The 72,089-nt window shown below is 38.1% G+C and overlaps 2 protein-coding genes across 3 annotated transcripts; both read right to left on the bottom strand.

The window, feature by feature from the left end:
- Nucleotides 1-12,983: 12,983 nt before the first annotated feature.
- Nucleotides 12,984-34,437, bottom strand: LOC133870485 (uncharacterized). 2 transcript variants are annotated; one of them, XM_062307627.1, is made up of 5 exons: nt 34,076-34,437; nt 33,538-33,654; nt 33,348-33,418; nt 31,388-31,553; nt 13,382-13,522 (listed from the first exon to the last, which is right to left on the bottom strand). In XM_062307627.1, the coding sequence occupies exons 1-4, from the start codon at nt 34,244-34,246 to the stop codon at nt 31,427-31,429; spliced, it is 486 nt and encodes a 161-aa protein (XP_062163611.1). In that variant the 5' UTR covers nt 34,247-34,437; the 3' UTR covers nt 13,382-13,522; nt 31,388-31,426. The 2 variants fall into 2 exon arrangements, with proteins under 2 accessions (XP_062163610.1, XP_062163611.1); XM_062307626.1 differs by lacking the exon at nt 31,388-31,553 and having other exon boundaries at nt 12,984-13,522; nt 34,076-34,423.
- Nucleotides 34,438-37,375: 2,938 nt separating this feature from the next.
- On the bottom strand, nt 37,376-42,816 carry LOC133871531 (probable glycosyltransferase At5g03795). The gene is made up of 5 exons (XM_062308964.1): nt 41,959-42,816; nt 41,696-41,826; nt 40,472-40,820; nt 39,453-40,048; nt 37,376-37,397 (listed from the first exon to the last, which is right to left on the bottom strand). Exons 1-5 carry the CDS (start codon nt 42,814-42,816, stop codon nt 37,376-37,378), a joined length of 1,956 nt encoding a protein of 651 aa, XP_062164948.1.
- Between the last annotated feature and the right edge of the window lie 29,273 nt (nt 42,817-72,089).

Raw genomic sequence — 72,089 nt, 5'->3', positions numbered from 1 at the left:
GATATCCAAAAATCATCTCAAAAATCGAATAGAAGTAAAACAATGAGAAATCAAACCCATAAACTCAAATAGCATAAACAAGCATGAAAACTTAGTTTCTCTTCAATGGTGAGGTTTCATCCTCAACCCTAGATGAAAGTTTAGCTACACATGATAAAAAAAATTAAAACCTAAAACCTTAAATTAAAAGCATAAAAATTAAACACTTACAAGAAGAAAATGCAAGAAAATGGGAACTTGGTGTAATGGTGCGTGAACGGCAGGGCAGGGGCTGCGCCCCACTCCACCCCCCACGTTCTCTTCCTCAGAGAAGAGAGAAATATATACTGCAGGCTTGCCAAAAATTAAAGAGAAAAACAACAAAGAAATGAAATGCAAAATGGCGCCACTACCCTTCACTTTCCGGAATTCTTGCTGAATCTGCAGGTCTTCTTTTTATGCTGCCAGTTGTCTCTTTTCTGCTACCCTTTCACATGAACTCTGCCACGCACAGCTGCTTATGGAAAGAATTGTGGCTCTTTTGTGCATGGATGAAAACGTGTCCTGCTATTACTCTTAAGGAAAGAAATTCTGAATTGATGCTTCACACCTCCAACACTCCATGTCTTCATGCACGGCTACAGCTAGCACAAGCATTTGCCTCCACTACTCATGTGTGTTTTCTTTGGTTGCTTGATTTGGTGCTACTTGTCTTCACCCAATGACTAATCACATGCTGCCCATTATTGAATATCCACGCAAGCTATCAATTGTAAAAGTTGGTCAAACTTCATTTTCCTCCCAAAATGAGATGTCATCATCAGCTTTTGTCATATATATATATATATATATATATATATATATATATATATATATATATATATATATATATATGCATTTTCTCTCTACATTTGAAAGTGAGCCAAACTGAGACGGTTTTTTTCGCTTCTTTGCAATTTTACTTAAAATATCGTTATTTTATCTCAATGTCCTGCAAAACACTAAAACACCAAAACTAACCAAAAGATCAGAAAATAACAACACCAAAAGTCTAACTAGTGTAAATTAAGGGGTTCAAGTATACAATATTTGACACTCATCACTTTGTAAATAACAAAGTTTGCAATGTCATTATCGATGGAGGGAGTTGCACAAACGTAGCCAGCACTTATTTGGTGGAGAAATTGGCCTTAACCACCTTGAAACATCCTCACCCTTACCGGCTTCAGTGGCTTAATGAATGTGGCGAAATCAAAGTGACAAGGCAAGTGTTGGTGGCATTATCCATTGGCAAATATGAGGATGAGGTGCTTTGTGATGTGGTTCCTATGCATGCATGCCATTATTGTTGGGAAGACCATGGCAGTATGATCGGAGGGTTACGCATGATGGATTCACAAATAGGTATTCTTTCACTCTTAAAAGGCAACCTATTACTCTTGTGCCATTAACTCTAAAACAAGTCATGGAGGACCAACTAAAGTTACAAAGATCAAATGAAAAAAAGAAGGAAAAAGAAAGGAAGGCCGAAATTGAAAAAAAAAAAAAAAAAAAAAAAAAAAAAAAAAAAAAAAAGAGGAAAACATTGATCAGAGTGAAAAAGAAAGAGAGAGGATTTCGGCCATAGTGAGAGCAAGAGAGGAAAAATTCAATTACATTGCAAAAAAAAGTGAGATCAAGAGAGCATTATTTTCACACCAGCCCCTTATTGTACTCATGTACAAGGAGGCTCCTTAATGTACTAGTGATTTCGTCGGTGCTTTGCCAAGCGATATTGTTTCTCTTTTGCAGAAGTTTAAAGATGTCTATCCCAAAGAGGTACCTTATGGCTTACCTCCAATCCAATGGATTGAACATCAAATTGATTTCATACCTGGTGCATCAATTCTAAACCGACCTGCTTATAGGAGCAATCCCGAGGAGATCAAGCAACTTCAGAGGCAAGTAGGTGAATTATTGGAGAAGGGGTATGTGCGTGAAAGCATGAGTCCTTGTGCGGTTTCGGTGCTATTAGTTCCTAAGAAGGATGGAACATGGAGGATGTGTGTTGACTGCCGAGCCATCAACAACATAACGGTAAAGTATCGTCATCCCATTCCTAGGTTAGATGATATGTTGGATGAATTGCATGGTTCTTGTGTCTTTACAAAATTGATCTTAAGAGTGGATATCATTAGATTAGGATGAAGGAAGGTGATGAATGGAAAACTGCTTTTAAGACTAAATATGGTTTGTATGAGTGGTTAGTGATGCCTTTCGGTTTAACTAATGCACCGAGCACATTTATACGTTTGATGAACATGTTTTGCGTGCATTTATTAGCAGATTTGTAGTTGTGTATTTTGATGATATCCTAATTTATAGCAAAAACTTGGAAGAACATGTAATGCATTTGAAATTTGTTTTGGAAATTCTAAGGAAAGAAAAGTTATTTGCTAACCTCAAGAAGTGCACCTTTTGCACGGATAAGCTTGTGGTTCTTGGTTTTGTTGTTAGTAAGAGAGGAATTGAGGTGGACGAGGAAAAGGTGAAGGCAATCCAAGAGTGGCCAATGCCTACAACAATCAGCCAAGTGAGGAGTTTCCACGGCTTAGCTAGCTTCTATAGACAGTTTGTGCGTGATTTTAGTAGCTTAGCCGCCCCTCTTACTGAATTCATCAAGAAAAATGTGTCGTTTAAGTGGGGGAAAGAACAAGAAAAGGCATTTAATCTGATCAAAGAAAAGTTAACTAATGCACCTTTGCTTGTTTTACCTAACTTTGCTAAAACTTTTGAAATTGAGTGTGATGCTTCAGGAATAGGTATTGGAGTTGTTTTGATGCAAGAAGGTTGTCCAGTTGCTTATTTCAGTGAATATTTGAGTGGGGCAACCCTAAATTACCCCACTTATGATAAGGAGATGTATGCCTTGGTAAGGGCTTTGGAAAATTGGCAGCACTATCTATGGCCAAAGGAATTTGTGATTCACACAGATCATGAATCTTTGAAGCATTTGAAAGGATAGCAAAGGTTGAACAAACGCCATGCCAAGTGGGTGGAATTCATTGAAACATTTTCTTATGTGATCAGATACAAGCAAGGTAAGGAAAATGTGGTGGCTGATGCATTGTCCCGAAGGTATGCTTTACTTTCCATTTTAGATACAAAATTGCTTGGCTTTGAATATATTAAGGATTTGTATGCACAAGATTCTGATTTTGGTGTTGTGTTCAAAGCATGTGAAAAAGTGGCGTTTGGTAAGTTTTATAGGCATGATGGATTTTTGTTTCAAGAAAATAAACTATGTGTGCCTATGTGTTCTTTGCGTGAATTGCTTGTGAGAGAAGCTCATGGTGGTGGTTTGATGGGTCATTTTGGTGTAGCTAAGACTTTAGGAATTTTGCATGATCATTTTTTTTTGGCCTCATATGAAACATGATGTGGAAAGAATCTGTGAGAAGTGTGTCATGTGTAAACATGCTAAGTCTAAGTTGAAACCCCATGGTTTGTACACCCCTTTGCCAATACCTAGTAAACCTTGGACTGATATTTCTATGGATTTTGTTTTAGGTTTACCTAGGACTAAGAGGGGGAGAGATTCAGTTTTTGTGGTGGTAGATAGATTTTCCAAGATGGCACACTTCATTGCATGTCATAAAACCGATGACGCATCACATATAGCTGATTTGTTCTTCAAAGAAATTGTTAGGTTACATGGCATGCCTAGGACCATTGTTTCTGATAGGGATGCAAAGTTTTTGAGTTACTTTTGGAAGACTTTGTGGGAAAAGTTGGGAACCAAGTTGTTGTTTTCTACTGCTTGTCATCCACAAACGGATGGTCAAACTGAAGTAGTAAATAGAACTTTGTCTTCTTTGTTGCGTGCTACCATTAAAAAGAACTTGAAAACATGGGAAGATTGTTTTGCCACATGTTGAATTTGCTTACAATAGAAGTATACATTCTGCAACTGAGTTTTCACCATTTGAAATTGTTTATGGCTTTAACCCATTGTCACCTTTGGATTTAACTCCTTTACCTTTAAGTGAACGTGTGAACTTAGATGGCAAAAAGAAGGCAGAATTTGTAAAGATGATTCATGAAAAGGTACGGCTGAACATTGAAAGGAGGACTCAACAATATGTCCATCAAGCCAACAAGGGACGCAAGAAGGTAGTATTTGAACCAGGAGATTGGGTTTGGTTGCACTTAAGGAAGGACCGTTTTCCGGAGAAACGGCGTTCAAAACTCCTACCTCAGGGTGACGGACCATTCCAAGTAGTAGAACGCATCAATGATAATGCCTACAAGCTTTACTTACCAAGTGAGTATGGTGTCAGTCCAAGTTTTAATGTTGCTGATTTGTCTCCTTTTGATGTAGGTGATGATTTGAGGACAAATCCGTCTCAAGAGGGGGAGAATGATGCAAACCAAGGAGCTGGACATGCTGATCATACACGTGGGAATGGAGCTAAAGTTGTACAAGACCCTTTGTCACTTCCTAGTGGCCCAATTACAAGACTTAGAGCCAAACGTTTCAAGGAAGCACTAAATGGGCTAATCCAAGAGAATTGGGCTGATTCTAAAAAGACCAAGATGGGCTCAAATAATAATCAAGGCTTAGTCCATGTCATCAAAGCAATTGAAGAGGATAATTAGCATGCGAAAACGTGACCAGCATGGTCTGACCATTAAAGGGTGTGAACTTGTTGAGTTTCAAGAATATTAAATAAGGGAATGAACTTGGTTTTGATTAGTTATGTTAAATACATTAAATTTAGTCATTTAGTTATTTTGGCTGCCTCTAGAAGTCCAAGAGACCTAAAATTGTGGGGACTTGTTTATGTTGATGTTTGTGTTGCTTTTAAAGCTGTAGTTATGAATTTTCCTATTCTTGGACGGTTGTTCCAAGTATATAGATGGGCATTACGAATTTTGTAGGCAGAGATTGTTTTCAGAAAATTATTATTATTGTGAGGTCTTTGTGTTCCTCTTTGTTTTTGAAAGAACTCTTGAACTTATCAAGTTAATCTTGTGGCGTTCAAACAACCAAACTTATCACCTTGATTCTTCAGAGATTCTTAGGTTTCTTGGTGTGGCGTTTCAATCCTTCGTAGTCTTGGTTTCTCATCTAGTTAGGTGACGGGTCAAGGCTCAAACAAATCTTGTCTACACGATCTTGGGGTTTCAAACCATCATTGTTATCGGGTTTCATCACAATTGTTGGTGGAGTTCATATCAGCTAGAGAGCTAGCGGATCTTCAAATCTCCCTAAACACCCTTTCTAAGCACTATGAAATTCTATACTGAATTCTTATAAAATACAAGCCTAGAGCCATCTATTTATAGGCTTACAGAAAACCTAATTCTAATCAAATTCAGACTTTGGCAATTAGCGTCTGAATGGTCACTTAGCTGCGTCCGGAAGGTCTTCTGTGACCGCCTTTCCAGAATAGCACAATTCTTTCCAAAACAGGACCGCGTCCAGACGGCTTGACCAAACGTCCGGACAATCAACGTTGTCACTCCTTTTCGCATCCATAAAGGAGACCCCAAATATTCTGACACACTGGGTAGCCTCCGGACGTGTTGCCACGTCGTCCGGACGTTTGGCAGAACCTTCCCAATTAGTGTCTTCTGAAATCCAAATTCATGTAGAACTCGGAGTAGCTTGACCTAGCGTCCGGACTGTGTAGCTATGTCATCCGAACAGTTGCAACGGCTGAAACTTCTAGACACTAAGGGGCGTCCAAACACCTTCAAAGGCCCATTCGGAAAGGTTGCATAGGAACTGGCTATTCTGACTTGGAAATTGCATGGAATCTTCATGGACATCTTCTAGAAGCTTGTAACCAGAAACATAGCATGAATTAAGACATTGTCCATATTACTCGAAGACTCTGAATTGAACTGATATTCCTGTTAAAAAGCAACCTTTACATAAAGTGTTTTTGTCAATCAGAATGTTGCCAATATAAAATACTACAGTAGTTCCTAATGTTCACAGATCAGGGTAAATCACTCTAAGAATTCTCAAACAGTTTCTCATCTGGAAGGGAATCATGAACTGGAATACTATGAGGAGAATACTTAGAGAGTTTTTCTACTTTGATGACCTCAGTTTGCTCGTCTAACAGCCCTAACTAACAGACTATTCTCATGGCCTCTTGGTAATTCGGGAATAGGAGTTGATGCTGAAGAAGCCTCAATGCTCACTTCGTTGCCTTTTTCCTGATGTAGATCATGTGTGACCTCAATTTGCTCCTCCTTCCCCTCTTCCTCATGATTTTCAACCACTTCTTCACCCCTCAATTTTGTGATAGCTTGCTCATGATAGGAAGAACTCCAATCCTCCACGTAATATCCACTAGGATTAGCCACCAATTGACTTTGATGCTCTTCTTCTCTTTCTCTTTTGATGTGGTTGATGATTTGTTCAACATGAGCTTCCTTCCATCTTAGTGTCTATCTCAGCAAGGAATTGGGTATTTGTCTGATTAGTTTTCTTTATCTCGCTTATAATATTCAACATTTTATCATAAATGTCCAAATCTGACAAGAGAAATGGCTCCTCTTGGTATGGTTGTGGCCAAAAGATGGGAGATGGCTCCTCGTCATGAGCTTCTTTATTGCCTATGGACCGCAGCTGTTTGATTAGTTTCCTCCATTTGGCTAAAAATAGCTGACACAAATTCTTTAAGGTCAAAACTCTCTGGAGGGGGTGGCTCAGCCTAACACTGCTGGTGTGGAACTGATTAAGAGGAGTATGATTGATCATAGAACTGCGAATATGCTTGTTGGAGTCGTTCTTGCAATGTCGGAGCATGATTTTTTGGAGTTGATTTAGCTTGCCACGAGAAATTAGACTATTGGCTCCATGCTAGGTTATAGGAATCAGAGTAAAAGTCATTCCCCAGTCTAGAGAACAGTGTGTTCATATGCTCATAATGATAGTTAGAAAATTGTCTCATTTCAGGACAATCTCTAACATGATGATAAGGATTAAAGCAATGTGAACATGGTCCATAGGGTGTAGGAATATCTCCCCACATGAATAAAATAACAAAAAGAAATTAAAATAACAAAAGGGAAAATCAAAAATAAAAATTAAAAGAAAAGCTTACAACAGGCCTGGAGATGCAACCTTGGAGAATTGGAATTTGGACGAGTGTGCTTGATTGCAAGACCAGACTCAAAATTCTGCAACTAAGAACTCAGAAACAGATAACAATTTTTTTAATTTGTTTTTAGATTAACATAAATAGAAATAACTAAAATAAAAAGGAAAATTTTAAAAGCACAATTTAACACAATCCCTAGCAATGGCGCCAAAAACTTGTTGTGCAAATATCTACCTAAATAAATAGATAAATTTTTTTTATGTTTTACTTGCAAGTACACAAGATTAAAACGATAGTATAGTAGGCAAATACGAGATCATTCCCACAAGAATTGGTAAATTATACTTAAAAAGATTTCCTAAATAATTAAGATGAGTGAAAAGAAATAAAAATATTAATAAGATCTAATAAGAGAAGAGACAAAATATTGAGGAAATATAATAGGAGATAAGATAGGGCTATGATATCCACCGCTAATCATACTCAATTAAGATTCCCAATGCCAATGCTACAATCATAACTTGATACTTAATGTTTACCGGCCACAAGGGGATGGTATCTACTCCTAAAGCCATTGATTTCCCTAAGCCACGAGTTAGGCATGGTATCTACTCTAACTCTTTTCTTCCTTGAAGGATTTAGCATGGTATCTACTAAGTTGTTCTTCAGGAAAACATAAATCTATAGAAATCGGTAAACACACTCAGGCTTGAACATGGTATCTATTCCAGTTGTCTTCATGTTGATTAATCCAAGAACCTATGATGGGGTTCTTTTGTTACTTTATTATGCCCAGGACTCGGTCATCCAAATTGACATAAATAGCAAATTCATACCACATGCATATGATGATCAAGCATAAACATGAGAGGAATTCACGAAAATGGGAAATAATCAAGTTAAGTATCAATAAATGAATTGTAGCAAAGGCGCCAATTGAAAACCTTAACGAGACATAATTAGGGTTTCAATCGAGCCCTAACTAAAGTATTAGTTACAACTAATATAGACTAAAATTATATACATACAGAAAATAAATAAAGGAAGAAAGAAAAACCAAAATCCTTCTTGAAGTAACCTCCAATTATTCCCCAAAGCTTATGTGTCTTCTCTTCAAAGGTTAGAGGCCTATTTATAGGAATTAAAGAAGCTCTAGAAACCCTAGGAATCCTAGAAAATCTTAAATAGGTCTCCTAGTCCAAATAGAATAAGTACAAGTCTTTCCTTTTCTGAAATTTCAATCCAAGTAGGAAAATGATTCCAAATTCGTACAGATTTATGGTCCTTTATTGCGGGGAAATTTTGGCATGGTAAACATCTAAATTAGGAAAAACCTTACCAACACCACCAATATCATCGCAATCCAATACTCGAACAAAAAGTTATTATTAATGAAAAACTGAAATGACTTCTAAAAATAAAGTGTGTGCATAAGTGTCAACAAAAATTAAAGTACAGCGGAAAGTAAATTGACACACAGATTCTTGTTGACGAAGTGGAAACTCAGTTAAGAGAAAAACCACTCCGGGGCAGCCAAACCCAGGAATTCCACTATTCAGAAGACATAGCTAGATACAAGACAGTAACACGCACATGTACCAATGCAGTGGTCGTACCTTGATCTCTGACGTGTAACCCAACACGAATGCTTCCCAACCAGGTTCACCTACTTGAAGGGGTCTTCAATGGAACTCCTTACCTTAGAGCCAACCTCTAAGATAGACTTCGGTTTACAGCACAGCACACTTGTAAAACGGCTTCAGAGGGATTGATAACTTCTCTGAGCTCTAATGGAATTCACATCGAATTCTTGCAGTTCTCAGTGCCCAGGGGCCTCTATTTATAGGCTAGGGGCTCAAATGAGCGTCAGGGAAAATATACCTAGGCACTGTCCGAACGGTGGACATGGGTCGTCCGGACGGACAACTGTGGGAACAGATTTTCCGAAATTTCCTCGGAGAAATCTTTCCTGTTTAAGGACATCGTCCGGACGGGATGGCACATCGTCCGGACGGTCGCACGTCCGCTGCAAGTAATTTCCTTATAAGGGTCTCGAGCGTCCGGACCATGGGGGATGAGCGTCCGGACGGCTATTCTTCAACACGCAATTTCCATATCGGTAATGCGTGTGTCCGGACCATGATAGGCAGTCGTCCGGACGATTGAAGTCGAATCGGCAATTTCCTTCTTTGATGCACGCGCGTCCGGACCACAGCTGTCAGACGTCCGGACGGTCATATTTGAATTGCGATTCTTGCCTTACAGAGACGCGCGTCCAGACGGGATACCACATCGTCCAGACGGTTGATTGATCTTCCCTTTGTTGGAACTTGGAAAGAAATCAGAAACTGATCGAGTACTGGGAGGCATCCGGACATGCTGTTGAACCGTCCGGACGGATGCAAGCTGGCACAGAAACTTCTCGATACAGTATGGGGTCCGGACGGAATGAACACTTCATCCGGACGGATGATGCTGGTCTGTCTAGCGTCCGAACGGATGGAACAGTGGACAGATGGGCGTCCGGACGGGATGGCTCGATCGTCCGGACGGCTGACAGGGAACTTGAATTTCTTCTGACTTGCAGACTCTGAATAGTGGAATCCCTGTTTACAGCATCTTTACACTTAATTGATTTTGTCCAAACACAGAATGAGGCCAAAATACTAACAATTAAAATACAGAGACATGCTCATTCTGGATTCTTTCCAAAAATAACGGATTTTCCGAATTCTCTTTTCTTAAATTCAAAATTGATTTGGAGTTGAATCTTTCCAAAAGTGAGTATGCCGACTTCGTTATAATCTTGGAATTTGATGGATTTTCTTCCAAAACCTGTAAAATACAAGAAAACACAAAAATAATTCAAAACATCAAACTATAACAAAACTAAGAGCTTAACATATGTAAATTAAGGGGCTTGAATGTATAACATTCAACACTTATCACATGGAGAGAATTGGTCGTGTGGTGCAGGGGCACGGGGAGTCTTTTTCTCCCCTTGGTCGTGCACCCTAGGGATCAGGACTTAAAGTGCTAATGCTTCTAAGACTTTAGTCCTAGTTCTACTACAACTCTGTTTATCTCCTAGGCCAATCATGATTGTAAATCTAAGTCTATAAATAGAAGACCATAGTGAAGCATAATTCATCAATTCATTGTATCAATAATTTGTGAGTCCACACTCACGATCTAATCAGTCATCAAAAAGAAGATCTGGAGGTTTAATCAAGAACATCAAGAACGTGTTCCAGATCATTCAACTTGCAAGGAGAATCTCTGCCAAAGTTAAATTGCCCTACATGCTTAGGAGAGGCCGAATTCAATTGTAAGTACCCGGAACTTGTGTATTTGATTTATCTAGCCATGTTTATCTTGAGGCAAACATTTTTCCTAGAATCGGTTTCCATTGTGCTTACTCTGTATATGCATGATCCCCAACACCAACATAGGTTTAGACTAATGTAATGTAAAAGCATCTCGCCTTGACCATGGGCCATCCTCCCTATGGAGGGTGTTTAAATTTTGCTGGTTACAAGAATAGACTTCCTTAAGGGATAGAGGAGATGTGATTAAGATCATGGATGACCACGTTGTTGTGGAGTTGCAGGACAATCACATCGAATGTACATGATGGTATACACTTGACTAATTTAAGATGTTAAATGTTGGGATTTATCAGAATGTCAAGCATGTGCAACAGAATTATCCCAAGGATTAGAACTTTACAAAAAAATATGGAAAGATCATGCATTAAAAATTAAACAAAAAGAAGAGATACTTGCTGATTTTCGACCTCCTAGAGAAATTTTTGGGTGAACTGAATTTCTTCTTTCATGGTATGAATCACGGCTACCTCTTCTATTTATGAGACCTTAGAGTCTTCTCTTCAGTAACTCAAGATGACCACAGTGTGTGGGCTCTCATAAGACAATCATAAATAAATTCCCTTTTATATTGAGAGTGTATACCCTCAATGTTCTAAGTTAGGTTTACTTGGAGAGGCAGGATTTCCAAGAGATGTGAGACAATTGAATCCCACTACTACTCCTATAGTGCATGGCCAAGTGGGTGGAGGCTAGGTATAAACTCCTAAAGTGACACATGGGGCTAAGTATTTAACTGTAATAACCTAGGGAAAGTGCTAGCCACATCTACGCTGTCACTGTAAAATGACTAGTCGATTTGAAGCGCCCTAGCCCCATGCACCCCATTAGGATTGGGCCAAGGATAATACCAAGCCCAATCCTTTACATCTTTACTTGCACTGTATCTCATACCAACCCATACCATTATCTCACAAATTAAACTAAAACGTAACCCAAACAAATAAGAAAAAGCCTGTCACATTAGTCAAATTACATCAGCTTGAAGAGGGACCTAAAGAAAAAATATATATATTTTTAGCTCCAATAGGCCTACAACACTTGTCATCTCATTACTTGTCATAGGCTATTGTTAATTACAACTAGTTCCACTAAATAATTGTAATTGAACTCTAGAGAATATTTTTGATTTAATCAATTACTCCCCTGGTTTGACTCCTCTATGAAATATTTCGTAGTCAAATTAATTTCAATAGACCGTCACTTTAATCCACTACCTTTTATCCTTGAGCGCCCAATGGCGAAAAGGAAATATAGCATTGGAGCCAACTAAGAATGTTTAATCACATGATTATTCTCTAACTCATGAAATATCTTTTTCATCAAGTAATAATTATTTTAGTAATTCAAACTAAAATGCCTTAGCCAAGAACTGAGAATAATCATCCCGTTAAATCTACTCAAGGGGAAATTTCTAATCTCTTTGATCTAGTCAAATGACGTGTATTCCTTCTTGAGGATGGAGTCCCTACAATGTATATATGATCACTCAGCACACCGATAATTTTGACTGTGGAAATGTCTCACTCCTAAATGCATCAAAGTGATCTACATTTGACAATTGAATCCGCAACCCTCCGAGGATTAGAATCAATATCATAAGAATCTTGGAATTTCACATCATTCCTTTTTACAATGTTTGAAAGAATGACAACCTTGTGGTCCTTTTAGTGCATTCTACTTATACCAACACATCAATTAGAAGTCAACACTTCATATGATTAAAATAAATCATCATGAATGATGTGTTACAGTGGTAGCAAATAGAATGCCTAGTTCTATTACTGACTGCGAACATAAGGTTTAAGACTACAAAGTTTATGGTCTACGATCTTTTATATGATAATCTCATTACTCGGCCATATACCATATTTAGTGTAATCTTTACATGCATATGATAAATAATAATCATAAATTAAAAGCATGTAAATGTGTTATATGCTCAATGCTCAATAAATATATTGAATAAACAATTTTAATTCAAACCAAAATATCTTATAAACCAATTGGAGTTTAGGGCAACACTTCAGGGAACATTGCTAACAACTTAGGCATTCTCTTTTCATCCCAGAAATCACACCCTTCGAAAAAATCCCTTACTAATTTATGCATCAGAGGGATTTCTAGGCGTGCTAATTTCTAGGTAGCACGCCTGACAAGTGTCCGATCTTACTCTCTACCCCTTTTGCAAGCATTCGTGGTATGAGGTCTGGTCATGCAATTGACTACATCATCAAAAATATGATAAAACCTAAATTGTTTAATATTATGCATGGTAGACCATTATTTTTTGATCTTCAACTTGCATTCGCACTTCTTATTAGCTTCCTTCCTCGCTCAAAAAAAAAATGAATAAATAAATTAAAGAGAACAAATCCTGTTGGAGTGATTGTCATGCAGAAATTTCACAATCGACTTTTGGCTTCCTCTGCTACACATAGTGAGCACATGATATTTAAATGAATGCATCATACATTGAAGAAGCAAATATCTGGTGTTATAATCCAAGAGAAACAAGTAAACCATAAAAAATCTTGTTAAGAGTAATAGACGATTTCAGCTCTTCATTGTTTAAGTCACAGAGGAAATACATTTGGAATATCATCAAGTTGGAAAAAGCCAAATAGAAGTACATTCTATAATTTGCCTTTGCTCATTATTCCCCTAAGTTAGAAAATATAAAGAATGTCTTGATCTATCAATTGTTAGATTGGTTCAGGGCACTTGCCTTTTTGCATTTAAATGTAAAGGAATCTAAATGCAACAATTTCAAGGATTACATTGATACAGACGGTGAGGGGCTTTTCTTCTTAACCTTTCCTTCTCTTGGGACTTAGAATGAATTCGTCGTCATCATCACTCTCGTTAATGATTCTTTTTTTAGCTTTTAAGGTGCCATTCTTTGACGCCTGCTGCTGCTTCTGTGAACTCTCAGGCTTACTTGGCAGTTTTACAGATTTAATCGGAGTTCCCGTCCGAAGTTCCTTGTGCTTTCTCTGCTTCTTCTCATATGCTTTTTTAGCTCTTTCAGGGGATAGCAAGCCATGTTCCATCATCCTGCAAATTGAAATATGTTATCATTTCCTGATCAGCACCGATTATTTCACAGAGTTGGGAGAAAAAATAACAGTAAATACTGCAGGTTCAGCATAGAATAATTTTCAAGTATTAACACGTGTACACAGCACACGAGAGATACTTTTACTGGTAACACAGTCCATGAATCCAGAATGGGAAATTTGCTCCTCTCTGCTGCTATGTTTCATGTGAATGGATGGCATACTACATTCAAATGGTTTCATGTAAACAACTCTACAGTGGCATACTATAATCAAATGCACATAAAAAATAAAAAATAAAAATGCATGATGACCATCCAAGTCAACTTACTCTCCTAAATGCAGTAAGAAACTCCTACCATGATTGTATTTTTTTTTTCTTTTTAATTTGAACAAATTAAGTCAAAATATTGGTCTCAAGCGGAAGTGCGGATGCTCTTGGAAGTGAGAGCTTGTAAGTTGATTGTTAGGCTCGTGTGCATGTGGAAAGAAATAGGGGTATCCGTATGTGTCACAATGAAAATTAATGGTCCTAGTGAAAAATAATAAATTTTACGCTAAACAGTAACTTAAAAAAGTAATGAAGAAAGCTCTGAGAAGCGACCTCTGCCATTTAGGGTTCAATGATTTTAGCCCATAGGGCTGGAGATGATAAATCAATGGATCTAAACTCTCTTATTCACATTCTATGGATCCATGGGATCACATTCCTGAGAGAAGGAACCCACAGGATACGATAATAATTTGATGGACAACAGAAACTCAGGTGATTTTGGGTCATGGTGAAGGCCAACCTCAACAAGGCCACAGGATTAAACACACTGCCTGCAGCCCAACCAAATCCTAAGCTTCGATTAGTCCAAATTATGTCAGATTGGCCAAGTTGTTTGAACTAGTGAGGAATGGCTACCGATGCTGTGGTGTCTGTTGATTCAACGGGTGCACAATGATCTTACAACTTTTTCTCTCTCTCTCCCTCTCTCTCTCTCTCCCCCCTCTGCCCTAGCGTCGGCGCGTGAGAGCGCATCTAGCTAGGGATTCATTTCTTCTCGTCGCCTACCGCTTCTTCTATCTTTCTTAGTCTTTTCGTTTGGTAGTCCGGTTTTCGAGTTTCCGTTTTGCTGGTCTGTTGGGGTGTGATTCTCGCAGGGGAGTTTGTCAGCGTGCTCTTTGGTTTGGGTGGTTCTTTTTCCGACGATGTAATTTTTGGCTTGGCTTGGTCGCCGGTGCTCCGGGGGTGTTGTGAGATGGATAAGAAATTTTTAGTGGAGTCGAAGTCTTTTGCTTTCTCTGTTTTGGCTGGGGCGTCGGCGCTGAGGGTGGAGGAGAAGAGGAAAAAATTTCTGGGAGTGGTCATTTTGAATTCTCAAAGCTCCGAATGGCTTGCGTCGATGTTGGAAGTGTTGTTGGGTTTACCGGAAGAGCAAGAAATTGCAAAGTTGTTCAGAGAGGGATCGAAACTTCTGATTGCTCTAAGAGGTGGGAACAAAGATGGGCGCTTTTTAGAGGTTTCTTCATTCGGGTTGGGTGGTCGGAAAGGGTTCATTGTTATGCCCGAGGGTCGTGGAGGGTGGGGTTGGATCAAATTCTCTGATGAGCTGAGAAAGGTTGTTGATTTTCTCTCTGGCCCGGTGGGTAGTGGGAGTGGTTCCTCTCCTTCTTCGGAGAAGAAGGAAGTGAAGGCTGTTCCCGAGTTTGGGTTTGGCTCCGAAGTGGACGGGACCCTCTTTTGCGGAGGTGTTGAGGTCGGTTCCGGCCATTGCTGCGAAGGAGTTGTCCATCGTGGGTGGCAGTCATTCCAGGTCAAGGACTTCGTTGCCGGAGCCTTGTGAGCTTGATCTTCTTCCGACGATGTGGCATGCAGAGTCTGTACAGAGAACAGCAGTGGATTGCTTCTCGGTGGAGTCGCATCAGCTCAACCTGTTGGACAAAGACCGTCCTCTTCGTCCGCAAGGTAAGAAGCGTCCCTCTTGTTCAAATTTGAAGATCGAACGTTCGAGGCTGCGGACGTGGCGTAAATTGGGTTCCGGGTTTTTTTTGGCTTTAGGCCGGGCCGTAAGGAATCTTCTGGACCGTTTTGCCGGGTCAGGGCTAAGTCGTAAATCTTCTGGCTTCCACGTGGGTCGTCTCTTGCCGAAAGCTAAAGTCTCCCGTCCGTTGAGTTCGCCGTCGGAGACGACGTCGAAGGTGTCATCTGGGCTGATTCTGGTTCGACCTCCTCCTGGGGGTTTGGAGGTTGCTGCATCGGTAGCCACAGAGGGCGCGGGGTCTGGCGATCTTGGTTTCTGTTGGGGGTTCCATTAGGTCGAAGCCCTCGTCGTCGGCAGTTACAGGGACGATGTCGTTTATGCCTTCCACCGGGGGTGAGTCGAGCAACGTCCATACGGTGCTTTCAAGCCAGACTCCAGCCTCTAAAGAATCTTCTGAGGGTATGGGTATGGTATCATCGGGTTATTTGGGATTCTGTCATCCTCCTCTGCCGGTACCGGAGTTGTTGCTTCCAGTGGCTCCGGCAGCTTCTCTGGGTTCTGTCTCCTTGTTGGTCGGTTCTGAGTTGATCTCTTCTCCGATGTCCTCCTTCTCTCTAGTCCTTGCGGTTCCTTCTGTTCAAGCCCACGCAGCTTCTTCTTTACATGTCTCTGCAGATCCAATAGAAGAGAAGAAGTCTGCTGAAGATCCTCGTCGGATTTCAGAGTTATCCACAGATTCGACTTTGGGAGAGAAAGTCTGAGATGCAGTCTATTGGTGGAAGAAGGAGGTATCAAAGCTTCAAGAGAAGAAGGATCAGCCTATTGTTTGCGATCAGAATTGGGAGAAGGATTGTTGGAGTATCAAGGCACAGCTCTGGGGGAAGATCTCCGAGGTGTATCCATTGGTGACTAAAGAACAGAGACAGAAGCATCAGGAGATTTGGGGTGAGATGATTGAGAACAAGAAACGCGAGAGTAAGAGGGAGCTTCAGAATCTACAAAGTTCTGTAAATTACGAAGACATCAAAGCTTCTTCGAGGTGTAGGAGAGACAAGGCCAATAGGTCGTAGGGTTGGTTGCTTTGGGGATTTTTTTGTGGGTTGTTCTCAGGTTTTCTTGGTTTTTTGGGTGCTGTTTGGTTTCTTTTGCGGGTAGTATTTTAGTTGGTTCTTTGTTTTCTAGGTTTTGACTTGGGGGCTGTTTCCTGGGTTTTTTTTTTTTGGGTTTTTCGGGTCAACTGTGGTTCTCCTATGTATATTTCCTGTGTACGTAGGGGCGTCTTACGCTTTCTTTTCATTGAAATCTACTTACTTATCAAAAAAAAAAACAACTACAAAAATTCCAAGGTAAAAAGTCAAAAAAGAAAAAAAAAAAAAAAGATGACTTAGCAATATAAATATGGTAAATGACCAAAAAAGAAATCTAAAACAGTTGAACTGAAGGAGGCTATCTTACTTAGTTATTGTTGATAGTGCTAATATTTACAACAATACAATGTATAAATTAATGTACACCAGATCATGCTTAAGGTTTGATAGTGCTAACATCTACAAGGATACATGTACGAAATGAAACATTAAGTTAGTTTGGAATCCAAGTCCAACCCCATATTTCCATACTTCGGTTACAGTTTTCGGAACAACAATACAATGCATATAAAGTAATACGCCAGATCATGCTTAAGTAAGGTCTCATAATGCTAATATCTACAAGGACTCGTGTCAGAAATGAAATATTAAGTTCGTTTGGAACCCTATATCTCGAAACTTCTGATACAGTTTGCAGACCGGTCAGGTCATATTCGTGGAGGACCCAAGTTGTACTCATACTACCTGGTATACCATATGGTAAACCTCCAGTAAAGTGGGCAGTCTTTAATCAAGTTGGATAGGCTTAAGCCAGGCCCAACACCAGCAAGAGTCGTTAGTCGGCAGCAAAAACCATATTGAGCCGGCGAAACCTAAATTAGATAGGACGGCCAGGGCAAATATATCACGGAGGAGTAGGCTCATGAAAGCACCAGTAGGGACTACTCCTACAGTATCCTAGCTCTTGCGACCTGGATTACTAGAATTCTATTACAACCATAGACATGACGAAAGCACGACCTAAGGAAGTGGGGCCACAGAATCATATTCTGTTGAGCCTCAGACCTACTCTTCAAACAACTATGCAGAAAACACTATATACAAGGAGCAGTGGGGAATCGCTAAGAGGTCTGTTCATTCTGTTCTAGGCAAACACTCCCATTTTTCTAGCTTACGTCCTCCCCGCTAGACCACCGGCAGGGGTACTTTGATCCTTCTTTGTTCTCCTCCGTGTAGACATCGTGGATCTGGAGCTCGAAGTACGATCAACTGACATCTTCAATTGGCAACATCTGTAGGAATCTGATAGTTGCAGCATCACTAAAGATAAAGATCGTATGCTGAGAACTAGATCTATGAATACTCTCAGAGACGACACCATTCCACCTGCTCAACCTATCCAGCCTAACCAAAAAGCTCGAATGGATCCATGATCATTGATGCAGGCAGATCCTCAAAGACAGCGACTTTCAACAATTGAGCTTCAGTTGCAGATGATGGCGCATGACATGCAATAGCTGATGCAGCAAAACCAGAGAAACTGCGATGTTTCACAAAACCTCATGATGCAGTTGAATAACCTTTCTACCCCAGTAACCCCAGTGAACAACCAGCTAATCAGAAGGTGCTTCAGAAGAGCATGTTGAAGCAGGAGAAGCTGAAGTAGCAGAGCGTGAGAAGAAAGTGCGGGTGAATTCTCCTGAGCACAAATCAAAAATTTGACATGAATACCAGCATGAATCAGACAATCAAGTAGACACTCGATTAAATGATCTACAAGCAAAACTGGATTATGTCATAAAAAATGCTAGCGGAAGTAAATCCTAGATGATGTGTGGTTTATTACAGGGAACTAACTTCCTTTATCCAAGAGAGTGTCTCCATTTCCCCTACCACCAAAGTTCAAAATGCCGCAGATCGATGTATATGATGGTCTCAAAGACCTTGTGGATTACATAGAGACGTACAGAGCTCATATGGAATTACAAGGAGTCCCTGACGAAATTCAGCCTTTCCAATCCCACTAAAAATGATCAGCACAGCACTGGTTTTACAGTTTCCTACCTGGATCTATTAATTCCTTCAAAGAATTGTCTAGCAATTCGTAAGCCAGTTCAAAGGCCTTACAGGAAGCCTTGCGCCTTCTCTTGACGGTCAAGCAAAAAGAAGGTAACAAAAACCCTCAAGGAATACCTGTCTCAATTCAATAAGGAAAAACTGACAGTAGAAGGACAAGATGAAAACATGGTCCTCTTCGCTCCTGCGAGTGGATATGGTCACAAGGTCAATTGATGCATGCTATAGCCCTGGACCCTCCCAGGACTTTGCAAGAGTTCATGCTGAAGGCAGAAAAATTCATGGATGCAGAAGAAACAGTAAAGGCATTTAGAACTCATAAGGGAACAGAAGCATGAGATGAAGTTACAAAAATCGATCAAAGTAGTTCTAGAGATGGAGAAAACGACCTAACCGAGGCATTGAAGGAAGGCCTTGATATCAGACCCAAGCATCCATTTCCTGCTCCTCAATACACCACTTAATGCACGAGTAAAGGAAATTATTATGCAAATCAGAAATGACCCTGGCCTCCAATGGCCAAGAGTAATGCGATGCAATCTCACCAGCGTACGAACCCAAGAAAATGTCGTGAATTCCATCGTGACTATGGGCATGATACAGATGATTGTGTTGATTTCAAAGAGCAGATAGAGTCTCTAATCAAACAGGGAATACTCAGATTCGCCAATGGTCGTTAGAAGTCCAGGTCACCACCAAGGGGAGGTTGGGATAGGCAGAAAAAAGAGCCCAGAAGGGAACCCAGGGAAGAATTAGGAAGAGAAACCTAGAATAGCTCAAAGATATGAACTACCTCCCACTCAAGTGCATCCACCTACAAAGCACCCTCAGCTCAAAGATATGAACTACCTCCCACTCAAGTGCATCCACCTACAAAGCACCCTCTGAGGGAAATCTGCATGATAAAGGGAGGACTTTCTGGTTGAATCTTCTCGGAAAGCATATGTTAGGCTCTTTCATGCAGAAGAAGTATATACAGTCCGCAGACCAGTGACAGCTTCCCAAAAGAATGAAGATCCTATAACATTTACTGAAGAAGACGCAAGTGGCATTATTTGCCCTAATAATGATGCGTTAGTCATGTCCGTGGTAGTGTCTATTGTCATTACAAGATGGATTTTGGTCGACAACGGGAGTTCAGCTGGCGTGCTTTATCTACAAGCCTTCAATCAGATGAGCATCGGCCGAGATAAACTCCTTCTGGCCAATAATAGACAATTGGTTGGGTTCAACGGCAACAGGGTCCACATTGGGATCCATTTGCTTGTCCATTACCTTGGGAACGACACCTAAGCAAGTTACCACCATGGTGACCTTCTTAGTGGACGATTGTCCCTCAGCCTACAATGCAATAATAGGTTGGTCGACTCGAAACGCAGTTCGAGCGGTGACATCTACTTATCTTCTGGAGATGAAATTCCTGAATGATAATGGGATGGAAGAGGTAAAGGGCGGTCAAGAATCTGGCAAGTTATCGCCATGGTGACCTTCTTAATGGTTGACTATCCCTCAGCCTACAATGCAATAATAGGTTGGTCGACCCACAATGCAATTCGAGCGATGACATCCACTGGAGATGAAATTCCCTACTGATAATGTAACGGGAGAGGTAAAGAGCGATCAAGAATCCACTAGGCAATGTTATATGACATGAAGAAATTCATAAATGTAAAGGAGATTAAAGGAATAAAGAAAATAAAGATACAGGATTTTATGGGAGGTTTGGTGTTAGACACTTATGTTCATCACAATGGTAGAGCCCTATAGAGCATTATCCTCTTATTGGTTGATTTGTTGGTGTACAAAAAGCTCTATTTATAAAGCTTACAAAGGATTTGAATTTATTCAAATCCAATCTAATCCTAATAAAATCCCTTCATTTAGGGTAATTTAATCTCATTAAAATCCTAAATTTAGGGTAACTTCAAATTCAAGGTGGAAGATTTTGGAGCTTGATTTTGAAAAGGAGGGTACTTTTTTTTTTTTTTTTTTCATCCTCTTCTTATTCTTCAATTCCTTCTTGGCAGCAACTTCAAGGGCCGCACCAAAATCAGGTGCTGCAACAGCGGCAAAAGCAACAACAAACTTGCTAGGATCCTTTAGGAACTCCCTAGCTTTCTCTGGGGGAAGGAATACTCTCTGGAAATAGCAATTGCAAGAACATTCTTTTAGCCACTGATGAACACGTCTACCCAGCAAGAGGAGGCTGCATCACAGGAACGAAGGCTGCATCACAATCACATTTGAGCAGGATTTGGTTTCTATAAGCACGTTGAAGCAAGGGACAAGGCAGGAAGAGAATAAAAATCCACAAGCTATCAGGGATCAAAACATTGGCTAATTGCTCTGGTTCCATGAAGAAATTCCTAAATGTAGAGATTAAAGGAATAAAGAAAATAAAGACATAGGATTTTTAATCTCATCAAATCCCTAAATTTAGGATAATCCAAATATACTCAAACATGACAACTCTCAAAGAACCCCTTCCCAAAGAAACCTTCAACGTTAAGGCAGTGGAATGCAGGGACGAGGAAACATTGAAGCAGACTGAAGCGGTGCAAGATCTAATGGAAGTTCAGATAGTAGAAGGAAGTCTTGACAAGACAATCCGAATGGGATCCCTTTTATCCAATGCCCTTAAGATCTAGTTACAAGAGTTTCTAAAGAAAATTCATGATGTTTTTGCCTAGACTCACGATGATATGTCGAGCATTGATCCAAGAGTTATTGTCCATCGACTAAGCGTTTACCCCTCCGTCCGTCCCATATGTTAGAGGAGACGAGCATTTGCAACAGAAAGAGACACAGCAGTAGCAATGGAAGTCGAAAAGTTACTGAAGGCGAGCTTCATTCGATAAGTTGATTATCCCAAATGGCTGTCAAACATGGTAATGGTTAAAAACTCTAATGGGAAGTGGAGAATGAGTGTAGACTTCACAAATCAACAAAGTCTGCCCCAAAGATAGCTTTCATTTGCCAACGATAGATGTACTAGTGGATTCCACAGCTGGGCATGAGTTGTTGACTTTCATGGACCCATTTTCAGGCTATAATCAAATTTGAATGTTTGAGCCCAATCAAGAGAAAAACATCTTTTGTAACGAATCGAGGTCTTAACTGCTACAAAGTTATGCCTTTCAATCTAAAAAATGCTGGTGCTACTTATCAAAGGTTGATGAATCAAATGTTTAACACCAAATAGGAAGGAACATCGAAGTGTATGTCGATGCTATGCCAGTCAAGAGCTATAAGGCAAAGCAACATATTGAATATCTAAGGGAGACTTTTGCAGTGTTACGAAAGTATCAAATGAGGCTAAATCAGGTCAAATGCACATTTGGAGTATCTTCTAGAAAGTTCCTCAGATTCATGCTATCTCAGAGGGGGATAAAGGTCAATCCATAAAAAATCAAGGCTATTTAGGACATGGCATCTCCAAGAAGCCTAAAAGAGTTGCAGCGGTTGACAAGAAGGATAGTACCACTCAACATATTTATTTCACAATCGACTGACAAGTGTTTTTTCATCTTTTAAAAATATTGTGTCAAGCATTCGCTTGGACAGAGGAGTGTGAGAAGGGGTTTCAAGACCTAAAATCCACCACTCCTTAGTCAAAAATCCAGTGAGAACCTTTGTACTTATACGTAGCCGGTGTACTACACTAGCCAGGCACTCCAGGGGGCAAAGGAAAGATATCCTAGAATTGAAAAGATTACTTTTGCCTTGGTGGTGATGGTCAGGAAACTTCAACCATATTTTCAAGCTCTTACCGACCAACCTCTAAAACAAGCGCTACACAGGCCCGATACATCTAGCCGGCTTGTAAAGTGGTTGGTCAAACTGGGGGAGTTCAACATCAAATACTGCCCCCGAACGGCTATAAAAGGACAGGCCTTGGCAGATTTTATTGCAGAATACACAATTGGAAATGGGGAAGATCAGTCAACCGAAAATGCTCAAGGTAACAGGCAACTTTGGACGATCAATGTAGATGGATTTTCTAACAAGCTCTAAAGTGGAGCAGGGATAGTATTGTGCTCTTCTGATGGGATGGAATTGGAATATGCCTTAAGAGGTTTAATTTTAAGGCGACCAATAATCAAGTGGAGTATGAAGTCTTGATTACTGGATTAACTATAGCAAGGGAGCTTGGAGCTAACGGTGTTTGTGTGAAAAACGAATCCCAGCTGGTTGTGGGACAAGTATCAAGAGTGTTTGAGGCCAAGAAAGAAAAACTTAAAAGATATCTTGTGAAGGTACGGGAATTGAAGGACAATTTTAAAAGTTTCAAAATAGAGCAAGTGCCCAGAGAATAGAACTGTGACATCCCACGTTGCCTGAGGATAGGAATGAGTATGTGCTTATATGTTTATTCGCACCATTCTTAACAAAAACACGTTTTAAAGACATGATGGCCATGAACCTATCAGAACTCCACAGTTAAGCGTGTTTCTGCGAGAGTGGTACCAAGATGGGTGACCTCCTGGAAAGTCTAGATCAGGGGAGCCAAAAGTAGACAATATTGTGTCGTTGGGGGTGGGTCGTTACAAATGGTATCAGAGCCATTGTCCAGCCTGAGATGGGGGGAGTGTGCACAAGCCCGTGAGGATCGCTAACAGGCACTCGATGAGACGCCAAGAATTAGATGATCCCATGAAGATTGCCAGGGAGGACGCTGGGTCCCAAGAGGAGGTAATTGTGACGTCCCACATTGCCTGGGTATGAGAATGGGTATACGCTTATATGTATATTCGCACCATTTTTAACACAACGCGTTTTAAAGCCGTGATGGCTATGAACCTATCAGAATTTCGCAGTTAGCGTTCTTCTACAAGAGTAGTACCAGGATTGGTGACCTCCTGGGAAGTCTAGTTCGGGAGAGCCAAAAGCAAAAAATATTGTATCGTTGGGGGGTGGGTCGTTACTAGTCCTTTTGGGGTAATAGCGCAGATGTGGCCAACGCTTTTCCTTAGGTCATTACAAATGGTATCAGAGCCACCTAGTAACGCCAGGCATGTAGCACTGGAGCACCGCATGATGTGGCCCTGACAAGGACGTCAGTGGTTTAACGGGAGAATTTGTAGCACCCCGGTCCCATATTAGGAAGATAATAGCTCACATAAAGTAAATGGTTTATCAGGGTGTTGGTGTTACCTCACATTATGCGAATGCGGATGCGGGTATTGCTAATTACCGCATCCGCATTTTCACCCCTACTTGCAAGGCAATTGGTGTCAATGTTTTCTTTTTAATAACTTTCTGATAAGTCAAAAGTGGCATCAACTTGTTTATAATTTTACAAAGCATATAGTTTCTACCGTATAAAAACTATCAAAACCTTAATAATCAACTTTAAGAAGACACAAAACAATTGTTCTAAACACATTGGTCATTTTCTACAGCACCATGTAAACTTTTCAATTCAAATCTAAAAAAATTTTGATTTCAATAGGGTTAAGGTTTTTGCATTTCTATCTTTCATTAATCGATAAACTGTAATTATGGAGCAGATGTTAAACCCACAACATAAAGGGGAAAATAAAAAATAAAAAAATTGGTGTTGGAATTTTTATAGCATTTCTGGAGTTCGGTACTATCATTAATTATAGAATTTAAAGCTCTATCATAGTGTATAAGAAAAACAGCTAGAACACTGACTCCTATGGCTAAAAACTAGAGACTTTTCCGTCATTAGTGAGAAGAGTATGAACACATGGGAAAAAGGCATGCTTGAAATATTAAATCAACAAGAAATGCAAATGCAACTTTTACTTCAATCAAAATCTCATAGAAATAGTGTTGTCTGATGCTTATTCACTTAAATCAGGGCCAAGAGCCCACACTTTGAGATGGTATGCAGAAAGCCATATTCATGGCCTCACAACTATTTATCCATACAAAAAACCCTTCCTTAGTACAAATGTAGAAAAAGAATAGGACCATGCAAAAAGTCCAGAGTCAAAGACCATGTTGTAGGACATATATATATAAATAATTAATCGAAATATCATTAAAAGGGCAAAAGTTGCAACCCAAGTATATAGGGAGTATACAAAAGATACACCTAGCAAGAAAGAGAAAACAAGTCACAAAAAACATGAAAACTAGGCAATTAAGATCCGAGGCAAATGACCAGTGGTAAGAAGTTTTGTAAAACAACAACTTTAAGTCCACCACTTTCCTCTTTCTTCAAAACTTCTATCATTTTTTTCCTCCAAAGACACCAAAAAAAGGTAGGACGGATCAATGTCCCACACAATTGCACTTTGAAGACTGCCTCCCAACCCTCTCCAACAAGTGAAAAGGTCTATTACTCTTATAGGACTAACCCAATCTAACCCAACACGGCTGAAAATATCACTCTAAAAGGCACTGGCGATCTCAAAATGGAGAAGAAGATGATTCACAATCTCCCTACACCTCTTACACATGCAACATCAATCAATCACAATGACATTTTGTTTTCTTAGGTTAATTAAGGTGAGGATCTTCCCTATGGCAGCTGTCCAACCAAAAACGCCGCTCTCAAGGGGGCATTATGCCGCCAAATACTCTTCCAAAGAAAAAAAGCGCTATCATAAGGAACAAGGATGTTATGGAAAGATCTAATATCAAACATCCCTATCTTGGAAGGAGCCTAACGAAACTTGTCTTCACCTCCCTACCTCATTCTAAGGGAATACAACAATTTTTTTATTTTTATTTTTTAAAGTAATGGCAATTCAATAATAAGTCGTAGAGGGGCGCAACCCTACCACATAAAGAGTATACAAGAGAACCCCTAAAAGGAAATAACAGAAAATAAATTTAAAAAATCTGCATAAGTTTTTTTTTATTAGTAAGAAAAATTTTATTAAAAAAACGTAAAAGCGCTCCTAAGTACACAGGAAGTACGTAGAAACAATCAACCCAAGAAAAGTTTTATTAAAAAAGCGTAAAGGCACCTCTAAGTATACAGGAAGTATACATAGGAACAATCAACCCACAAAAATAAAACAACAAAACCCACCAGGATCAAAATCCCAAAACCTGAAAGAAACACCCAATAACATCCCATAAAATAAAATACACAAAAAATAAATTAAAAATAATAAAAAATAAACCCCCAAAGGCACACATCCCTATGTCATGTGGGCCTAGCCTTTCCCACGCCCCTAGATGGAGCGCATATCTCACCATAATTAATGGAGTTTTTCAAATTTAAAAGCTCCCTCTTGCCTTTGGTTTTTGGGCACGCAATCATCTTATCCCATTCTTCTTCCAAAGCGTCCAGATGAGCTGCTATCCAGACATATAACATGTTAAAGCAAACGCTTCCATAGTTCCAACATCGATGTCTCAACATCTTCAAAGTGATGCGCATTCCGCTCTCGTTAAAGACACCACATTAAACACAACAGAACTAACCGTCAAACTTCCTTTGCTAGACCACACTCAAACGAAGTACCCCAGCTAGTCAACAATTCCAGCACCCTCTGCAGCATAACCCACTCTACTCCAAATAAAGTAAGAATGTAACTCCATAAATCGCAAGCAACTTCGTAATGAAGTAACAAATGTTCAATGGACTCCCCACTCTTTTTACCATACAACACCACTCAATCACCACAACATTCCTCTTTCGCAGATTGTCATGCGTCAAAATTTTTCCTAACGCTGCTATCTATACAAAGAATGACACCCTTGCCAGAGCCTTTACATGCTAGATACTCTTCCAAGGAAATGAAGGGCCATCTTGTCTATTTAACACTTCATAAAAGGACTTCACTTCAAATAGACCCCTTTTGGAGAAGCTCCAAACTAACCTATCATCCTCTCCTTGTCGAACAAGAATAGAATAAAGTTGCGGGAAGAATTCTCGTACCATCTCCACCTCCCAATCCTGGACTGGTCGTGTAAAGATAACATTCCACTGAGTAACTCCATTTTGAACTACCAAATTATCACCCAACCTTGCATCTTTATTCCTCACAATACTAAACAAAGAACAAAGCTTCAATGATCCATCCCCACACTACAAGTCATGCCAAAAACTTACAAGCGACCGAACCCCAACCTCAAATCTAGCAAATTTGTGAAACTTATCCCACTCCCTTCTAAAATGTTTCCACACGCCCACTCGAAAAGTACTCGAAACCTCTTTAGAACACCAACCACCCCTTAGACTATCAAATTTGACTTCAATCACCAATCTCCATAATACATCTCTCTCCCTAGCATACCTCCACAACCATTTTCCTAGGAGATCTTGATTAAATTGGATTAAGTTGTGAACTCCCAACCCACTTGATTTTAATGGAGTACAGATCCTATTCCAATTTACTAAATGGAATTTCGCCTCATTTCCAATGCCACTGTAAACGATATCTCTGCCAGCTCATCTAATACACGTGCAAAGTCATCATGTCCAGATTCATTATCACGTCCAGCTTCAGTTGAAGACTCATTCAAATAATCTCTAACTAATGGATAACATCTAGAGATAGGATTCTGTATTTTTTAATTTGAATTTAGATAGATTAGAATTCTGTTTTTGTAATTCAAACTTTAGATAGGTTTGTAATTCAAACTTTAGATAGGATTACATGTAATCTAGTCCTCTATTTATACCCTTCTATACATCAATGAAATTCATTGAAGTTCAAAATCTTTTAGCCACCCCATAAAAAATCCCTTTGAAGTTTATCAAGTCGATTAGCCATGTCCACTAGAATAGGAAACAACGACAAGTAATACGTAGGAAGGTTGGAAAGAGTACTTTTAAGAAGAGTCAACAGACCACCCTTCAACAAATACATCCGCTTCCATCCAGCCAACCGCCGTTCCATTTTCTCAATAACTCCATTCCAAATAAAAGTAGCCTTATAAGAAGCACCCACGGCAAACAAAAATATGTCATAGGCAAAGAAGCGACTCGACATCCAAGGAGTTGAGCCAAACCTTCAACATCGTCCACCTTGCCGATAGGAACAATTTCTAATTTGCCTAAGTTGATCCTCATCCCTAAAGCTGCCTCAAAGCATAAAAAGATACAGCGCAGCTGTCGAATTTGTTCTGCTTGTGCACCACAAAAAATTAGCGTATCATTGGCAAACAATAAATGATTCACAAAAAAAGCATCTTTATCCCTAGACCCCACACTGAAAACCCTATCAAGTAAACCTAATCCATTGTTGCAATCAACATTCGGCTCAATGTCTCCATAACCACCACAAAAAATAAAGGTGAAAGTGGATCCCCTTGTCCCAACTCACGAAAGTTATTAAAAAAACTAAAAGGGGTTCCATTCACAAAGATAGAAAATCTGACTGTAGAAATGCAAAATTCTAGCCAAGCCTTCCATTTCTCCTCAAAACCACAACACTGCAACAAAAAGAGGAAAAATTCTCAATTAACATGATCATATGCCTTTTCTAGATCCAACTTGCACAGCAACCCAGATAACCCCTATCCAAGTTGACTATCCAAGCATGCATTAGCAATAAGCACTAAATCCAAAATTTGTTGGCCTCCAATAAATGCATTCTGTGTTGGAGATAATCTTGCCCAATACTGACTTAAACTTGTTCACGAGAACCTTGAAAATAATCTTATACACCCCCACATCAAACTAATAGGGCGAAAAGCACAAGTCTGCTTTGGAATCAGAGAAACAAAATTAGCATCAAGACTCTTCTCCAACTAACCTCTATTATGGAATTCCGCAAACAAAGTCATTAGATCCTCTTTCAATATATTTGTCCTCATCACCGCCACAAACTCTACAAATAAGCTCTCATCTAAATGCACTGCTTTGCCTTCTCTAGCCCTCCTATAATAACTCTGAAACGGCTTAGATACCAACGACGCTAGAGTAGAGAGACGTAACCTTTCTCCCAACTCAATCGCCCCAGAGAATGAGTCACCAGAAGAAAATGATTCCTACCTAGTGGAGGTGGACTAGATCCAATGCTCAACAGACTCAACACCAATACCTACTAGTGCCGAAGAAGACCCCTCACATGATTGAAAACCCTGTTGCTCCAAGGTTTGTCTTTCCTCCCTTGTCGGCATCCTCTTCTGATCTGTTGTTTTCTACCGCTATGCTCTTTGCTCCAACAATAGAGACGTTGTCTTCAACATCTCTAGACGTTTCCCTCAAGTCTGATGGGTCTTCTCCAGCACCAGTAGGTATTGGTGTTGGGTCTGTTGAGCATCGGATCCAGTCCACCTCCATTAGGCAAGATTCATTTTCTTCCGATGACTCATTCTCTAGGGCGGCTGAGATGGGAGAAAGGTTATGTCTCTCTACTCCAGCGTCGTCGGTATCTAAGTCGTTTTAGAGTTACTATAGGAGGGCTAGAGACGGTAGAGAAGTGCATTTGGATGAGAGCTTATTTGTAGAGTCTGTGGCGGGGATGAGGATAGATATTGTCGGTGAGACCAAGTCTTTGCAACACTCTAAGGTGGAGGATCGCCTTGTTGTAGAGGAAATTTCGGTGGATGCGGCCCAGCCACTGCTAAATTATGTTGGAGTAGCAGTTTCCATGAAAGCTATTGTTAAGCAATCTTCTCCAGTGAGGGGTTTCCTTCGAAGGGGGTTCCTCAATCGGTTAGTGCAACCCCTTCTCTCGCCTAAAATGTCGGTCGCATCATCATCGACCCTTGTTGCTAAAGAAGATGGGGTGGAAGGGACTCCTTCCCTCTTGGGTGGTTGCAGCACTCCTAACGATGAAAAGGGTAAGGATTCCATAATTAATGGGTTGATCCAGTCTTAGAAATGACCGGTAGTTTTTGGCTTGGATGGGGAGATCGTAGTGTTGGATCAGGGCAACAAGATTTGGAATGGGGGGGGATGGAGAATCCCCTTACCCTTTGGGTGTTTTACATCTTGACATGCCCTTAGATTGGAAGATGGATGGTGCTGAGGGTGAGGATCCTTCCTTGGCAATCCTAGATGCCATTGAAGAGTAGTTTCATCGAAAAACTGTGGTGGCGCCAAAAGACCAGAGGTATGAGGGAGCTGTTAAACTTGAAAAGATCCATTAAATACGGTGATGCAAGCGCACCCTCTCGGTGTTGCAAATGGATGGCTCACATGATGTAGTGTTAAGTGCCTCATGTGGGTCTTGAGTTTTAGGGTTTTAGGGTCTAGCAGGTTTGTTGGGTTTCCTCTTTTTTTTTCTTTTCTCTTTTTTTGAGTTGGTTTGGTTGTTCCTATGTATACTTCTAGTGTATTTAAGAGCGCCTTACACTTTCTTTAATATACTAATCAAAAGAAAAAAAAAATATTCCATAACCTCACCCAATATGACCCCATGAATCTCATTAGAACACCACCCGCCCCACAAGCTGCCATATTTGGAGTCTATTACAACCATCCACAAGGCCTCTCTCTCGTGCAAATAGTTCCAAAGCCACTTCTCCAAAAGAGCACAATGAACAAAAGCAAGTTTCGAACCCCAACCGTAAAATCTTCTAATAACGAAACAATCTGGTGTATTTTTAAAGGAGGGTCTAGTTAATTATTTTAAGAATCTATCAAAAGCAATATCTTTATGGTGGGAACTAAACTGCTGGAACTAGCTATGGTTTTTGCCAAACAAACTTTGTGACAGTGAATGATTTCTGTAGGGAAGCATGCATCAGCTCATGCGAAAAGATTAAGCCAGCAACAGGAGCTCAAAGCTAACCAAATCCCTAAGACTACTTTAACACTTTATAAATAAATAAATAATTGTAGTAGTGCCTTAAATCAGGGTCAAGAGCCTACACTCCCAGATGGCATGCATAAAACAATTAATATTAACGACCTTACAACTAATATCCAAACAAACTCATTCCTTCTGTTGTGCAAATATAGAAAAAAAATAGGACCATGAATAAAGTCCAGAGTCAAAGATCATATTATATAAGTAAGAATACAACTAAAATCTTCTTAGAAAGCACACTCATAATGTATTTTCTAAGAATGTGTAGTTAATTATGTTAAGAATTTGTCTAAAACAATATCCTATCACACTTCTTTTTTTTTTTTTTGTGATAAGTATATCCTATCATGCAACTGAATTACTGAACGCAAAGATATGGTTTCTTCACAACAAACTTTGTGATAGTGCATAATTTTTGTAGGGAAGCATCAATTTAATTGATGCAACAAAAAAAAAAAAAAAACAAAAAAAAAAACCTTAGTCAAGAAATAGAGCTCAAAGCTAAACGAATCTCTAAGATTGGCATCAAACAAAGCGAAAAGTAATGAGAAATGCTACCAGATTTGCTTAAGGAACACCCCACGCTTCCATCATTATGTTTACTTTGATGTTTTTCTAAACTACCATCATCCTCCTTAAAAACAATTAAAAAAAAAAGATTTCCTCTAAAAGTCATCCCCAAAATTATACTCAAGGGCATTTATAAAGTTAATTATTTTCTTAGAAAACAAGAAAATAATTTAAGGGAGTACTTGTTAATTTGCTTGAGGATTGCCCATCATCATCAAATCCCCAGCAGCAATGTCCCCCATATAATGATTTTTTATTATTATTATTATAAGTAATGTCCCCCATATAAATGGACATGCAAAGTATTTACCGTGGTCCTTCAAGCTGAAGAGGTGTCGGAAATAAATGTTAGGATGAGAGAAGCACCTTGCATAAGGCAGAAATAGCACTAGAGTATGAAAGAGGAAACTATGTAAGCCTAACGACACAATTGGAAAGAAAATATAGATCTTAATTAATAAAACCTTACTTTGGATCATTTTGAACTTCTACAGACTATGGACCATGTTCAGACCTTCATCAGCAACACAAGAGTAGAAGAGCCCAGAGCCAATGATGACACTGATGGAGTTGCTTTATAAAAGGCAAGGAAAATGGGGTCACACAGCCGCAGAGCCATTAATTGCAAACTGCAACTGCAGGAGAAAATGCTTCTTGAGTAAATAAAGCCCGCCTACCTCATGGATCACCAGTCCAGCCACCAAACTAAGACTCCTAAATTATTCTATTTAGTCAACATCAGGGATGCCCTGAGCCTGTCACACATCATCAATAAGCAATCAGACCCATTCAAACTTGGTAAGCCTCACTCTGAATAAGGTAAGTTCAGTCACCAAGGTGCTGCACCTTATCTTACAAAATCCCAAAGGTCAAGAATAAGCAGAAACAACTCATTTGGGCTCTCAACGGGTGCCTTTAGTTTCTTCCTTGTGGCATAATACATGTGTCACCATAACAAGGTCACACTTTAGGTGTAGATTGTGTGGGATACAAAGAACAAGAAAGATTATCAAAATTGAAATATGTGAAATGCTTAAAATTGATAGTATCCTGAATGTCAACTGGAGAGCTTTAGCACTATTTCCAACTACGAACACCTAAAATAAAAATAAAAATAAAAGAAGAAGAAGAACCTATTTTCATGTCAATTAATACTTCAATTCGGGTAAAGAAGTCTACACAACTTATAGGCATAAGTCAGTTGAAAATAATTTTGTTCCAACACCTTTAGTCAAGTCATTATAGGCTTATCTAGAAACTTTTGTTTTCTGCTAATCTGGAGATTTCCTCCTTTCTACTGACCCAGAATGTCCATTCATTTTGTTCCAAAACATTTCTCAGCTTATAGATGGCTGCAATGCAAGAAAGAAAATAAATCGATGACCGAATGAGGTCCTGGGAAGCACACTTGCGACAGCACTAGAGAAATGGATCCCACCAATGCTGCAGCATGAAGTCACTGATATTGTAATGACAATTATATTTGACCATACAGTGTGAGTGTTTGCATGTGTGTGTGTGTGTGTGTGTGTGTGAGAGAGAGAGAGAGAGAGACAGACAGACAGAGACAGAGAGAGAGAGAGAGATCTGTTCTTAAGCTAACACATGAAATTTAACTTCCATTTGTCTCTCCTACTTCATATGGAGTGTGAAGTTATTGTGTACCATGAATTGTTTATGTGATGGGTACTAGAGTAGCTTATCAATGTATCTGTTGTCCAAGTTGTTGGACAATACTTATGAAATCGCTTCAGACAAACAAGTTAGCTTAGGCACACAATCGAAATGTTTTGCAATATAGCCAAACCACCAATAACCTGACCTTGAAATATAATCTAATTAAAATTATTAGATTCTTTTTAGAGTATTTAATCGTTATGTTCTATAATCTATTCATTCAAATATTTATTTGAAATTTTACTCTATATTTATATTCATTATGAAAATTAGAATGAACATTATAATAAATTCTTATCTATGTATAATTTTCGAGTCTGAAATTCATATTTCCTTATGTGAAAAAAAATCTCCATATACTACACCCTCGCTACTATATGGTTTTTTCCCAAAGCAAGTTTGCCACCAAACTGTAGCAGCACCAATGGATTTAGCTCCTCTCAACGCATCCAAGAACTCATCCAATCTTTTATTTTGTTGACACTATCATATCCAATCGCGCAAAGAATCTCATTCTAAATTTCCAACTAATGACCATTGCTTTAATCAAGAGCCAGGATATTAATTGAAACATTCGAAGCAAAACAATCCATAATATATGTACGGACCAGCAAGAAATAAGGGATTACTTCCAATGGTCCAGACACCAAGCAATGAAAAGAATGAAAATAAGTTCCATATCTTATAGATGAACAGGTTCTGTAAGATTAAGTAGAGGAAGAAAGGGCTGTTAGAATAGAAGGAAAGCTCACCAAAATTCTGCCATTTCACTCGTTGGGATCTGTTGAGACAATGACTCGTAAAAAATCCTCAGGGGTTCCCTCTGTCATCGGAAAGAAGCAAAACACAAGATTTAAGTGGCGTTACATCACTATAAACATTCTTCAAAAAAAAAAAAAAAAAAAAAGGAACAGAGATCAATTGCATGGGCGCAGAACGAACCTCTTCAGGGGGATCGTATTTCTGGCCAGGCAAAGTGTACACTTTCTTCTCCCTCACTTTGGTAGTAGTCTTTGCGGTTATTGTTTTTGATGAGCCTGATATTGTTTTTGATTTTACCTTCACATTTAAGAACTTTAATAAATATCGCACCCAATGATATTAACACAACTGACAGGGAGAAGGAGAAGATTTCCAGATAACAAGGACCAGAATCCATCAAAGATCCAATTAAAAAATCACTCAATTCATTGCAATTTACCCAAATTTATTAATAAAACCAAACCCATATGACCCAATCCACCACAAATTATTGAGAACAACCCAGAAACTCCAAAATCCAAATCACTCAATCCACTGAAAATTCAAAACCCATTCCAAACTACAGAATCTATCAATAATAAGGACAGAAATTAATGGATTCCACATATTCAAATCAAGCAATTGAGAAACCAAGCAGTAAGAAGATGATTCTCAGCTCAAAAGAAGACAAATAAACAAATCCGATTCACAAAAAGCAATTAACTTTTGAGATGGGTACCTCAGTTTTTGTGGCGGTAGTCACAGATTTGTGCTTTGAGTTAATAGGCTGCTTGCTAGAGCTCTCGATCTTCCTCTTGTTTAGAGCAGAATAATCAAGCTTTCCCTTTGAAGAACCATCTTGATTGCTCGGCTTCACCTTCACTACATTGCTTTTTGTCTCTGTCGCCATTGATATAAATAGATATATTGTCTTTGCTATTGATCCGATGATTCTTCCTTTATCTTCTTCTTCTTCTTCTTATGTCTTAGCCGTCTCATTGAAGATGCATCAACTCTGTATTCTCTCCCTCACTCCCTGTAATAGTCTCAATCTACGACGACTATGTGTAAAAAATGGATATTTTTTTGTTTATTTAGTAAAATGAAAAAGAAGGAGAGAGAGAGAGAGAGAGAGAGAGAGAGAGAGATCAGGTAAAACATGAAAAAGTGGTTGATGTTGTTTAACTGCTTTTTCAAGGTTTTTTTTTTTTTTTTTTTTTAACCAAGTAGACGTGCTTAATTGAAAATAAAAAGAGAAATGATCCCTACACTCATTTCTCATAACAGCCTCATAACAAGCTGACGTGGCTGGTAATATTTTATGAGAAATGATCCCTACACTCATTTCTTACAACAGTCCCACAACAAGCTGACGTGGTTGGTAATATTTTATTATTTTTTTACAAAAAGAAAAGAAAACAAAACAAAAAAAAAATAATAAAATATTACCAGCCACGTCAGCTTGTTGTGGGACTGTTGTGAGAAATGAGTGTAGGGATCATTTCTCATATTTTATTAATTTTTTACAAAAAAAATGAAAACAAAACAAAAAAATAATAAAATATTACCAACCACGTCAGCTTGTTGTGGAGCTGTTGTAAGAAATGAGTGTAGGGATCATTTCTCAAATAAAAATATCCCAAAATTGGAATCTAGGGATATAAACGATCCCTATTTACAGCATACACAAGAAAATCTGGAACATCTTCCGGCCACGCTATGTCTAAAAATTTGGCCGAAGCCTCTTTTACTAGGATATGGGCTACATTATTAGAATTCCTCCTAATATGAGCTACCTTAACATACCTCAGACCTCTAAGCTCTGAAAAAATGTCATCCACAAACAAACCAGCTGCCGACAAATCTATCTTCCCAGCATTAACATCATTGACCACTTGTTTGGCATCCCCTTATAGACATCGACCACTTTAAGGTATGAATGAAGCAAAGGTTTTGCTATGTTGTACCTTTGAAGCAGGGTGATCTTTTCTCTCAACGGAGGCGTTGGAAAAAGACTGTTTTGTCTTGGTAATACATAGAAGCGAAAGGCTGGCGCAGGTAGATGGGTCAAGGTTAAAGTGGTCATGCTGAAATCCAAGTCTAACGGAGTGTAGATTGAGATACGGCCGGACTCATCAAACGCCTCGTCAGTCGTCACTAGAAGTTGATATTTAGGAAACATTTACTATAATCTTATCTAATCATGACGCCGTTCGCTTCTTTCTTTTCTGTTTTTTTTTTTTTTTCTTTTCAACTTTCTTTGTCTAACTCCCGAAAATATTTAAAAATGTTCTATTCTCTTCTAAAATATACATCATAGATAACCGAGAAATCCTATTAGCGGTGGAATGTTATACTTTTTAATTATATTATTGGGATAATTTAGTTGTCAAAATTAACTTTTGATTTTTGATTTTTTGTATTTTTACAAGTTTTTACCGATATAAATGCTAATTTTTACTCACGTTAATCGTATAGAGAAATGTTAGAACATCTTCTGGTATTCTCCTAGTATTCTTCTGGAATGGCATAGTTTAATAAAAAATTACATCTATGACATTCCAGGAGAACACCAGGAGATACTCTAGCATTTTTCAATTGTATAACCATCCATTAAATATCCTTACTAAAGATAACCATGTTGATGACCTATATTTATTTATGAACACAAATTTCTTACAAACTATTTTGTACAAAAAAAATTTATAAATTAGCATCTAAAAAAGAAGTATGTCATTTAAGCTATTAAAAAAAAGTATGTAAAAAGCATATACTATTTAAAAAAGAAAACTTGTATTCTTCGCATGCATGTTACTTTTAATGACCGGGAGTCGTTTATTAATTCCAATCGTCTAAGCGATCTTATATTTCATATTTGAATGAGAAATACCTCAAGTACTTAAAATTTTCATTATTATATGAATCCAATATAATCTACTTATGATAAACATATTGTTGTGTAAAAGACCATGATTAGAGTAAATAAGGCAAGACAATAAAAAACTTTGTTTTAATTTTTTGAAGAAAAAGAATCTGCAAAAGTGAAGAATGAGCCTTTTGAGAGGAAACTTTTTTATGACTGTCTCGATAACATGCTTCATTTTTAATGTGTGGCGTTTCCCAAGAGTTTCGATACCCAAAAAGGGCTTAAATTCTACGATTTAAAAATCTTCATCCAAAAAAAAAAAAAAGATATATCATTTCAAATATTGGTAATGTCTGTTATGCTAATATGGTCCAAACCTATGGCTAGATTGAATTGTTTGAGAGATATGCGAGTATACAAACATATAATTAAATTTTGGGTTAAATACCTATTTGCCCCCTGTTCTTTACGACATTTATTTTTTGCCCCTTCAGTTTCACTTTTTATCAAATTTGGTACCGGTGTTATATGAAAAGACGGAAATAGTACCTCCGTCTGATTTCTCGTTCAAAACTAACGTCCAGCCACGTCATCCTACAGGTGTCGGTGTACATGCGCGACACCTGTCCCCGTGATACACTTCAGCGCTGACGTGACAATCATTTTTTATTATTATTATTTTAATGATTTCTTTTATATATATATATATATATAAAAAAAAAAAAAAAAAAAAAAAAAAAAAAAAAAAATCTGGGGATGGCAAGGCCATTTTTGGGGGTGGCCGAACCACCCCCAAGGGCCATGGGGGTGGTTCGGCCACCCCCAAGGGCCAAAATGGGGGTGGCCGAAACCACCCCCATTTGGCTTGGGGGTAGCCGGCCGCCCCATGTGGCCTAAAGGAGCCACCCCAACAATTTCCTTGGGAACAAAAATATATTAATTGTGTACAAAGTACCATGTGTGATATATTTATAAAACCAATGTATCATTTCTAGTAATTATTTAAACTACAGGAGGCACATCATGAAATATATAAAACCACAGGGGTATACATTGGGAAAAAAAATTGTGTTTAAGTAACAAACATTTGGTCATTTTTTGGGTTATATTAATTGGCCACGCAGATTATTTTGTGTTTCCAATTGTTACACAGAACTGATAGCATTTATTTATTTATTTTATGAAGGGTTCAATTCTTGGCAACATATTATTTTCATACACGACAGGCATATAGGTTACTTTTGGTTCAAAACATGCATATCAAATATACCAAATATTGTTTGTGTACAAAGTACCATTTGCAGTATAATTACAAAAACAAAGTATTATTTTCGGTACTTATTAAAACCATATGGGGCACATTGTGAAATTTATAAAACTATAGGGGTATCTATTGGAAAAAAAAATGTGGTTCTTAATTTTAAGGCTTTTTTTTAAAAAAAAAATAAAAATAAAAAATTATGGGAAAATATATAGGCGTGGCTCAGCCACCTCCATTTGGCTTGGAGGTGGGTCAGCCACCCCCATTAGGCCTGGGGGTGGCCGATCGGCCGGTCTGGGGGTGGCCAAACCACCCCCGTGGCCAGTCACCCCCATAATTTTTTTTCCTTAAAATTAAGAACCATAATTTTTTTTTTTTTTTACAATAGATACCCCTATAGTTTTATAAATTTCATGATGTGCCCTATGTGGTTTTAATAAGTACCGAAAATAATACTTTGTTTTTGTAATTATATCACAAATGGTACTTTGTACACAAACAATATTTGGTATATTTGGTATGCATGTTTTGAACCAAAAGTAACCTATATGCCTGTCGTGTATGAAAATAATATGTTGCCAAGAATTGAACCCTTCATAAAAAATAAAATTAAAAAAAAAAAAATGCTATCAATTTTGTGTAACAATTGGAAACACAAAATAATCTGCGTGGCCAATTGATATAACCCAAAAAATGACCAAATGTTTGTTACTTAAACACAATTTTTTTTCTCAATGTATACCCCTGTGGTTTTATATATTTCATGATGTGCCCCCTGTAGTTTAAATAATTACCAGAAATGGTACCTTGGTTTTATAAATATATCACACATGGTACTTTGTACACAATTAATATATTTTTGTTCCCAAGGAATGGCTCAATCGCCTGGAGACCACGCCACATGAAATGAAAGTTACTAGTTTAAATCCCCCTCCTCTTCTTGTGCGGATATGTCAAAAAATAAAATAAAATAAAATCAATATATATTATTTTAAAGATTTTTTTTTTTGGTCGGCCACCCCCATTTGGCCTAAGGGTGGGTCGGCCGCCTCCAGACCGGCCACCCCCAAGGGCCAAAGTGAGAAAAACCTTGGTCCTTGGGGGTGGCCGAACCACCCCCATGGGCCACGGGGGTGGGTCGGCCACCCCCATACCGGCCGGTCTGGGGGTGGCCGACCCACCCCAAGGCCTAATGGGGGTGGCCGAGCCACCCCCAAGCCAAATTGGGGTGGTTTCGGCCACCCCCATTTTGGCCCTTGCCACCCCGAAATTTTTTTTTTTTTTTTTTTTATTTATATATATATATATAAGAAATTATTAAAATAATAATAAAGAAAAATGATTGCCACGTCAGCGCTGAAGTGTAACACGGGGACAGGTGTCACGCATGCACGCCGACACCTGTAGGATGACGTGGCTGGACGTTAGTTTTAAACGGGAAATCAGACGGAGGTACTATTTCCGTCTTTTCATATACCACCGGTACCAAATTTGATAAAAAGTGAAATTGAGGGAGCAAAACATAAATATCGTAAAGCACAGGGGGCAAATAGGTATTTAACCCTAAAATTTTAGGGTTTAGTTTACCCAAATTCACTTGTGGGGAAGTATGGAAAGTTTGAGGAATAATACGATAGCCGCTTTTCAGCAAAAGCAAGCTCCTCCAATGCAAAAACAAAAAGCAATAAATAAATGAAGCACTAAATTTTGAAAATTTAATCAGACAAGATATCAACATATGTATGGTAAACCAAAGAATACATAGAAATACTACTCATTGGCGTAAAGAACATTATGCACAATAAAAGAACGAACATGTTCTCTGAGTTTCATTTGCATCGCCAAAAGAATTTGCTAACTATTCTTGAAACAAGTTCTATGATTTTCCCCAGAAACATAAAATATATGTCCGCTATGGGTTATCTGGGTCTTATTTGATAAAGTCTATTATACCAAATGGAGTGAAGAATCATATGAAAGATATCATACTTTACAGGCTTAGCATGCCAAAGAAAATGCTGTTGTACCCTTTTGACCCCCATCTGTAGCTCAAGATATCTCTTCTCCGGGATTGAAAGGAGTATACTCTTCAAATTTGGAATATCCTTCTCCAACACAAAAACAGCAAAGGATTCCCAATCCAAAACTTCAAAAAATGGAGGCACGAAGTTGTCAGATATGATCACCGGGACACACTCATAAGATATGGCCTCCACCACTCGTGGGCTGTTGACTTCATAACCTTTTGCACATACACAATACTTGCTACTCTTCATTTGCTGAATATACTTCTTATTCCCCTTGCCATCAGGCATTCTACCAAAGATTTTCATGTCAGGATCTTTGTTTCCCCATTGCTTTAACAGAATTGGCCGTACATAACCATGCATGCTTCCTGCGAAGAAAGCAAGAATTGACCTCTGGGAAGGAGATTTGCCCCCTAGATCCCGGAGTGGATTCCGAGCCAGGCGCACATATGTTTCAGGAAGAGACACATCCTTGCCTAAAACAAAACCTTCTTTCATATCAGCATTGCAGAGGGCTCTTATGCACTTGGCCATATGTTTCTTTGTTTCATCTGGGGCCTGAGGAACTTACCACTCATTAGAAAATACATTGATCTAATCTGATCTAAATTGTGTAATGATTTAGATCAGGTTTTTTATGCACAATAAAAAAAGCATTCCATGTTACACTTCAATACTCTAGAAAGCGGTCATTACTCATAATGCAAGCAGAAAAATAGTAGCAATCGGCACCAGACAAGAAAGAAAAAAAGAGATCATCAGTTCACCACAAAAATATTATGATCAAAGTAAAAACTAACACTACTTCAAATTTCTGGTAATGATGCCATTACACACAACACATAGGATCATTTAAGCTATTTGAGTCATTTAAAATGCTATTAAGACAAAATGGGAATCATCTGAATTTTTCATTTTAAGTCCTAAAACTCTCCAATTGATTGGCAAAACATAATTCGAATTGGAGCATGAAAAGCATACCCAGTCATGGCAAGCAACAAGAAAATGATCTGCTCCTCCAGTTCTATTCCAGAAAGGATGTTTCACTGTAATCATTTCCAAGTAGTTCTTCAAATATTGTATAAGGTTCTCACGGCTGTGTGAATTAGGTACATATAATGTTATCTCCAACGCTCGAGAGCTGAAGGGTAAGTAAAACAGATGTGCCTTCCTTGGGTTTTTCGTAACCAACTTTTTGTTAGCTTCCAGCAGCTTCATGAACCATCCTTCAGATGCATATATTCCCTTGAGTGGTGGCTGGTGGAAGATGGGCTTTTCCCCTTCCCTGTAAATATATACTTTGAGAGTATCTTCCATTAACTCATAGCTCCTGTAATTTGGATGAATAAATTATTGAAGACACAGCTCACTTGAGCATCAATAAGTAATTCATTTGCATGTACAGTTGTAACGATACAGCTCATGCACATCCAGACATCCTTGAAAGAAATACAGTATTAAAGTATCATGGAAAAGCAACAGCCAGTCTTTCTCAAAATAGTACACAACTTGAATGCTTCACACATAAAGGACATGTAAACAAGGATGTTCTTCCATATGTGGAAGTAGAAAGATATTAAATCTAAGGTCTTAGCTCAGGTGATACTGACGGTGGGGTTGAGGTAACTTTTATGTTCAAATTTTGCCAAGCAAAAGAATAAAGAAGAGGGCAGGGGAGATGAGAAGATTTAGAAGAATTCGACAGACCAATGATACAAGTCTTAGCTGGTAAGTAATAGCATTCGTGTCATCTAGAGCACCTTCTCCTGCTTTATTGTGTGTGATGATTCTTATCCCCCAGTTTCTCCAAGGCAACATAATTTGCATAAAGTCTCAAAATTACTATTAATATGAAGATATCTCACACTTATGTCATCAATAATTCCATTGAAAACCATTTTGTCCACAAGCCTCATACACAGTCCACAGATCGAACAAAATAAACAACTAAAAATTATTTTATCAGTCTGGTCACTTTATGAAGGTAGAGGAGGGAGGAGATTTGAAGAGAAGGGGGGAGGGGATGACCCTAAAATTTTGCTTGCTCACATGGAAAATCTCACACTTTTAACCAAAGAAAAAGTTTCACAAGAAAATGACACTTAGATATAAAGGTTTCTAGTAAACAAATCAAATCATAAGGAATAAATCACAGGACACATTTATCAAAGATAAATCAATATTCACAGGATACAATTAGCTTGCCTTTTGAACATGGAAACATTCCTATATAGAGGAGCATAAAGCTTTGGATCATTCTTTAGAATGGGTGAGTTCTCAATCAGTGATTTTGCATACAGTAATTCTTGGTCAACAGCAGAAGACCATTGTGGTGCCTACAAACAAAATGGAAAAGTAAGGAAAAAGGATGAGTCAATTTATTCATAAAGAATCCAATCCTCTCTAATATAATGAGCAAAAAGAAAAAATCCCTCTAACATAATTTCAAGCTAACGTTTAACACTTACCATTGACTGGTATGAAGCATGGCTTTGGAGCAATAAATCGTTCATCTCTGATATTGAAATTACAGGAGAGGTTGGTATCTCGTGCCCATTAGTCACCTTGGGAACCCTATTCACAGAAGGATTATTGCCCGATGGGGTGAGGCCAATTTGTGATTGCCCAGATTTTTCACTGCTCTCAGAAGTGGTCGTTCCATTTTTCTCCAATAAGGATGTCTTGGAATCAACAATAGGTGTTCTAATATTTGTATCCACGACTATGGTAGAAGCTGGATTAGATGATGAACTAATAGGCGGTAATGCAGACGAAGGGGATGCAGAATCAGCGCCTGACCTTCCAATATCTTCTGGTGCAGTGGTATTAGTTCCCTTTCCAAGCTCCCCTACCGAAGAGTTACCATCTGTAGTATCATTCTTTATATTGGGAACTGTGGAATTTCTATTTAGCCAATCCAGATTCTCAGATGAAGACTCATTAGCATTGTTATCCTCATCCAATCCTAAAGATTTATGTGAGCCTCCATTTCTATCTGATACAAACCCATTCTTTGGGTTTCTATCCATCCCTTTGGACGTTCCAGTGTTATTAGCTCCCTCATGAATAGCATATGTATTGGTGCAGTTTGAACCATTCAAAAGTGACATGTTACCAATCATCTCAGGTTTAGATGGTGAATTTCCTATATGGAACGTACTATTTCTCACTTCCCAAACCCTACCAGCAGAAGATAAAGGCAATAGAACATTACCATATGGAAGTTCAAAACACTGGAACAGTATAATCACAACAAACATCATGCCCATAAGCCATAGCAATCTCTTGGTTTCCACCAAACATAGAGATAGAAGTTGTTGACCCATTCTGAGAAACCACAAAGTTTATTGTTGGCTGACTTTCAATGAACATAATCAACCCTGCAAATAATCCGAAATCCCCAAGTTTAGTTAGGAAGAAAAAAACCTTATCCTTAGGGCCAAAAAAAACTTAATATTTCTCAAAGTCAGTTCTCAAATTCACTTAAGGGGTGTGAGGGCTTGATTCAGAGTTTTTTTGGGGCATTCAGTGCATTCAAAAACTGATACACTTTTGAGGATTAAATTCCACTTACATGCAAACAGCATGGGGCTTATCTCATCTTAATGAAGATCTCGCCATCAAAACAAATATCATGATCAAGATTAGGTTTTGTTTGTTTCAACGTAAAGAGTTTTCTCGATTGAAAATTATAATTCTCCGGTGTTTGGTTGACACTTGGAAAGTAATCCTAAAAACATTTTTTGATGTTTGGTTCGCATTGAAAATTATTAAAATGTTTACATAACCTTATATAATTAATAATTTTAATTCACTACAAGATATAACGTAAAGAAACTAGAAGATCAATCTATTGACTGAATGGATTTTGAAATTTTTTACCATGTATAAATGCTTATGGACAAAGATTTGGCGTTTTGCTAATATATATATATATATATATATATATATATATATATATATATATAAACCAGCTGCTTTTGTATACGTTTTTGAGAAATAGCCGCCTGATGAATTTTCTTGAAAAGATATGCACTTTGGTGCTAAAATGGGGGGGCGAAAAATGGCTTACAGTTTTCAAGATATGTAAGCCATTTTTTGCCCTAAAACCCTCATTTTCCATTGACTTCGTAAATAATTTCTGTTGACTATTTTTTTTTTCATCTATACCAAACGTTGGAAACAAACACAGGCTTGGTGTGACCATTTTTGTGGAAAAGTAAGATAGTAATTTTGGTTGGGGAGGGGTTGGTTTAATAACCTCAACTTAGATTTCTACCATTATCTAGTTAATTACATAAGGCAAACACTGGAATTTAATTTGTACTTCCATATATATTTTCATTTTTTTACTTTCTTAAGATACATTTGGTACGTGGAATGACTATTCCATTAGAAAAAATGAATAGCTTTTATTAGGAATAGAAGAAGGTTGAATAAAATAACCTTGGTGATAGAGTATGATAAGGCTCTAACACTTGGAATAACCATTCCCTAGTGGGCAATGAGAATGGCTATTTCATTCCACTTTGTTCCATTTGCAATGAAAGCTATTCATTTTTTTAATGGAATAGTCATTTCACATACCAAACCTAACCTTAGTGTTCAAATAGATTATTAGTAGACTTATTTTTTATAAGTAGATTATTAGTAGACTTTCCTATATAACATCAAAACAAATTAACAACGAAGTCAAATGCAACATATCACAATCAAACAACAAGCTGTACAGTTCCTAATTATTCACAGATAAGTATAGTCATAAGAAATTCAGGATCTTCAAATCTCTGCCAAAGCTCAATTTTCCATATAAGCAATCAACATTGGACTTGTATACTTCGCCATGCAAGAGGAAAAGTAATGTTCATCATCTTTTAATCAAAAACAGAAATACCCATTGATCTACAATCCAAAATAGGTCCTGCACGAATTATATTTCAACAAAAAAACTCCAAGCACCGACAGAATAACAAAATTTCCACTAAAAAAACAATCAATACCGTGTTCTACTAAAGAATACAAAGGAAAAAAAAAAAAAAAAAAAGAGTCAAAGCTTTAAATTGAATTTCATTCGCAAGATCAGAAAGGAAGTTTTGGTCTTTTCCTACGGTTTCTCAGCTGCTAAACAGTTTCTTCTTCTTTTTGTTCCTTTCTTTCTTGTCATTTCTCTTCTGGAAAAGAAATTGAAGAGAAGTACCTGGCTATTGAGCTTCAGCACCCTCCTGTATTTCTGTTTGCTGGTTTTTGCCTTTTTGACTAAACAAATGCGTGGAGATGTGTATGACTAATAATATCGCTCTGATTCTTCGTCTCTTTTAAGCACTGAAAAGCTGACGCTTTGGAAAAAGAAAAATGGGTTCTATACTTCTATTGTACTCGGGCATCCATACAATAAAACCGATAGAAATTTCTTAGAAATTGGTTAGTAGATCAATGACATGTATTTTTAAGGTGGAAAAAAAATATATTTTATATATTTTCCTACTCGCATTAATAAAAAAATAAAAATAAAAAAATAAAATAAAAGTATTTTTTACATGTTTAAAGTACTAATGTCATTTTTAAGTGCTAATTTATAAGATTTTTCTACAAACCAACTAGTTAGAAAAAAAACGCCACCAATGTCGACTTAGGACAAAGACTACGTGAATCGTTGGGCTAGAAGATTTTGACACTTTGTACATGTTGGTACAGTTTCCGATATGGCATGAGCTGGTGATCACCAATGTTCTTCACGTTGCAAGAATCATTGTTTCACTATAAAAAAACAAACACCGTCAAGAGAACGCACCGAAGTTGCCGGTGGATCTCACTCTGATGCCTAAGTAATTTTCAGAGGGGAAATAATGCTCAAGCACGATCATTTATTTTTTAGTTTATACTTGGGGTAAGGACCTATTTATAAGCTGAAAGGTGGATGCCTGATTGCATTAGGGTTTTGTGCTCCTCTCTTGACCTATGAGCGTTGTCAAAGTTTGGCCTGTACTCGGAATCCTCACCTTCCCCAAACTAGAACTCTTTCCTTACTTATCTCAAAACAAGATTCCAGACGGCAAATCTGAGATTACATTTAGTCTCGGATTTCCTCGCATCGCATATCGCCGCCCCTGGTTAGTTATGTTGGTTCCCAGGGCAGTACCTTCCCAGGGCTCTAGGATATCTGAATTTGTACCTGTGGGCTCGTACCTGGTGGATTTCGAGCCCGCAATCGCAGTGAGCCAATGTAAACTCAAAGGCTTGTAATCTTCATAATGGGCCGGGCTAAGTGAGATTATTCCGAACGGTGACCCCCTAATTCCCTTATCTAAGTTGAAAGCTTGGATAATGGGAATTTTGCCGCCTTCGTAACCCAAGGCTTCGTTCCACCCGGGACTTCGAACATTCTTTTGTTTCCTCGTATGATACACCGTTTTTGCTCTCACGTTTTAACGCCTCGAGGCCCTGCCAGTTATAGACTCTCGAGATTTCACACCCGCGGCAGCCTTGAGACACGTGTCCATGATCTGGTTGTTTACCCGTCGCTTCGGTTGACACTCAAAGCACGCTTGGACGCGTGTTTTTCTTAGATTGGTTGATTTTGCATGCCCTTTGATGGACCCCCCACGATGAGCTATCTCCGTACTTACGTGTCACTCCACATCTCGGGAATACCAAACGGTGCATTAACTAGGATGTGACGATATGGGGCTTTGCCCAAGGTACTTAAAGATCACTTGGGGATAACCATCGTGTTGCTAACACATTTCCCGAGGATTTTAGTGTAAATACCGCCTCCCTTCTGAACTCACCATTCCTTCATTCATGTTTTTGCCATCGAAAATTTCATCCTCGCCTTCTCACTTTCCTTTCTTGCTCTGCAACCCAACCTTCTTCTTCCCGAAAAAGATAGCCCCACCGCCCGTCCAGCCTTTGGCAGTGAGGATCAACCCGTGGGGATTATTCTAGATAGCGAAGCCTGGGCTACAACCGAAGCCCCTGTCGACAAAGACACTCCTCCCGACTTGGAATTTGTGGACTGCACTTTATCTACACGGAGTTGGATGAGACATTTTTTCGGCATGATTTTGACATTCCTATGTCCATACACATCCACTATCCCAAGGCAAACCAGGGTGTCTTGCAAGCAGATATTCCCAAAGCTGCTGGCTCAAGCGGTCGAGATCGACTATGCCTTCATTAAAGCTGCTAAAGAGCATATTCGGACTATAACGCTCCAGATTTTAAGACATAAAATATAATGCCTTAAATTAGAATTTAAGACCTAATAATAAGGCAAAAGAATAAATAGGAATATTTATGAAAATAAATATTCATTAATTTTATAAACTCAAATTTAATAAAACGGGAATTATTATTAGACCTTAAAAATATTACTGTGATGATAAATAAATAGGCTTAATTAATCAATAAATCAATTGGTATAATATTACTGATGCGATAATATTTATAATTCAATTGGTATTATAATATTTATTATTGTACAAAATATTATTTGGTGATAAGCATCGAATGTTACACATTCAAGCCCTTTAACTTACATATGTTAATTTCTTAGCATTGTTATTTGTTTGATTTTGTGTCATTTTATTGTTTTCAGGTTTTAAATAAAGATACAATTAATTTCATTGATTTTGAGTTTAAAGCATACTTTAAGAAGACCTAGAAGATATAGTTAAATTTATTTAAATCAAGGGAATAATTAAATCAAAATTTCTCTAATAAGAGTCAAAATCGAATTGAATTCAAATTTGGATTCTTCACATCTCTCAGTATTTTGATCATAAATTTTTGTTCAGGTTTTAGATTGGAAAAGAAATTGGTGGTGTTGGAAAGCTAATAAAAAATACAACAAATATGTATGAAATAGGTTTTTCTTATTTCGGACGTTTACTATACCAAAATTGGTTCGCAATAAAAGACCGCAAATCTGGACGAATTTGAAATATTTTTCCTACTTGGATTGAATTTTCAATCTTCTACTTGGACTATGAGACTAAGTTCCGATTTTTCTTGGATTTCTAGGGCTTTTAGGTCTATCCTAATCTCTATATATAGGCCTCTAAACATTGAAAAAAGACACACTGCTACCTAGAGCCAATTCAAAGAAAAACTTTTTGAAGGCTTGAAGAGTTGAAGAGAAGTAATCATGGCAGGAGGCCATTGCAACAGCGTGATGAGCGTCCAAAAACCTTTGTAGGGTATTGATATAGCCCTATCCAAGCACAATGGTTTGATTGTATTTTAATTTAGAGAATTTTAGTTTATGCATGTTGGTTGTATAATTCTGAGAATTGCTTCAATTTGATATTGTTCTTCATCTTTAAATGCAATTGTTCTTCAATTCATAATCAATATTGGTAGAATTCTTCTCTTGTCTTAGAAAGTTTTTTACCTTTATTGAACTCAAATCATTCCTATTTTCTGTGATTATGAGAATGATGGTTATACAATGGGTTTAATTGACATATGATCAAGAGAATTAGATAGGCCATGCTTAGGGAAAACGAATCGTACTACACCCTAGTTTAGTGTAATTTAGGTAGACGATATGTGCCAACCGAAGATGGGTTATACTATTCCATGATTATATGTATCCTATTAAAGACGTAGCTAATCCATACCTAGGGAAGACGGATCGTACAACATCTTAGCTAATCCATACTTAGATCATGCCCACACCATGCTATCCCAAAGTGGCAGCTAGTGCAAAGTTTCTATGAAAGCTTGACTGAGCCTAATAGACAAATGGTAGATACATCTTGTGGGGGAACATTCATGATGAAAAGTGAGGATGAAGCATGGATTTTGTTTGAAAACTTGAGTAATAATTCCATTCAGCATGCATCCACTAGACGTAGAGTACCTGCACCTGAAGCACCAAAGACCGAAGGTCTTTTTGAAGTAGGACACTCTTTGGATATAGCCACTCAAGTAGTTGATGCTATCAATAGGAAGTTCGATCAATTGATGGTGGCTGGTTTTGCTCCTCATTCTGCTCACACGAACACAAAACACTCACCATGTTCATTCTGTTTGAGTCCTATGCATCAAGTCAATGATTCCTACGGCTACAAATTTTTCTGATGTTTCAATTGAGCAGGTTAATGCAGCATTTTCACATCCGGGTAATGATCCTTACTCCAACACTTATAACCCAGGGTGGAAAAACCATCACAACTTCTTATGGAAGGCTCAAGCTGCAAGTAGCTTGGTCCCAGGGGTGTACAGTCAAGCTCAATCTAAATGGCAGCCTATCAACCTTCTTCCACATACAGGCCTCCACAACAGTAGTTTCAGGCCACACCATCTCCTCGGTTGATTCTAACCTTCAAGATCAGTTTTTGAAATTTATGAGCAAAATGGATCAAACAGTGGACTCCCACTCCTAAGCCATTGCCAAGTTAGAGGCTCAGATGGGACAGATAGCTAACACCCTCAACAAGAGGGAAGAAGGAAAACTTCCAAGTCAGCCGGTGGCCAACCCGAAAGGACATTACATGGTAGAAGGCAGTACTTCACATCACCAGCAAGTTCAAGCCATCACCACATTGCGTAGTGGAAGAAGAGTCGACAATCATGTGCAAGAAAAGGCGGAGGAGCAAACTGAGATCCCATAGAATCTACAGAAGGACAAGGGTAAGCAAGTAAACACTGACGCTTCTTCTTCATTTGCCCCCACTCCTAAGATACCATATGAGCCCTGGGTCCCATTCCCAGAACGTCTCAAGGCACCTTCTCACTTCGGGAAACAAGGAGAGAAAATTCAAGATATGATAGAGGCCTTCAAACAGGTAAAAATCAAGCTCCCACTCCTTGATGCCATCAAGCAAGTACCTGCTTATGCGAAATTCCTCAAGGAATTGTGTACTCAGAAAAGGAAAAGCAGAAATCATATTCCCAAGAAAGTCCTTCTTACTGAGCATGTGAGCTCCCTAATTCAGCACAACACTCCTTCAAAGTATAAGGATCTTGGATCCCCTACAATTTCATGTATCATCGGACATAATGAGATTGATAAAGCACTCCTAGATCTAGGAGCTGGTGTGAATTTACTTCCCTATTCAGTGTATTAGCAACTTGGCCTAGGGGAACTGAAGCCCACCATAGTGATTCTATAGTTGGTTGATCGGTCTATTAAGAAACCAAGAGGGGTAATAAAAGATGTCATCATCCGAGTAGATAAGTTTTTTCTTCCCAGTGGACTTCATCATACTTGACAATGTGACCGTTCCCAATCCTGAGAAGTTGATCGCGGTCATCCTTGGGCATCCTTTCTTAGCCACGGCCAATGCATGCATCAATTGTCGTATTGGAATCATGGAGATCTCCTTTGGTGATATGAAGGCCATGCTAAATATCTTCAATGCATTCCAGCACGCACCTGATCAGAATGAGTGTTTCTTTGTGGACAACATTGAAGAATATGTAGAAGATTCACTCCCAAGTCTTTTGACAAGGGATCCTTTGGAAGACTACCTAACTCACTTTGGCTCTGACGACTTCAACACCAATCAATATATTGATGAGGTAAATGCCTTGCTAGAGACAGCTGCCACTGCAGATTTTCATCCATGGAGACTACCCAAGGAGCCCCTACCTCCAACTTCGAGCACTCCTCCCGTTCCTTCCCTTGAGTCTCCACTGAAGCTTGAATTGAAGCCATTGCCAAACAAGCTTAAGTATGCCTTCCTCGGCTCTAATGATACCTTGCCGGCCATCATTGCTTCAGATCTACAAAAGGACCAAGAAGACAGTTTATTAGCAGTATTGAAGAAGCATAAAGAGGCTATTGGATGGACTATAGCTGATTTGAAGGGCATCAACCCCTCCATCTGTATGCATTGGATTCATTTAGAGGAAGATGCTCAACCCTCTCGTGAGGCACAGCGCCGGTTGAATCCCAATATGAAAGAGGTAGTGATGAAGGAGGTGGTCAAATTATTTGATGCAAGTATCATCTACCCTATCTCCGATAGCAAGTGGGTGAGCCCCACCCAAGTGGTTCCAAAGAAGTCTGGCATCATAGTGGTAGAGAACTCAGCTGGCAAATTGATTCCCCAGCGCACAACCACCGGATGGCAAGTTTGTATTGACTACCACAAGCTCAACTCCCATACTCGCAAGGATCACTTTCCACTCCCATTCATTGATCAGATCCTGGAGCGTCTTGCTGGCCAGAGCTACTACTGTTTCCTAGATGGGTACTCCGGGTATAATCAAGTGGCAGTTGATCCCCAAGACTAAGAGAAGACGACCTTTACCTTCCACTTTGGCACCTTCGCTTACAGGCGCATGCCCTTTGGATTATGCAATGCACCTGTCACTTTTCAGCGTTGTATGATGTCAATCTTCTCAGACATGGTAGAAAAATTTCTGGAGGTATTTATGGATGATTTCTTTGTTTTTGGTTCCTCCTTTGATACATGTCTCCACAATCTATCACTTGTGCTTCAACGTTGCAAAGAAACATGTCTGATCTTAAGCTGGGAGAATAGCCAGTTCATAGTGCAAGAGGGAATAGTTTTGGGCCATATAGTATCTAAAAGAGGAATTGAGGTGCACCATGCCAAAGTTTAGCTGATTGAAAATCTACCGCCACCTACTTTAGCGAAGCAGATTCATTCGTTCCTCGGGCATGCCGGCTTCTATTGTCGCTTCATCAAGGATTTCAGTAAGATTTCAAGACCCTTGTGTAATTTACTTGCCAAGGATACTACTTTCCACTTTGATGATGCATGTCTAAAGGCATTCCATAAGCTCTGTTCTATGCTATCTTCTGCTTGTTGTGCAAATATCTACTTAAATAAATAGACAAATACTTGTACGTTTTACTCGCAAGTGCACAAGATCAAAATAATAGTATAGCAGGCAAATATGAGATCATTTCCACGAGGATTAGTATAAATTGTATTTAAAGAGAAATTCCTAAAAAAAAAGATACGTTGAATAAGACGGGATAAAATATTGAATTAAAAATAATAAGAAGATCCACTGCTAATCATACTCAAATAAGATTCGCAATATGCACAATACTACAATCATAACATGATGCTTAATGTTTAACTGCCACAAGGGAATGATATCTTCTCCTAAAGCTATTAATTTCCATAAGCAACGAGTTAGGCATGGTATCTACTCTAACTCTTTTCTTCCTTGGAGGATTTAGCATGGTATCTACTAAGTTGTTCTTCAAGAAAGCATAAATCTATGGAAATTGGTAAACACACTCAGATTGGAATATGGTATCTATTCCAGTTGTCTTTATGTTGATTAATCCAAGAACCTATGTCGGGATTCTTTCGTTACTCTATTATGCACAAGACTCGGTCATCCAAATTAACATAAATAACAAATCCATACCACATGCATATGATGGTCAAACATAAACATGCGAGGAATTCAAGAAATTAGAATTAATCAAGTTAAGTATCAATATATAAATTGTAGTAAAGCAAATTGAAAAACTTAAAGAGACATGATTAGAGCTTCAATCGAACCCTAACTAAAGTATTAGTTAAAACTAATATAAACTAAAATTATATATATACAGAAAATAAATGAAGGAAGAAAGAAAATAAAAACTAGAAAGAATCTCTTTCTTGATGTAGCCTTTGATTCTTTCTCAAAGCTTGTGTATTTTTCTTCAAAGGCTAGAGGCCTATTTATAGGGATTAGAGAAGCTCTAGATGCTCTAGAAATCCTAGAATAATTATAAATAGGTCTTCTAGTCCAAATAGAATAATTACAAGTCTTTTCGTTTTCTAAAATTTCAATCCAAGTAGGAAAAGGATTCCAAAATTCGTACAGATTTGCGGTCTTTCATTACGGGAAGATTTTGGCATGGTAAACATCCGAATTAGGAAAAACCTATTTCAACCTTTTTTGTTAAATTTTGTCTTAGCTTTCGAAATCCACAAATTTCGTTGCAATACAATACTTGAGCCGAAAGTTATGATTAAATTACTGAGACATGCTCATTCTGGATTCTTTCCAAAAATAACGATTTTTTGCCAACTTCTCTTTCCTTAAATTTAAAATTGATTTGGAGTTTGAATCTATCCAAAAGTGAGTTTTCCGACTTCGTTATAATCTTGGAATTTGAAGGATTTACTTCCAAAACCTATAAAATACAAAAAAAAACACAAAAAAACACAAAACATCAAACTATAACAAAACTAAGAGCTTAACATATGTAAATTAAGGGGCTTGAATGTGTAACATTCAGCACTTATCACTGCTCCCATCATGAAGCCTCCCAACTGGTCTTTGCCATTTGAAATCATGTGTGATGCATCTAATTATGCTGTGGGTGCAGTCCTGGGACAGCATAAAGGCAAGCTTCCTCATGTCATCTATTATGCTAGCAAGACTCAGATGGATGCTCAAGTCAATTATACAACAACAGAAAAAGAGCTACTAGCCGTTGTCTTTGCCTTGGATAAATTCTACTCATATCTTCTGGGATCCAAGGTAATCATCTACTCTGATCATGCGGCTCTGCGCCATTTGCTGGTCAAGAAATAAACTAAGCCCCGGTTGATTCGATGGATACTTCTTCTACAAGAATTCGACATCGAAATACGGGACAAGAAGGGAACTGAGAATGTTGTCGCCGACCACCTGTCACGGATTATGTTTGAGACACCTCAGCCTATTCCAGTTAATGATTCCTTCCCGGATGAGCAACTATTTGAGATTACTTCGAGGGAGCCGCCTTGGTATGCTGATATTGTTAACTATTTAGCCACAGGTCGGATCCCTTCTCATTGGTCCAAACAAGACAAGGACCGCTTCTTCAAGCAAGTTCGATCTTATTTTTAGGAAGATTCAGAGTTATTCAAGTATTGTGATGATCAGATAATTTGCCATTGTGTCCCTGAGAGTGAATTCCACAGTATTATTTCATTCTGCCATTAGTGCCAAGAAAATTGCAGCCAAGGTTCTACAGAGCAGATTCACATGGCCTACCTTGTTCAAAGATGCCTATGGGTTTTATCGGGCTTGTGAGAGGTACTAACGCCTTGGAGCTATGTCTCGAAGGGATATGATGCCACTAAACCCCATCCTAATTGTTGAAATCTTTGACGTATGGGGTATCTACTTCATGGGACCCTTCCCGCCATCTTTTGGGTTTGAGTATATTCTTGTAGAGGTGGACTATGTCTCTAAATGGGTCAAGGCTGTGGCCACCAAGACTAATGATCACAAGGTTGTGGTTAAATTCATCTAGGCCAACATTTTTAGCTGATTCGGTACCTCACGGGCAATCATTAGTGACAGAGGTAAGCACTTTTGCAACCGATTTCTCAAGATCTTGCTCCTTAAATATTCCGTCACGCACAAAGTTGTAATCCCTACCATCCTCAAACTAGTGGCCAAGTGGAAGTTTCCAACAGGGAGATCAAGCACATTCTAGAGAAGACAGTTAGGCCAGACCGCAAGGATTGGTCCTTGCGCCTCCATGATGTACTATGGGCTTATCGCACAGCTTACAAGACACCAATCGGTATGTCTCCATACCGGATTGTTTATGGCAAGGCATGCCACCTTCCTATGGAACTAGAGCACAAAGCTCTGTGGGCAATCAAGCAGTTCAATTTTGACATGAAAGAAGCTGGCTCTCACCTGAAACTTCAGTTGACAGAATTGGAGGGGCTGTGCAATGATGCATATGACAATGCCCGCATTTATAAGGAAAAGACAAAGGCATTTCATGACCAACATATTCTGCACAAGTCCTTTGTGCCGAAACAAAAGGTATGGCTTTTCAATTCCAAACTCCGGCTCTTTCCTGGGAAGCTTCACTTCAGATGGGATGGCCCTTTCATAGTCACGTTGGTGTCTCCGCATGGCGCCGTCAAATTATGGGACCCAAAGGATGGCACTTTGTTCAAAGTCAACGACCAAAGATTGATGCCCTAAATAGAGGGTATTGCACAAAATAGAGATGTTGTTTCCATCCACTTGACAGATCCCATCTACTTGGACTAGAGAAGTCTTTCTTACCCTTCCTCGTTTTTATTTTTGATTTCCTTGTGGATCTGGTTTGTCTGGCTAAAGATGTTAAAATTAACGCTAATGGGAGGCAACCCACTTTACTGACACTTCTCTTGTTGATTTTCTTGATGCTTATTATATAGTTGGAGTAGTGTTTTGTTTTTCAGGACATGCATTCTTGCGTTGAAGTTTGAGGGAGTACAATCAGCCCCAATTTTTTTTTTTCCTTCTACCTGGTATTGTATCTCTATCTATACATTGGGGACAATGTATTGTTTAAGTTTGGGGGTGGGAAAAACATTTTGTTGTTCTGTTATAGATATTGTGACTACTTGATCATGTTATTTCTAAGAATTTGGTTGAACTTTAATTCTGATTTGTATTTCATTGTTGAGCTTAACATGATGAACACATGATCACTTGATTAGGGAATTAAGAAGTTTTGTTATTTTCTTTGGCAGCTTAAGATATTACTTATTTTAATTTGATTCTCACAAGCACACTAGCACATAACCTGTGGGGTATGAAATTTGAAATTAGTTATGTCTGTTATCAATAGCTTGGATACAGCTAGGTAACTTATTGGATGAATAACCTTGACATAAAAATAAAAATAAAAATAAAAAATAAAATAAAAAGAAAGAGAGAATAATATTGATCACTTTGAGCTTTTTGCTGAGTAACCGGAACTCTTGCCTCATTAAGCATTGAATGTTTGCGTCAAAAAGTGAAAGTTTTCTTTGATTGATAAAATTGTTAAGTTTAGCTTTGTAGCCTTTTTTACTCGAGTTAGTAAGTCTTTTGGGTGTTTTACACCTAGCGCCCTAAAACCATCTGGTTTGGGAGTCATATTGACCTAACACTTGTTACATGGGTCAATTAGAAAGCTTAAAGGAGATAAGCATTGCACATCCTATATATATAATAATAATAATAATAATAATAATAATAATAATAATAATAATAATAATAATAATAATAATAATAATAATAAAAAAAAAATGCATTGGTTGTTTTATCTAATGGGAGTCCAACGAATTTTGAGTATTGAACCATTCATGATTAAGATTAGTTTTTGAAACCTCATGACTATATGTTGAGTTCACTTTACACTAATTGAATCTTGTGATATCTCATAATGCCATGTTAGTAGCTTAATTTTTAATTTCCTGAAATTGTAAAGATGGAGTTTATTTTGTTAAGCTTGCTAATGAATGAGAATAGTTGTTTTTGTGACACTTCAATCTTATAGATACACATGATCTTGCATAATGTTTGTGAGTATCATTTCTGGCAAACTCTCACGAGACTTCATTCATCCACTAGGGAGTCCTAAGGGTTTAAATGGCTTGTTGCATACGTTAAATGCAATCGTACACGAAAGAATGATTTATCTTGTTGTTTTTCAGTTTTCTTTTTTGTTTTGTATTGCTAAGAGACTAGCAATATGTAAGTTTGGGGGTGTGATAAGCGCTGAATGTTGCACATTCAAGCCCCTTAACTTGCATATGTTAATTCCCCATCACTGTTATTTGTTTGATTTTGTGTCGTTCTATTGTTTTCAGGTTTTAAATAAAGATGCAATTAATTCCATTGATTTTGGACTTCAAGCACACTTTGAGAAGGCCTAGAAGATGTGGTTAAGTTTAATCAAATCAAGGGAATGATTAAATCGGAATTTCTCCAATAAGAGTCAAAATCGGATTTGATTCAAATTTGGATTCTGCACATGTCTCAGTGTTTTGATCATAACTTTCTACTCAAATCTTGAATTGCAATAAAATTGGTGGCGTTGGAAAGCTAATAAACAATTCAAAAAATATGTCTGAAATAAGTTTTTTCTATTTCGGACGTTTACTATGCCAAATATGCCCTGTAATAAAATACCGTAAATCTGGACGAATTTGGAATCTGTTGTCTACTTGGATTGCAGTTTCAATCTCCTACTTGGATTAGGAGACTAAGTCCCGATTTTTATTGGATTCTTAGGGCTTTTAGGTCTCTTCTAATCTCTATAAATATGCCTCTAAATATTGAAGAAAGACACACTGCTACCTAGAGCAAATTTAGAGAAAAACTTTTTGAAGGCTTGAAGAGTTGAAGAGAAGTAATCATGACAGGAGGCCATTGCAGCAGCGTCATGAGCGTCTAAAAACCTTTGTAGGGTATTGATGCAGCCCTATCCAAGCACAATGGTTTGATTGTATTTTAATTTAGAGAATTTAAGTTTATGCATGTTGATTGTATAATTATGAGAATTGTTACAATTTGATATTGTTCTTCATCTTTTAATGCAATTGTTCTTCAATTCGTAATCAATATTGGTAGAATTCTTCTCTTGTCTTAGAAAGTTTTTTACTTTTATTGAACTCAAGTCATTCTTATTTTCTGTGATTATGAGAATGATGATTATACAATGGGTTTAATTGACATATGATTAAGAGGATTAGATAGGCCATGCTTAGGGAAGAAGGATCGTACTACACCCTAGTTTAGTATAATTTAGGTAGACGATCCGTGTCACCCGAAGATGGGTTATTCTATTCCATTGATTATATGTATCCTATTAAAGATGTAGCTAATCCATACTTAGGGAAGACGGGTCGTACCGCATCTTAGTGGTTAGGTAGACGATCCGTGCCAACCGAAGATAGATTATACTTATTCTTTAATATGATAACTTCTTGTTTATTATAGCATGTATAGAATGAATTTCTCTAAATAAATATGATTAACCATTGATGTGCGAATAGCGGTGAAGTCAATACTCTACTCTTTCTTTCTATTATATTTCAATTATTTTTTACGTTTATTTTATGCACTTTAGTTAATCACAAATTCAACAATCTTTTCTTTAGTTATTTTTAATCTTCACAAACTTGATAACAAATACTCCTATAGTCCTTGATGTTCGACACCCTCTCTATAGCCTTATCTTACAAGGATTTGTTCTATTGCTAGTAGTTATTTATTATTAATATATTTTGGTAAACAAAAGACTACATTATTTGGCATAATATTATGTAGTATAATAATATTATCTATGTAATAATGTTATTAAGAAATTAACATTAATTATAAAACGAACTAAACTTAAAATAAGTTTAGACTAATAACTTTAGTGAGACAAATTAAATAAAAAAAAAACCCCGATGTAAAAATATTCATTGGCTGATATTTGATTAAGTCATCATTGCATGATGACTCATGATACAACGCATCACCCTCACCAACTTGAGCTGCAAGTTTCCTCTGTTTATAAAAGAAACTCATTCTTCAGATGAAAAACAGACGAGAAATGCTAGGGGTACTCAAAATTTTACAAGTGGAAGCTTACAAACTGACATGGATCGTCATGAGAGGCTCCACGTTAGCTTAATATTAAAATAAGTTAAAACAACTTTGAATACATAAAGACCAAACTACCCTTCCATCTCCAGTTGAATTAGCCCTCCGAAAATTGTGGACTCATTGCCAGGTTGTGCTTCCAAGTTGCGATCATCGCCTTCTTCGTGATGGCGATCCTTTACAAGTAGCGCCCAATCATCGCCTTCTTCGTGATAAGGCCGGCCGGACACTAAAACCCACGCACGGCCCGGATCACTGGCGACAGGATCTCTGTTGCTTGCCGAATCTGCTACTACTTCCATCTTCGGTTAAACCCATCACATCGAAACCCACGAATCTACTACCGGACGGACACCAAAACCCACAGATCGGCCGGATCTGCTACCAGCAGGATCTCCCAACCGGCCGAATCTCCCTCTCCTTCTCAACCATCTCATGTTTTCTTGGTCGACCATCAGAGGCCGGGAGTAAGAGTAGGTGAAGGGCATTTTTGTCTTTCTAAAACATACCACGTCAGTTTGTAAACTTCCTTTTGGAGCCTTTCAAAAAAAAAAAAAAAAAAAAAGCTTCCTTTTGGAAAACTTTAAGTACTCAGTGAAATCACTCACTTCTTCTTTCTTTCCTCTTTCTTTGTTATTCTTGTTTTCTCTCAAACAAACTGAGAGAATGTTCCAGAGAGGCTAAGAGATGAGAGACCCGAGAGATCCGGTTCCCTCTCTTCTTCACTCCCTCTTCTTTTCTTCTCTTTTTCCTTTCTTTCTTCTCGATTTCCCGATTCCTCTTCTCTCTTCTACTTGTTCTTCCTTTCTCGGTGAAACAGGAAGAGTGAGAGATTGAGAGAGGGAGATCGTCGAGAGGGAGAGACCGGTTGAGAGAGGTGATCTGAGAGGGAGAGAACCCATGACCGTGAGACCCAAAAACAGAGAGAGTTCGAGGGAGAGAACGGGAGAGATCCGAGAGCTAGAGGACAGAGAAGCCGAGAACCTGTGTGACTCGTCGACCCAGGAGGACCAAACGGAGGAGCCGACTGCCGGTGGGTCGTCGACGGGTGGCTGGAGCGTGATTCCGATGACTGAGAGGCGATTTCCGGCAGAATTTTCCGGTGGATTTTCTGTATTGAATGAAAATCCTCTGTAAGTAATTCTTGTGATTTTTATTTGGTTTATCTGGTTTATTGATGAAAAATGATTGGGTGTTATTGATGTTTTGTGTTCCTTTTTGGCCGGGTGATGTTCCGATTGTGTGGGGTTTTTTGGGTTTCGGCCGTGAGTGTGTGTGTGAGAAATTGTGTAGTGTTCCGAGTGTGTTTTCAGTGTAGGTGACTCTTGGCCATGGGATTTCTCTTGCTGTCCGATTGGTGTCCCCTGTTTGCTGTGAGTGGGTGATTTGGTCAGTGGAATGGATTTGAAACTGATTTTCCTTATTGGGTTATAGTTTTATTATTCTTGGTTTTAATTGGAAAAATGACCTTATGTTTTGGCTATAGGATCCATGGGTATTAATTTAGTGTTTTGGATTCTCAAGCCAACTGGGTTTTGAAAGAATTGTGGTTGGGTTTTGGCATCATAGAATATATTTATATGTTGGATCCCTTTGATTAAACTTATAAATGAATTTTCAAAGTAAAAGATAATAATTATTTATATGTAAATGATTAAGATTTATGTTTTATAGCAGAATATGCCCTTTGGTGTTCTAAAGGTTGTATCCTCCTCATCTTTAGAGTTCATTCTTAATTTTGTTATATCCTGAACACCCATCCATGAAAGAGAATGTGGTGAAGCCAACAATGCTGTCTACCAGCATCTCCATAATCGATAGTAGGAAGTCATCCTTAGGACATGCCGCATTTAGATGAGACCATATATGGCGTGGTTTCAACGAGCCCCAATTGGAAATTGGCATGTCTCCATTGTGAAACTTGTTTAGAACCCTTGATGGTTCTTTTAAGTGACTTGGAGTGGACATTAACCCTTAGATGCGCATCTGCATCCTTTTGGGATGGCTCCCCTATCTCCAGGGTGACGAGTTCACGGTACTTCTGGAGGTATCATTGGATTTATTTGTATAGTGAATCATTATCCATAAGGTGTAAGTTGACTCATTTTTATATTCCAACTTTTGAACCTTCTTGGGTTTTTTATATTGCTTTGTTTGAGGTACTCGAGTCTATAGAAGACTGAATTTCGATGCACTGTTTGCTTCTTAGATTTCTTCCTTAAAGTTTAGGGGCCCAGCTCATTTGTGACAATGATCAACTTATTTCCTTTTCCGTTGTCCATGTAGAAGCATAGTTCACATTGCTAGTTGGGGATGACTTAGGTCCTATCCTAATGGATGGAAGATGTTAAGAGGTAGACACGCATGGCCGTACATCCATGGAGGGGGGCGTCCACATGGAGTGGAATTCGTCTACTCGGGTTTTTCGTGATGATAATAATAGTTTCTATGTATGTAAATGCATTTATTGTAGATAACAAGTTAAGAGACTGCGGAAAGATTGTGAGTATTTCTTACTCATTGAGAATGATACGTGATGGCTTTCTTTAAACGTTATGATTTCTGTTTTATTTAATAGTATGCAAGTTTTTTGGAGCATGATGTTTGAAGCATTGCATGTGTTAAGAGTTATAGGTTAGGAATAAAAAAACTGGAGGTTTAGGTACCAAGGCGTCAGTGATTGAGTAGATCAACGGATAAACTGAAGTTTAGGTACCAAGGCGTCAAGCAATTGACTATACCAACGGATAAACCGAAAGTTTAGGTATCAATGCATCAATACACTGATAAGATCGAAGGATAGACCAAAGGTTCTAGGTTAATAATATGATAAGGGAGGCATAGGCTTCAAGGTCATGGAGCATAAGCATGTAATAAGGGAAAGATCGTGGGTTAGAGGCCCTTGGCAGCAAAGTATAAGTAGACTCTGGGTTGTGGGCCCTTGGCACTAATGAATAAGACTATGAATGGTAATGTTTATGAGATTATGCGTAAGTATAAATGCTGACATCATATGGTTGCATTGTATGCTTTTAAGTAAATCAGTATGTCATGATTTTATTGAAGGCTGTTGACTCACACAAATATAGTATGAGATTGTGGAGGTATCCGCAATTTCATATTTAATGATGCAGGTTCAGAAGATGAAGTATTGGATTATGCTAGCTTAAGGATTTTAAAGCTAATGTTTATTATATAGCTAGTTGTAAATCATTGTAAACACTTATATTGTATTTCTTGTGGTGTGTATGTTTCAGTAGAATTTCCCTATTTGCTTTTATGTTATCTTTTTTTTTTTTGATAGGTATATGCTTTTATGTCATCTACGACACATATCTTATTGTATTCAGTATAAAGGAACTAATGACTTTTAATAAATGTTTAAAGATAATTCAGTCAGCTCTGTCGTCTTATATTCCCAATTGTTGAGGAAAAAAATATTTTCGCTGTCAATTATCTAACTCTGATGACGTCGTAATGTCATGTGAAAATCGAAACTTTCACTTCTGTTTTTTGGTAAAAAGTGGGGTGTTACACGGGCCTTTGAAGAGTTGGAACATCTAAGGGTCCAACTAGCTCAATCTAAGAAGGCCCGTGAAAAAGGCCCAGGACTCCCAGGCAGCCACCAAGACTATGCTTCTAGAGTCTGAGGGAGACTGCAACAAGCTCAAGTTGAAGTATAGGTATTGGAAGGCAAAGACGCTCTGGGACCAAGTGCGGACTTAAGGCTTCAACTGGGGTTTTAAGTCCTTTAGGACCTTGGTTCTATAGCCGGGGAGACGACAATTTGCTCCTAAACCATGCCTGCAGACTTCTTGTGTTACGCCCCAAATTTGAACCAACAAATTCTTAAGCAGAAACCTCTGGTTTTCATGTGACATTACTACATTAGAGATAGAGCTTTCACAGTGGAATATATATATATTTTCTTAAAGTCTTAGGAATTGGCAGCATAACACATCAGAGCTGACTGACTGAAATAGCTCAATACATCAATTATAAATTACTTAGTTTTTTATTACATGTTATATGCACTCTAGGTGCATCAAAATTTGTGCTACAAACTGCACATGAGCATACATAATAAAGCACACAAAATATAAACATCATTCTAAACATTTTACATATAACGTGAAAAGCTAACGCAAATAGATAGAACTAGCTACTTAAAGGCTATAGCATAATAGTTCGAAAATATTATTAAAAGCCATTAAAACTGGCAAAGTGATCAATGCCTTCACCTTCTTGATCTATATCAATAACTATGCAAATATGCCATCATATTTACATAGACACAAACACGTGAGTCATCCATTTTCATAACATCAGATACCATTAGATTAGAAACGGTTTATAAAGATAACAAATGCAATGATTTTACGAATATGCATCGTAGTGACCAATTAGTATATATTTTATGATTCATCTTACTTCAAACCTCTTGTTCTTAGGTTGCACTTAACCCGTTAACGTCCTTTAATCATCCCACTTTGAAGTTTATTTATTTTTACTGGAATCCTACTGGTCCTAGCTTTAGTTATATATTAAGGACTTTGGACCCCTTTTTGTCCATTGATTAGTCATTCCTCGCTGCTACTAACTAGCTTTTGTTGATAGTTGTCTTTTTCAGCTATTTTATTATTTGGACGCAATATGCATTTCGTGAACATTTCTCCAAGCAATAAACATATATAATATTAATCATTTTAATAATAAAACATAGAATCATCTCTCAGTAAATACTTTCATACTTACTCTTTAGTGTAGTTTCTTAGCTCATTTTCTGTAATAAATACTTATATACAAAGAAGATAATACATTTATTAGTTCTCTTTCCAAATATTGGATCCGTAACTTTTTATATCCATTTATTTATCATTTTGAGTCATGAATTTTAAAAGATGATTACTTATAATTTTTTTGACGCTAAGCTTTATATTTAAACACCGAAGCAAGCTTAAAGCTTTGGTGACATAATGTAAGCTTTAGGTTAAAATACTTTATAAGGATTTTGAAACAGTTGTGATTATTCATGAGAGTTACAAGTTTAATCAAGAGAACAATATGATTCGTGTTTAAACATAATACTATGATTCATGTTTAAACACCAAAACCTAGTATAGTGTTCTTGGTGACATACTGTTTAAACAAGATATATATATATATATATATAGAATATAAATATTATCGCCCATGAAAGTCATAAGATCAGTCATAAGGATTAGATACTACTTTTATTGACGTTTAAGCACCGAAACACAGCATAGTGCTCTTGGTGAGATATAAAAAATATATCAACATTATTACTTATGAAAGTCATAAGATCAATCACAATGTTAATAAATAGTAAGAACAGTTTATATCTCTTTAGCTAATTCCATTCATAAGTTCCTACAATCCATAATCAACTTAATAAAATCAAAGAACGTAATCGATATATCAAAGAAAGAACATAAGTGCACTATAGGTTATTCTCTCAAAAGCTTTTCTTTTTAAAACCATATTTTTAGAGTTTTGAACTCTGTGTAGTACACTATCACAAAATGCTTCTTTGAGAATACATATGTAGCACTTTAACATATAGAAAACATACCAATTTATTTTTAGAACAAAACTTCCTCTTTGACTCTAAAATGGCCGAATAGGTGCTTGGATGAATGGAGTAGTTTTTGATTTCTAAACTACAAGGTGGGGCTATGAAATAGCAAGATAAAAATACTTCTATCCTTCCTATAGTTGCTGGATAGAATTTTAGGAAGCAAAACAGAAAGTCTTCTCTCAAAATACTAAGCTGGCCGAATAGATGCAAGAGAAATAGTAGAGAAAAGCATGGAGATTTTTGCATGGAAATGGACTTGTCTATATAAAAGGGAAAGACCTATGACTTTCTTCCTTTGAAAGTCAAAGCTTGTTACCAAAAAGTTCTCATACCTTTCTAACTATTTTTATCCTAACCAAATGAGCTAAAACAAAAATTAAAAGATCAACAAATATTTGTCAGAAACATCAAGGGGATCGGCCATACATAGGTCTTTTGAATTAATTTTGTAGTTTATTCGACAGTTGAATCATTTAAAATACATGTTTCGAGTCAAAAAGTCAACTTTTACCAAATTGAATTTAGACTTCACAAGACTTAAGTATACCTATATATTTACTATATTGAGTCAATATATGCCCTAAAAACATATTTTTCATGCCCAAATTCAAAAAAAAAAAAAAAAACATAAAAAAAAAATGTTATTTAGCAACCACATAGTCAACTCTAAGTCTAAAAAGTCAACTAGTGGACTTTTCACAAAAATTTTCCATATGATAGATATTTCCATTGTGAGTATAACGGGCTTTGATTTGACTGAATCTGAGTTCGTTTGACCTATTTTTGTTTCAGTCAAATTTTTAAGCTTAAAAGTAAACTTTCAGTTTTTTAAAGGTTCAAGATTTGATCATAAAGCTTCTAAACTTCTAAGACAACTCTAAAAATAGTTATAAAAACTTATTGACATTGTTTTCTCAACAATATTAATGAGTTCTATAACAAGTTTAAGAGCATAGAATTTCTTGGGCGTTACATCTTGCCTATCCCGCAGAGGGCCGTTGAAGGGGTGGTAGAGATTGAGTCAGAACTGTTCCCCGACGTAGCCGAGGATAACATCCATGGTCTTTATCTTGAAGATGATGAGATATCTCCTCTGCCTCTGACTTCCGAGGAGTCTTTTGAAGATGAAAAAGAAGCGGCCAGGGGAATTTGCCCCTTAATTCTTCTTCTTTTTTGTTTCTTCCTTTCTTTTTTTTTTTTTTTTTTTTTTTTTTTTTTTTTTGTAAATGAATTTTTGTAATCTTCTTGATAGTCAATGAAAGGAAAGATTTTTCTTTTCGGGCTGTGTTTTCCCTCTATTTTTTTATAAAATATATGTGTACCCCCCATAACTGGGGCTAATGCGTGATTTAGCCTGGGTAATTGAGAGCTTGGAACAGGATACCTTGTCACTAGGGTGAAATTTGGTCATTCCTTGAAAACTTGGTTTGAAAAAACCAAGTTTAGAACTGGGGCCAGGATATGGTGAAATTCGCCCTTTCCTTGAAGACTTGGTTTGAAAAAAACTGAGTTTAGAGCTTAGGTCGGGATACCCTTTAACTAGGGTGAAATCTGGCCCTTCCTTGAAGACTTGGTTTGACAAAACCAAGTTTAGAGCGTGGACTGGGATCCCTATAACTAGGGTGAATTTCGGCCCTGCCTTGAAGACTTGGTTTTTTTTTAAAAAAAACCAGGTTTAGAGCTTGGGCTAGGATACCCTGTAACTAGGGTGAAATCCAGCCCTTTCTTGAAGACTTGGTTTGAAAAAAACAAGTTTAAAGCTTGGGCTGGGATACCCTGTAACTAGGGTGAAATCCGGTCCTTCCTTGAAGACTTGGTTTGATAATAAATCCTAGATTTCGGTAGATTGAAGCTTCCAATAATATAAAGATTACCGATTTATTTAGAAACACATAGTGCAATGATATTTATTGTCTTTTGCCCTAATTGATGATTATTTTCTGTCATTATTACTTTAACTTTTTTAGATGTGTTAGTATTTTATGTTGGCTATATTCTGGATGATAGAAATACTTTATGTAACAGTTGCTTTTTAACATGATTATCGATTCTATTCAGAGTCTTCAAGTAATATGGACAATGTTTCATTTCATGCCATGTGTATGGTCACAAGTTTCTAGAAGATGTCCATGAAGATTCCATGCAATTTTCAAGTTAGAATAGCCGGTACCTATGCAACCGTCCGGACGGGCCTTTGAAGGCGTCTGGACGCCCCGCAATGTCTAGAAGCTTTAGCGTTGAAGAAGTTCGGACGTCAGAGCAACACCATCCGGGCCCTAGGTCAAGCTTCTTCAAATTCTACACGAAGTTGGATTTCAGCAGTCGAGACTGTTTGGGAAGTTTCTGCAAGACGTTCGGATGACGTGGCAACACGTCCGGACGTTGTCCAGCATTTCAGAATATTCTAGGATTCCTTTTCGAACGCGAAAAGGAGTTATGGCGAATACCGTCTGGACGCTCGGCCAAGCCGTCCGGACGTGGACCTTGTTATGGAAACTTTCATCGCTATTTTGGAAAGGCGGTTGTAGTTGACTGTCTGGACACTCCGTTAAGCCGTCCGGACGCCCTCCAGTATTCTGATCATAACTTTCTACTCAAATATTGGATTGTGATGAAATTTATGTCATTGGAAAGCTAACGAAAAATACTACAACTTGATTGTTCGGACGGCCAAGAGAATCGTCCGGACGCGCGCCCAGAGTCTGAATCTGTGTTGGTGTAGGCCTCCTTATTTGAGTTGAAATAGGATTTATAAGCCTATAAATAGAGGGCCCTAGGCTTGTCAATTGTACAGAATTGGACAGTGAATTCCATAGTGCTTTGAGAGGGTGTTTAGGGAGAATTGAAGATCCGCTAGCTCTCAAGTCGTTGTCGGTGTGTGCTCAACTGTTCGTGTGAAGTCTATCTTAGGGGTTGGCCCTAGGATAAATGAATCCATCAAAAACCCTTTCAGGTGGAAGATCTGGTTGGGAAGCGTTTGTATTGGGTTACACGTCAGAGTTAAATGTATGATTACTGAATAGGGTTATGTGAGTATGAGTGTCTTGTAACTAGCTTTATTTTTGGATAGTGAATTTCCTGGGTTTGGCTACCCTGGAATGGTTTTTTCTCTTCACAGAGGTTCCACTTCCTAACAAATATCTTGTCTCATTTAAATTGCGTATTTAAGATATTTGTTTGCACACAAACATACATTTGGTTTAAATTAGAAGTCAATATTTTATTAATAAGATGCTTATCTTATGCTTGTAGGGCTGTTCTAAGCTTATATAATACTTGTGTGTGCAAGTGTAGGTCAGACTAGAATTTTGTATTAAACACTAACCTTTGGCTTGTACGAGGAAAGTTCTCCTTGTATCTCTTTGGTGTGATCTTTAGAGTGATGAGTTTCTAAAGTTCTGTATCCCTTGTTGTAATCCTTTGGGTGATGATATTCTATATTCTTTTGGTGTTATTTCTTGGGTGGTGAACTTCTAATTTTAATCTTGAGTGTGAGTTTATGTAGTTGTTTCCATCTCCATTTCTGTCCGGTATCAATATTTATTGCTACTGTGAGACTCTAACTCATAATACGGTTTTGATATTTATTGGTGCCGTGAGACTCTAACTCATAATACGGTTTTGTTATTTACTGGTGTTGTGAGACTTTTAACTCATATTACGGTTTTGCTTATTTACAAATTCATTATTCACAACAACATGATGCTCATTATGATGCTCATTTAATTAAAAGGTCCAATTCGACCTCCATAAAGTAGAGGAGCCCAGATTTTGGAATGACCGAGTTCCTTTCCTTTTAAGCTATTGTTCCACCTTTATTGCCATGTGCACCATGTCCTCCAACTCCACCATGTTGGCAATGTCTCGGTTCAGCCCATTCAAAAACCTTGCCATGGTAGCTTCTCTATCGTCCTCTATATTAGCTCGAATCATGGCGATCTCCATCTCCTTGTAGTAGTCATCCACGCTCCTATAGCCTTAAGTAAGACTTTGTAATTTCTGATACAAGTCCCTATAGTAGTGACTAGGGACAAACCACCTCTTCATGATGGCCTTCATTTCCTCTCACGTCTCAACAGGCCTCTCATGGTTTCTCCTCCTATTCACGATAAGTTGATCCCACCATATAATAGCATAGTCAGTAAAGTCAATGGCAGCAAGTTTTACCTTTTTCTCCTTGGAATAGTTGTGGCACTCAAAAATCAACTCCACCTTCTTCTCCCATTCCAAGTACGCTTCAGGATCGTTTTTCCCTTGGAACGACGGTATCTTCATTTTGATGTTTCCTAGGTTTCTGTCAGTCCCATCTCGCCATCTCGAATCTCTTTGGAAACCTCTACCACGCCTTTCTCCCCTTGGCACGAACCTGCCCTCACCGTTCAATGAAGCTTGATCCTCTTCATCTTCGAACTCATCATCGTGATCGTCTTCAGAGTCATCCACGTGCGCACGCCTTTCTTGCCTTCGAGCATTGGGGAAGCGCCTCGCACCAAGCAGCAATAATAGCATCTTGCCTATCCATTCGATCCCAAATATCATTAAACACCACGTCCATGCGTGCAAAATTGTTGTTGCATAGCCTGTAACACGAAGGACGACTCCTCCCTTCCTTCTTGGGTCGATGTATCACCAATATTTTTGAATCTGTAGAAAAATGTTAGAAATAATTTCTCACAACACTCCCTCATGTGTTTGCACTCAAATTATGTCACTCACACTCGTGTTTCACTCTTAAATTGGCTTTTTCCCGATATTAGTCTCACACTCTTTTACCTTTTTTCACTCGTAGTTTCCCATTTTCAGTTCTTTATTAAACTAATAAACTTGATCAAGAAATTCAACATACAGTATTTAAACCAATATCGTCTGTAAGAAAATATTATAGAAACAACGAATCAAAGGAAGAGGACAAAAATCATATATTTTTTTTTTTAGAGAAATTGAAACTACAAAAGTCGCAATTCAAGGAAAAATTAACTTTGATAAGCACGGTGAATGAGTATCTGTTGCTTCAATAACACCCTTTTTTTTCCTTTTTTTTTTTTGTACTTTTTTTTTTTTAACTTTGTGCACGAAACAAAACAAGAATAAGGAACAATGAACTCAAACAGAACAAGATAGGATGATAACAAGAACAAGGAATAATGAACACAAACAGAACAAGATAAGATAAAACAAAAGATAAAAGGATAGTAAACCTGATTTTAGAACCTTGGCTCTGATACCAAATAATGCGAACCTCAACCGACACGCTCTGTGACCCAACAAACAATATTGGAATATTTGCCCCAAGAAAGCTAAAATTCAAATTTTTGATAGAAAATCCCGACCCAACGTTTATAAATGAAACGCGAACCGAAGGTATAAAATTTGAATGCCATAAGGAAGAATTCTTTATAAGTTCACAAGTTCTCTGAAGAACCAAAAAAAGAAACAAACCTCACGTTTTCTTTTATTTCCATTCAATGATACCTCATCACAATCAGTGCAGGCTATTTATAACCTTTTCAACCCTACATGCCCACTATAAGGAAAAAGAAACTAACATATTTTGAAAATAAGAAAATAAATAAAAAGTTACAAAAAACATAGGAGCCTAAAATTTAGCATTAATTAATTGATATAGAATTGATTTATTACCTATGTATTTGAGAGAATTAATATAGAATTTGAAAAATTAAATGGACTTCTAATTTATACAAGTGTGTGTGAACAGTGTACAACAAAAATAACAATGCGAAAAGTAAACAACACAGATTTTTGTTGACGAAGTGGAAGCTCAATCAAGAGAAAAACCACTCTGGGGCAGCCAAACCCAGGAATTCTACTATTCAGAAGACGAAGCTAGATATAAGATAGTAACACTCACATGTACCGATGCAGTGGTCGTACCTTGCTCTCTGATGTGTAACCCAACACGAATGCTTCCCAACCAGGTCTCCTACCTGAAGGGGTCTTCAATGGAATCCTTTATCTTAGGGCCAACCCCTAAGATAGACTTTAGATGTAGCGCAGCACACTTGTAACGGCTTCAGAGGGATCTTGAACTTCTCTAAGCTTTTGTGGAATTCAATACCGAATTCTTGCAGTTCTCAATGCCTAGGAGCCTCTATTTATAGGCTGAGGTGCAGAATGAGCGACTGCTGTAATATGTACGGATGCCGTCCGGACGGTGAACTTGGGTCGTCCAGACAGACAACTGTGTGATAGGATTTTCCAAAAATTTCGCTGAAAATCTTTCTTGTTTAAGAGCCGCGTCTGAACGGTGAGATACTGATGTCCGGACGGTCGCACGCCCGCTGCAAGTAATTTCCATATAAGGTTTCGAGCATCCGGACCAAGGGGGATGAATGTCCGGACGGCAATTCTTCAACACGCAATTTCCATATCTGCTATGCGTGCGTCTGGACCATGAGAGGCAGACGTTCGGATGGTTGAAGTCGAATCGGCAATTTCCATATTAGTTACACGCGCGTCCGGACCAAGAATGACTGACGTCTGGACGGTGATATTTGAATTGTGATTCTTGCCTTATGTATGAGAGAGTCCGGACGGGAAACCACATCGTCCGAACGATGTATCAATCTTCCCATATTCTAGACTTGGAAAGAATCTGAAGCTGATCGATCACTGATGGACGTCTGGACGGGATGCTGAGAGGTCCGGACGGATGCATGCTAGAACAGAAGCTTCTCGATACAGTGGACGGTCCGGATGGAAGGGCACGTCGTCCGGACGGATGATGCTGGTCTGTCTGGCGTCCGGTCGGGATGAACACGTCATCCAGACGAATGGAACAGTAGATAGATGGGTGTCCGGACGGGGTAACATGTCGTCCGAACGGCTGACAGGGACTTTGAAATCTTCTATCTTCAGTGCAGAGTCTTCTGAAAATGCTCTGACAAGTGGAATCCCTGTTTACAGCATCTTTACATATACAAGTAATTTTTTCCAAACACAGAATGAGGCCAAAATACTAACAAACTCCCCCTTTGACCATTATAGGACAAAAATCACTTGACCAGTTTGGAAATACATTCCCTGTCCAAAAATAAAAATTACTCCCAATTTTTGTCACAAAGGGATAAAGGGTAAACCAGAGTAAGAAAAGCCAACTGTCATAAAAATTACTTCCCCTAATGGTCTCAGAAGGACCTAGGTAAACAGAGTAATAATATCCACAGACAAAAAACTTTCTAAAATCCAAAACAATAGGAAAATAGAGAAAAGTCTGCAAGTGGCTCAAAAGAGAGGAACATAAATCTTCCAAGTACCAAATCCTGCTGATCCACTGAAATCAAGTAACGGAGAGAAATCCGTAAAAGCTGGATTTGTACTACTTCGGCTTCTAGCTCAGGAAGCCGGGAACCACTAACTGAAAATCCTTCAATCTATTGATTTTGCAAAGCCTGAAACTGATTATCCGCAGATTTACATCCTCTAAGCAACTGGTCTGCATGATAACTGAGGAGAGTCACCACTGAACCTCAAACTGATGCAGATCTAAGGGAATGCTACGGAAGGCTCTGCATGAGCTAGGTGGAAAAAAACTCATCTTAATCCTGAGACCTTTGGAATTTGAACATCCAACTTCAACAACAGTCAGTTTTCCAAAGGATCCATCTGTCAAACATTGTGCTGGGAGCCGCTGGATATGATATTCCTGAATCAAAACCAACCAGAAATATCTCCAGAAATACCATTAGATCCTGTTAGTTCCAAAAATAATGTGGTATTTAACACGGTTGTCAAATGGATGCCAAAGAGAAATATAAGCAATGCAGCTACTCATAATGCATAAATATATCATGATCAGCCCAATACACAGACAGAGAAGGATTTTCATGCACACTATCTCAAGAAAATATCCTAACAAATATTCCAATATTCTAAAAGCACAAAGACTTAAAAGAATAATGGAAGACACAATGGAAGATCATGGGATGAAAAGGGATGTGCAAAAAAATGCCAAAATCTCTGGAGAAATCCACGAGAAAAACACATAAGATGCCATGATAAATCAATAAAAATGCAAAGATGTGTGTATGGAAAAGAAAGAGACGCAAGTCTTAAACCTGTAAAGATCCTGTCTGAATGTGTCACTTAACCATCCGGATGGCAACTGCTAGGTCAGCATATGGCAAGACTGCGCTTGTTCGGACGTAAGAATAGGTCCGTTCGGATGCTTCACATTGAAAAACAGAAGACTGAAGAAAAATTTATAGAATTTTAATTTCTCTCAAGTCAGTTTCAGAACACGCATGTATAATCCACTGATAACACAATCAGGGAGCATCTCAAAACTAAGCAGAGATATAAAAGAGAGTTGAGAGTTCAATCAACACAAACATTTTCCTGGACATAGAAAATTCAAATAGACAGCTCAACTCATGCAATGCGTGTGTGTGTGAAGACTTAACCCACAAGGTATGACTATCACAGAAATGACAAAGAGCAACAAGATTTTCTAGACAAGAGAGAAAATCTGTGACAGATTAGCTAAAAGTGAAACCTTATAACTTACTAGGGCCTAGTCACCATCATCTGATACACTCCCTTTGAGATGCAGCACCTAATTGTTTTACTTGTACCATGAAGGACAAAGTAAGATTTTTTACTTGCACGTAGAGGGCAAGGCATAGAGCAGATTCAGCA

This window comes from Alnus glutinosa, chromosome 6 (genome assembly GCF_958979055.1).
Source record: "Alnus glutinosa chromosome 6, dhAlnGlut1.1, whole genome shotgun sequence".
Lineage (NCBI taxonomy): Eukaryota > Viridiplantae > Streptophyta > Magnoliopsida > Fagales > Betulaceae > Alnus > Alnus glutinosa.
This window is presented reverse-complemented; position numbering and strand designations above follow the sequence as displayed.

Coding starts and splice junctions, on each gene's coding strand:
- LOC133870485 (XM_062307626.1), bottom strand. CDS start 34,246: ATGGCGACAGAGACAAAAAGCAATGTAGTGAAGGTGAAGCCGAGCAAT. Junction 33,419..33,537: donor AATACGATCCCCCTGAAGAG/GTTCGTTCTGCG, acceptor TTCCGATGACAG/AGGGAACCCCTGAGGATTTT. Junction 13,523..33,347: donor AGTGAAATGGCAGAATTTTG/GTGAGCTTTCCT, acceptor TTCAATTTGCAG/GATGATGGAACATGGCTTGC.
- LOC133871531 (XM_062308964.1), bottom strand. CDS start 42,816: ATGGGTCAACAACTTCTATCTCTATGTTTGGTGGAAACCAAGAGATTG. Junction 40,821..41,695: donor AATGTTTCCATGTTCAAAAG/GCAAGCTAATTG, acceptor TCCAAATTACAG/GAGCTATGAGTTAATGGAAG. Junction 40,049..40,471: donor TTGTTGCTTGCCATGACTGG/GTATGCTTTTCA, acceptor TAAGTTCCTCAG/GCCCCAGATGAAACAAAGAA.